The sequence below is a fragment of the Populus euphratica genome, unplaced genomic scaffold (genome assembly GCF_000495115.2).
Source record: "Populus euphratica unplaced genomic scaffold, PopEup_1.0 scaffold173.1, whole genome shotgun sequence".
Taxonomy (NCBI): Eukaryota; Viridiplantae; Streptophyta; class Magnoliopsida; order Malpighiales; family Salicaceae; genus Populus; species Populus euphratica.
Genome location: NW_011499951.1, coordinates 304,058 through 376,146, shown reverse-complemented (window position 1 = coordinate 376,146; position 72,089 = coordinate 304,058). Strand labels below are relative to the sequence as shown.

General features: G+C 31.2%; 6 protein-coding genes across 8 annotated transcripts in view; 4 read left to right on the top strand and 2 right to left on the bottom strand.

The window, feature by feature from the left end:
- LOC105137970 (probable beta-D-xylosidase 2) overlaps positions 1-3,884 on the top strand; it is a 5,090-nt gene extending 1,206 nt beyond the window's left edge. Inside the window, exons 2-7 of the mRNA XM_011043934.1 lie at positions 630-908; positions 1,540-1,709; positions 1,833-1,930; positions 2,094-2,444; positions 2,524-2,937; positions 3,032-3,884. Of these exons, the coding sequence (XP_011042236.1) occupies positions 630-908; positions 1,540-1,709; positions 1,833-1,930; positions 2,094-2,444; positions 2,524-2,937; positions 3,032-3,636 (1,917 nt within the window). The 3' untranslated portion in view covers positions 3,637-3,884. The remainder of the gene's footprint in view (positions 1-629; positions 909-1,539; positions 1,710-1,832; positions 1,931-2,093; positions 2,445-2,523; positions 2,938-3,031) is intronic.
- A 17,918-nt stretch (positions 3,885-21,802) lies between these two features.
- LOC105137967 (uncharacterized) lies at positions 21,803-22,860 on the top strand. The gene is made up of 2 exons (XM_011043932.1): positions 21,803-22,180; positions 22,357-22,860. Exons 1-2 carry the CDS (start codon positions 22,112-22,114, stop codon positions 22,756-22,758), a joined length of 471 nt encoding a protein of 156 aa, XP_011042234.1. The 5' UTR covers positions 21,803-22,111; the 3' UTR covers positions 22,759-22,860.
- Positions 22,861-31,258: 8,398 nt separating this feature from the next.
- LOC105137969 (uncharacterized) lies at positions 31,259-34,176 on the top strand. The gene is made up of 3 exons (XM_011043933.1): positions 31,259-31,493; positions 31,670-32,067; positions 32,693-34,176. Exons 1-3 carry the CDS (start codon positions 31,425-31,427, stop codon positions 33,951-33,953), a joined length of 1,728 nt encoding a protein of 575 aa, XP_011042235.1. The 5' UTR covers positions 31,259-31,424; the 3' UTR covers positions 33,954-34,176.
- A 12,445-nt stretch (positions 34,177-46,621) lies between these two features.
- Positions 46,622-53,077, bottom strand: LOC105137966 (BRCT domain-containing protein At4g02110-like). Of its 2 annotated transcripts, XM_011043930.1 has the most exons (10): positions 52,672-53,077; positions 52,487-52,576; positions 52,293-52,397; positions 52,069-52,170; positions 51,906-51,990; positions 51,045-51,114; positions 50,884-50,928; positions 48,115-50,205; positions 47,630-47,846; positions 46,622-47,448 (listed from the first exon to the last, which is right to left on the bottom strand). In XM_011043930.1, exons 1-10 carry the CDS (start codon positions 52,753-52,755, stop codon positions 46,894-46,896), a joined length of 3,444 nt encoding a protein of 1,147 aa, XP_011042232.1. In that variant the 5' UTR covers positions 52,756-53,077; the 3' UTR covers positions 46,622-46,893. The 2 variants fall into 2 exon arrangements, with proteins under 2 accessions (XP_011042232.1, XP_011042233.1); XM_011043931.1 differs by lacking the exon at positions 50,884-50,928.
- Positions 53,078-60,252: 7,175 nt separating this feature from the next.
- LOC105137965 (D111/G-patch domain-containing protein) lies at positions 60,253-64,971 on the top strand. The gene is made up of 10 exons (XM_011043929.1): positions 60,253-60,487; positions 60,646-60,754; positions 60,855-61,020; positions 61,489-61,546; positions 61,634-61,725; positions 61,823-61,894; positions 62,263-62,535; positions 62,736-62,962; positions 64,064-64,285; positions 64,620-64,971. Exons 1-10 carry the CDS (start codon positions 60,393-60,395, stop codon positions 64,728-64,730), a joined length of 1,425 nt encoding a protein of 474 aa, XP_011042231.1. The 5' UTR covers positions 60,253-60,392; the 3' UTR covers positions 64,731-64,971.
- A 5,719-nt stretch (positions 64,972-70,690) lies between these two features.
- The window catches only part of FIP37 (FKBP12 interacting protein 37), a 7,242-nt gene continuing 5,843 nt past the window's right edge, over positions 70,691-72,089 (bottom strand). For both annotated transcript variants that reach the window (XM_011043928.1, XM_011043927.1), the window contains exons 13-14: positions 71,733-71,788; positions 70,691-71,030 (exon numbers count right to left, since the gene is read on the bottom strand). In XM_011043928.1, coding sequence (XP_011042230.1) covers positions 70,872-71,030; positions 71,733-71,788 — 215 coding nt within the window. In that variant the 3' untranslated portion in view covers positions 70,691-70,871. The remainder of the gene's footprint in view (positions 71,031-71,732; positions 71,789-72,089) is intronic.

The window sequence follows — 72,089 nt, the reverse complement described above, 5'->3', positions numbered from 1 at the left end:
TCAGACATTAATAAATTTTTTATGCATTTCAATTAATATAAATTAAAGTCAGTGATTATATGAATGCAATAGTTTAAAATTACTGCTAGTTACAACATCCAGTGCACAGCATTTCAAGTTAAGAGATCTTAAAAAATAAAATTAAAGAGATACATATAAATTCGATGATGTGACGACCTCTCTTTTTATGACATGCTTGCTTGCTACGACACATTAAAGAGATAAAACAAAGATACCAAATATTACTGTCTTTACAAAAGAAAGTGGTAACGGAAATGCTCTTACTTTAATTAATTAGAAAATATTAATCTAAATTATCATAATTTGTAGAGTCATTTCTTTGCCAAGTGTGGATGGGGCTGCTAGAAAGCGAATATATCCATGTCTTTTTTACGCCAAATGGGACCTTAATTTTACTTTAATTGCAGGGCTAATCAAAACGGTATAGGAAAAGGGATAAGAATTTAATTTTACCTTAATATAATGTCGGGCAAGTTGCTTCTTTTTTATTTTTTTTTATTTCTATTTCTATTTTTTTCTCTCTCTCAACACAGACGGTAGTGGTGCTAGAATTAAAACTAAATAAAATAAAATTATCTAAAATAAAACCAATCCTGTGTACTGTGCAGGTTGTGTCAGATGAAGCAAGAGCAATGTTCAATGGAGGGGTGGCCGGGCTCACGTTTTGGAGCCCGAACGTGAACATATTTAGAGACCCAAGATGGGGTCGTGGACAGGAGACTCCCGGTGAGGACCCAGTAGTAGTTGGTAAATATGCTGCAAGTTATGTTAGAGGTTTACAGGGGAATGACGGCGACCGGCTGAAGGTGGCTGCTTGTTGCAAGCACTTCACCGCCTATGACCTCGATAACTGGAATGGGGTTGATCGGTTCCACTTCAACGCCCAGGTACATTTTAATTTAACAAATGTTTAATCTATATATGTGCTGCTGCTCTGCATCATGGGAACTATACGATTGACCGTCCATTTTGTTGACTTTAGGTATTGTGTTTTTGGTAACTCTAGCAATAACATAGAGGTGAGGCTCCCCCTTGTGTGGTGGTCTACTTTTGGACATTATGGAATATGAGGGTGGTCCATATATAATTTATTCAGTTTGAGATTCTATATTAAGCTCTCAATATGTAGCTTAACGCTTAATTATATATAACATGATGTAGATAATATAATCTCGAGGTTGAATAATATATACCTTGAAGAGCGGAAAATGGAGTTTAACTTTTTATTTTTACTTTTCACAAAAGAATAATTAAATATTATCGCTTATGACAAAATCGAAGAAGTCGATCAAGGCAGCTGCAAGAGAAGTTAATCCCACTTTTCAGTCTGTCTTTGCTTATGCCCATACGTATCATCATGGTGTCATCCTGATCATTGCTTTGGTCTGTGCACAACTTTCTCCTACCTAAGCCAGACATAACATGGATGAAAATCCACCAAATTACTAGTAATCCTCATGGCTGCTCAAGTGCTATGTGCTGCCTGCCTTCATCTCACGTGTGGGGGTTAATTAACAGGTAAGCAAGCAGGACATGGAGGATACATTTGATGTACCATTCAGGATGTGTGTGAAAGAAGGCAAGGTGGCAAGTGTTATGTGCTCTTACAATCAAGTGAATGGGATCCCCACTTGTGCTGACCCAAAGCTGCTGAAGAAAACTGTACGTGGTCGGTGGAAACTTGATGGGTATGATCAAATCCAAATTAACGCCATCCAGGTTTTATATATATGTTGATGATTGTATATATATAACATGATCATGTAATATATAATTAACCCTTTCGATGCTGTCTGGGATTATCACCACAGGTACATTGTTTCAGACTGCGACTCAGTTGGGGTTTATTATAGTCAGCAACACTATACTACAACCCCAGAAGAAGCAGCTGCTGATGCTATTAAAGCAGGCCAGTAGCCTTTATTCCTACATCACCTTTTGTCGAAGAAAATATATGTGCTGGAGCTACTAATTAACCTCTGTTAAATGGGGTTGGATGAAAATATTAGATGGCAAAACTACCGACGTTCTGATAAAGATTACGCTAACAAATTAATTTAAATATGTTGCAGGTTTAGATTTGGACTGCGGACCATTCCTAGTTCAACACACCGAGGATGCTGTGAAAAAGGGCTTGCTAAATGAGGCAGAAATAAATAATGCATTACTTAACACACTGACAGTCCAGATGAGGCTAGGGATGTTTGATGGTGAGCCATCATCAAAGCCATATGGGAATCTAGGCCCAAAAGATGTGTGCACGCCTGCTCACCAAGAGCTTGCCCTTGAAGCGGCAAGACAAGGCATTGTACTTCTCAAGAATCAAGGTCCTCCATTGCCTTTATCTACCCGCCATCATCAATCCGTTGCCATCATTGGGCCAAATTCAAATGTCACTGTTACGATGATCGGCAATTATGCCGGTGAGTGTTATAGAGCTTGGCTACTTGAACTATCTATAGATATTGATCATTAACAATTTTACTCATGGTCGATTACTAGGTGTGGCCTGTGGATACACAACACCCCTACAAGGGATAGCGAGATACGCCAAGACAATATACCAGCAAGGTTGTGCAGATGTTGCTTGTGTTAGTGACCAGCAATTTGGCGCAGCAATGGACGCAGCACGTCAAGCGGATGCAACGGTTCTAGTAATGGGGCTTGACCAGTCTATTGAGGCAGAATCCAGAGATAGGACTGATCTTCTTCTACCTGGACGCCAACAAGAGCTTATATCCAAGGTTGCCGCAGCATCGAAGGGCCCAACCATATTGGTCTTGATGTCTGGGGGACCTATTGATGTGTCTTTCGCTGAGAATGATCCAAAAATTGGAGGCATCGTATGGGCTGGTTATCCTGGCCAAGCTGGAGGAGCAGCCATTTCTGATGTCTTGTTTGGAACTACTAACCCAGGTTTGGTTTTAGTAGTGCTTGTCCGAGTGTCTTATTAGGCTCACTTCATCAGGAATGTAAAAGAGAATAACGACTCTTTATTTTTGTCTTGCAGGAGGCAAGCTACCCATGACATGGTACCCACAAGATTATGTCACAAATTTGCCTATGACAAACATGGCCATGCGACCAAGCACATCAAATGGCTATCCTGGAAGAACCTATAGATTCTATAAAGGTAAAGTGGTGTACCCATTTGGTCACGGAATAAGCTACACAAATTTTGTTCATACCATAGCAAGTGCACCAACAATGGTTTCTGTACCCCTTGATGGACACCGCCAGGCCTCCAGAAATGCAACCATTTCAGGAAAGGCAATCAGAGTTACACATGCTAGATGTAATAGGCTGTCGTTTGGAGTGCAAGTAGATGTGAAAAACACTGGCTCCATGGATGGAACTCACACATTGCTCGTCTACTCTAAACCACCAGCAGGGCATTGGGCTCCTCTCAAACAATTAGTGGCCTTCGAAAAAGTTCATGTTACAGCAGGGACTCAGCGAAGAGTGGGAATTAACGTTCATGTTTGCAAATTCTTGAGTGTTGTGGACAGATCTGGAATTCGAAGAATTCCAATGGGAGCCCATAGTCTCCATATTGGTGACGTGAAGCACTCGGTGTCACTTCAAGCCTCAATTCTAGGTGTGATCAAGTCTTAAAATCTCTCGTGGCATGACGTCCGGCTATTGAAATGTCTCAAGTAATCAAGCAGCAGTAGCATAATCTTCTCCACCAAAGTCACGGAGTCGGGATAAAAAGAACTCGTCTCTCAGAGTATAAATTAATTTTTTGATAAATTCTTGTTATTCGTTGATGATAGTCCATATTAAAGGACAATTATAATGGGATTTTCAGAAAGAAATGAAGAATTTAAGTTGTGAAACATAACATGTCTTTCTTTTCCTTTCTTTTCTGCCTCTTTATTATTGAAAATAGTAAAAGAGATTATAAACTTTCTTTCTTCAACTTCTTACAGCACTCTAACTGCTATCTTTTCTCTAATTCAGATGTCGAAACTTATTATAAACTCCATATTCACAATTATGCAAATTATTATTCTTGATTTGAGTATAAGATTTGAAACCCAACCCCATATTAAAATTTATTTTATGATTTGAATGGTGGATAAATCAAGTTAATTTAGACTAATCTAAATTTTTATTTATAAAAACCTAAAATGAGGTCATCCAATCAAGTTAACTAGGTTTATCATGCTATAATTGTTATCTAATTATATCTTAATCCAGTTTAGTTTAGTTTTTATTAAAATTTAATCTAGAAAATTGAACCATGTAATGTCTTGTACAAATAATGTGATGTTATTACGAGACAATCAAAGTTCACCCTTTTTTTCAAGGATTATGACCCCATTGTCCCATAAAAATTATCTAGCAAAAATATAAAAAACTCAAAGAAAAACACATCCATGCCTGGTTTGTTGTTATCATTTCTTTTATAAGCTTGTTTGTGGTTTTTTGTTGGCAAGGTTGTCTGTTGTTAAATCAACCAAATTAAGAAACATGTAATTATAGAAAAAACTAAAAAAAAAAAACTAAAAGAGATAGCAGTTTCTCCATGCAAAAATCAATGTGCATATGCTAACAAATTATTGTGGATTTCGTTGGTAATTTTATTTTTTTATTTTGGTTATCAAACTTTTTTTCTTTCCTATTTGAGCCTTTAGTGGCCAAATCAATGGGTAATTAGGTCTAATTTATTAAGGATGGATAATATTGAAAGATGGAGAATCAAAGTGAAAAGGATAGAGAAACTAGGTGGCAATTTCAAATTTGATGTGAAAAGTAAACTTTAGTCCTTGTACATTCTAATTGATACATTTACAACCCCTTTGATTTCTAAAAATTTATTTTTGATTCAAAACTTTATTTTCTTTATATTTTTCCTTTTATTTGAAAGAGAAGAGAGAGCTGTTAGATTCTAATTTAAAAAAAAAAATTATTATTGATGTCAATTCCAAAGTTAAAAATAATTAATCTTAGCATAAATAAATTTCATTTGATTAAACAAATTCTACTTGGATGTGTTTCGGGCTTAACCTTTTACTTGAGAGAATGAATTTGTTAGGGAAGTTTTTGAAATTCAAGTTGGATTTGAGTTTTTTCATTAATTTGGATTGTTAAAGACTACAAATGGATTTATCTTGTTATCTATTATGCTTTTCGGGTTTAACCTTTTACTTGAGAGAATGAATTTGTTAGGGAAGTTTTTGAAATTCAAGTTGGATTTGGGTTTTTTCATTAATTTGGATTGTTAAAGACTACAAATGGATTTATCTTGTTATCTATTATGCTTTTCAATATTTTTCAATCAAAACAAGTAAAAAAAATATTTTTTTAAATAAAAAAATCCTTGTTATGATTTTTTAATAAATTTTTACTCATTTAAATCTATAATAATATACGGTGTGTCATTTATATATTTTTTTTAAAAAAATAAATCAACTTTTTATATATGTGTAAAAGAAAGTTTGCACATGTTTAGCATGTTTATATATATAATCATAGCCTTTTTTATTATATTAATAAAAAAAAATTTAACAACCCTTCATTATATTTTTTTAAAAAAACTTTATTGGATAGCTAAAAAACTGTATTTCTCTTCCCATTTAGATTTTCGCTCCATATCCTTAAAATCTCCAAAATAACCTTCTTCTTTTTTGTTCTTTAGATTTGGTTAATTTTTATAATTTTTTTTATCTTGAATAATTTATAAAATTAGCGCACTCTTTTAATTTTATCAACCTTTATTTTTTTTAATCTTTAAAATTTAATTTTATTTTTTTTATTATTATTTATTTTGTTTTAAATTATTTTTTAAATATATTTTGTTATACAAACTCTCTTTTGAATTTTTTTTGCCTATCAAATTTAATCTTTATTTTTTTTATTGTTAATTTTTTTGCTTTATCAAGTTTTTTAAAGTGATATTTTTAAAGTGATTTATAAAAAACTTCTAAATTAGACCAGCATCTAGAATTTCATCGATTGAGAGTTTTGAAGATTTGAGCGAAGTTAGGATGTTTGCTCTGATTTGCTTGATTTTTTTCCCTTCATCTAAGATAGTTTTTTTTGTCTTGTTTCATCATTTAATATTTATTCAATTGGAGACTATGTTCCATTTCTTTTTAGCTTGCTTTCTTTAGAATTTCTTGTTGGTCATGAAAATGACTTTGTTTCCTATATCTTTTATATCATTTTTATTAGGTTTTTTGTTAATTCTTTAAATTAATATTTTTTTATCATTTCTGGTAGTCTTTTTTTTTTTGGTTTATCAATATATTAGCTTTTTTTTCTCAGTCGGGTCTATATCCTGAGTAACATTTTAAAAAACAAAATCTAAAACATCCTTACATCATGAAATTATAATTGTTTTTCAATTTCATCCTTTACAACTTTTAATCTTTTAAATATGATCTTCATTCTTTTTATTGCTATTTATTTTGTTTGGAGTCATTCTTTTAGATTTTTTTTAATTTCATCCTTTATGTGTGTTTTTATATGAAATTTAGTCCTCATTCTTTTTATTGCTATTTTTTTTCTTTTGCAAGTTTTTAAAATTGATATTTTTTCATAATTTTTTCATTTAAAATTAAATTGGTTAGAAATTAAGCTTCTTAATTAAACTAGGATTCAGGATTTCAAGAATTGCGAGTTTCATAAATTAGACCAAGTTTAGAATGTTTGCTTGAGTTTATTTTTTTTTTAGATGATGTTTTTTTTATTATTTCTCACCCTTTTTTAAGATTTTTGCTTAATTATTTTTTACTATTTATCTTTTATGAGATTAGTCTCAAATTTATGACTAGAGTCATTGTTTCAATGATAACGGTAATTAACTTTTTATTATTATTTTCTAAGTTTATTTATTTTAATATGATCATTCAACATTTGATATATTAGAAATTAGTCTTTATGCCTTTTTTTTTCCTTTCCTTTCAAGTAATATTTTTATAAGATTATATGAATCTTATATCCATAGTCATGAAACTTGTAAGTTAACCTAGTTTAGCTAGAATTTTTTTGTTATTTTTTTGAATTTTTTTTAATTGCAGTTTTGCCCTTATTTACTCCACATGGGCTCAAATCAAGTTTTTTTTTGTTATTAATTTTTTCATTTTATTTATCATATATATATATATATATATATTACCCGAATTTCATATTTTATATATAAAAAAAAAACATTTTTTTTACGTCGAAAAATAACCTCCGCAGGCCGCAAGTATAGTTCATTCTAATCCTAAACAACCTTCGGGGGCAAGCAGCTAGGATTTGAATCGATTTTATAGGTCTTCAGAGCCCATCTTTTGATCTTGCGAGCCCATGGCGTCTTGTAACTGAAAACTTATATCTATGGATCGGGAGGCTCCTTGGGCCTCACGGTCATTTCTTCAACATAGTCTGGTGAATGACATTTTTTATTCCCGGCAACATGACGGAGTAATTTCTTTGATTTTCTCCTTTCCCCTTCGCTAAAGACCAGCAACCAGTTAGTATTTTATGATCCTTTTGGAACAGGCAAGCTACTTCTGACCTGACACGCACAGGACTATCTGTGGCAAGAGCTAATCCACAGGGAGGACCCGGAACACGTTCGAGCCAGGGGACAGACCATTTTCATATGACCATACAGGCTACAGCTAATACAGTTTGATATATGTGCTAGTGTTGGGATGAGCCACACGATATTCGTAAATCCCCATTCTAGTCAATATCTGTTGAGCTGCTTATGGCTGTCATGGACCTCTTGGTCCCCATAAAATCACCATTCCGTGCCTGGCAATTAAGAATCTTGCAGGTTCTTGGACCCAGTTAGCAGTCGCTAATTCAAGGTAGACTGGTAGGGGGAGATCACTTGCCAGCATCACATGCTGTTTCTGTAACTAGAATTACAATATAGAAAACATTGCTCATGTATAAAAAAACAAATTAATCCCGCGTAAAAACTGTACTGAAAAGCAATCTACGACAATAATTTCTGCTTGTTGAAGAACATGAGCTGTGCATTAGTCTCATCTCACATGAGCTGTACATCAATAGCTCAACCAAGTTTTGATTTTGGGTGCTCGCGGGAAAATTTCAGCATTTGCAATTATTAATTAACATTTCCAAAATAGGTAAAAGTGACCCGCCATAAAAATAATATTTTATTTTATTTTTAAAATTATTTTTAATATCATAACATCAAACTATCCAAATCAAAATCTCGATAAACCGTTTAGGAGGCAATTACAAACTACAGCCCAAGCTGATACATCCTAGCTCGGCTCTTACCTTGGCATTACATCCATGTCCCATGTGCATTGTTTGGCCTCTGTCTTGTTCACACAATGACCCAGCTCCCACAATCTAATGAGTGAGCCTAGCATGTGCAAAAACCATGAAGATAAAAAAAAATCATGAAGCAGTATGGCACTGACTTTGACATGTATACACGGGATGAAATCTTATGATTGCTAGCCTTTCTGCAAGTAAGCGTCTGTTTTTGCCGTATCACTATATTTTTTTAGAGAATTTATAATTTTTTATTAGGATTTTTTGAATCATTTTGATATTAAAATAAATTAAAAAAAAAATTATTTTAATATGTTTGAAAAAGAAAAGACGAGAGGTGGGGATATGAGGATACAATTTCTAAAGCCTAGCATCATCCTCCGTTCCGTGACCATACCCTAGGACACCATTTTCAAGTACTATATATCCACATGTTCGTTTGACTCATCTCCTACTCGTGGCATGAAGCATTCTGGCGTATCATGATATCATCTCTTGTAAGTTGTAATTGTATGGGGGGAAAATGATTAGGCTTTGATATTCCATATATAGAAAGAAAGATGCCTAGCATTATCTGCAAATAGAGAACCGTGTAGCATAGAATATATCAATCTGCATGTGATCTTTTGCTTTCATTGGAAGTTTGCTCCAAGTTTCTCCATTTCAAGTCAAGTGCTACGCCATTGATAGGCCTAGGTAGAGGTTTTTTTTTAGCCAAGTGAAGAGAATGAACAGGGTGGAGTGAACTATCTGGAAAGAATTTTCTTTTCCTTTAATTTGTTTTTTCACTTTAATCTGATTACACTTGTACAAGGAGAAAGCTTTAACAAAGGCTGCCTGTGGGGATGGCTCGAGAAGATTCTTAAAACTCCTAGAGCGCGCCCAGGGAGCCCCTGAGTAGCCGAAGCACCATGGACACCTTTCCCACATTCTTTCGAGTTTCGATAATTGCAAGAGCTTCCTTTTCTTCTGTTTCACTTTGTTGGTGAGCACTGGTACTAATTGCATTTGATGAAATGGTACAATGGGTTTCTTTTTTCTTTCTTCTTTCGAGCGAAAGTCAACTCTAAGCAAATTTAACAAGTAATTTCATCTTAAATTTTCCTGCACCACAAAAAAAATATAAGTTGGCATGCCAAACGACAACAATTAAGTTGACATTTTATGATCCTGACATCAATATTGACCAAAGAGGTTGAATAATGCTACCATCGAGTGCCCATGCCGGCCCGGCGCAAAAGTTTCGACAACAGCTCAGATTTCAGAGTTGGCTCCGGACAAAACCAAGGAGGCTTGACTTTGCGCATCACGAGCGGGCTGGTGAAAGCTCTTTAACTTCGTTGAAGTTTTCAACTCCTTCAGGGTGATTATTCCATGACATGCTTTCAACTCCTTTAAAATTGATTTAAAAAAAAAATCATTTCATTTTAATTTTTATCATTTTTTATATAAAATATTCAGGTCAATTTATATACACGATTAATTTTTATAAATTTTAAAATTAATGACTAGATAAATTTTTAATATCTATTAATACAACAAGATACAAATATATAATTAAAAAAAATTAATCTCTTGATGTGAAGTTATTACCACTAATTGCCTGCTTGATGTATTTGAATTTTTATCACTTGCTAGTAAATATATCAGATATGATGGAAGGTGACGATTTGTGACCATTCAAGAGGTATTGTTCACTGGAATAATATAATGGGTTTCGATCTTTTAAATGATTAGGATTCTTGTTTTCTAGCTGGTGGCATTATCCAAAAGTGAAAAATAGCATCAATTCTCTAAAATGGTACTTTAGATGTAGCTAAGATTATTACTAACGGAGATACGTGTAACTAAGTTGAGTGCTGAACGATTTAGGTGGTGGTCAAATGATAAGAGTTTGGGATTAAAGAGTTTGTTCTCTTTATGGTCTCAGGTTAGAATCCTTGATTGCTCATATGATAGTCACTGGAGACTTATATGATCGTTAACTTCAAGACCCGTGAGATTAGTCGTGGTGCGTGCAAGCTGGCCCAGACACCTACGTTAATAAAAAAAAAAAAAGTAAGTTTTATTATTACTTGAGGAGATTTAATTTATATTTAATATAAGTAAGTTGAGTACTATTATTATTACTGGAGGAGATTTAATTTATATTTAATATAAGTAGGCGTACATATTCTTCCACAGTGTAACATGTCCTGATTTTGGGAAGGGTGGGAAGAGGGAACAATACTTGAATATATATAAAAGGTGGTGATTCATTGTAGATGCCTTTTTTTAAGTAAATGAGACGGTTTAACACTTGGATGCATGCATCAATTTGGAAGCACTTTGGAAATTAAATTCAATTAAATATCCGAATCAGCATAATATGTATATTTAATGTTTTACATTGTTTTTAAAAGTGTTTTCGGATTTTTTTAAGTGTTTTTTAATTATTTTAATGTATTGATATTAAAAATAAAAAATAAAAAAATATATTTTAAAATAGAAATTATTTTTAAAAAGCAAATGGAAAGAATGAATCTCAAGGTGATTTCACCACTTTTATTCTTTCCTTTTAATTGATAGATATTTTATTAATATACTTTAACTTGTGATTCTTCGAATTAAGCATGCCGTTATGATAATTAAACTGTACTCCCACTGTACCGTTCAGGATTTTTTTGGTGTCATAAAGGTTTCAGCATAAGAAACCCGCAAATGCTAGAATATTATTCTAATAGATTCATAGAAGATTTATTGGAAGATGCTCATGATTTGGACGGTTAATATGCACTGTCATGACAAATAAATTAATGTTTTTTTTTTATGTAAAATAGTGGTACACTAGCTATTTTGACAAGTATTTTGTCATGAGTTGATATTTTTTTAATAAAAAATGAACATGTAAATTTAATTTTTCAACGTATTTGTTTATAACAATATTAAATATAAATCAAAAGGTTTATGCATGTATCTAATTAAATAGATTAAAAATCACATGTGGCAATAAATAAATAAATAAAATCATTATCGATAATTAAACATGTAACTAGAAAAATCAAAAGATTGAACACAACAAATATTAAATTAAAAAAAAAACTCTAAACAAAAACTAAAGTCAATTCAGGCTAACCCGCCAAGCTCAAGGTCTAAGTGATGAGACCGGTGTAAACAAATAGAAAGGAAATTCAAAATAATCATGAACTTCAATATAAAAAAACTCCATCCTTGAAAGATGAAAATGAGAAAGAAAAATAATTCTCAACCAATCTAATATTAAAAGATAAAATCATAAAAAAAAATAATTTAAAAAATTCATCAAAGTAAATTCAACAAAGCGCGACAAATAAAATGAACCGAGATAATCCAGTTTATTTTTAAAATCAATTAAAAATTATATAGAAAGCAAATAACTAAAAATAACAAGGTCTAATCTTCAATTGAATAAATACTAAAATCTAAAAAGTGAAAAAAAAAGGACCTTAAAAAAAAGGGGATTAAATCCGAACAAATCTCTTAAACCTAAGTCAGTCTCTAAAACTCGTAACTTGTGAGATCCTAGATTCAGGTTCAATTAAGAAGTTCAATTCCTAACTAATTTAATGTTGAAGGATTAAATGAAAAAAAAAATCAAATTAAAAAAATTACAAGAGTGAAAAAAATAACAATAAAAAAATAAGGATCAAATATGGTAGGAAAAAAAACTTAAGGATGATTAAATTGTAAACAAAAATCAATTTTAAAAATTATATCAAATAAAAAAAATAGCAATCAAATAATTGGAAATCAAATTTTAAAGATGAAAAAAATTAAAGAATGATGAAACTGAAAAAACATTTTGATTTTATAAATTATTTTAAATAAAACAGATAGTAATCAAAAGAACATGAATCAAATTTAAAGGAATAACAAATTGAAAGACTAATTGATAATTTTAAAGGGGTTAACACATAAATTAAAAAGAAGAGAGAGAAAAAAAAAAAGGTTATCGATACCAAACTAAATAGCTTTTGACCGCATGCATCATCTCATCATTGTGGATACCAAACTATATAGCCTTTGACCGCATGCATCATCTCATCACTGTCGATACCAAATTAGATAGCCTTTGACCCCATGCACAATCACATCATTGTGAAAACACCAAGATGATTTAAAATTTACTATAGAGAGCAGTGTTTAGTTACTACACAACTTTACATACACAGCTTATATGTTGGCACGTGCAATAACTTGTTTAATAAAATTTATTTTTCTAAAATTATAAAATTACCCTCTATTAATTTAATAACTACAACAAAAAACATGAATGAAAAGATGATGATATCGATGTATGTAAAGAGAAAACAAAATTTTTTTAAGATCATTTATGTTATTCTACAGTGCTTATAAAAATAGAAAGATTAAAAACACTTGACATCAATTTTAAGAATTTTAACTCCAATGATAAATTTGTTGTGCATCATAATTGTAAAAAAAAAATAAAAATCTACCCCTATAAATATGCTGATGATTAATGAAACCTCGTGAAAAACCATATTATCCTCAAATAATTAATTAATAATATTATATTAAAATAATTTAAAATACATAAAAAATCTAGTTTTAAATAAAAGAATTAAATTAAATTAAATTTTAGACAGCATTTTTGACCGCGCACCCATATAAAGGAAAAGAAAATAACATTTTCTAATAAGAGATAGATAAAACATTCAATCGAATGAATCTAGCAATAATAATAAAAAAAAAAAACATCAACAGCTCGTACAAATCTAAGACATTGAGAAACTAACAAACATCACATGGAAAAATAGATAAAAAAAAATTAAAATCACAATGATGTTCAGCCTGGCTATAAAAATTATTCAAAAAGAAAAATCCTAGATGGATAAAGATTGGATCTCATTTCGTTTTCCACAAAACGGTTGAATATTCTTCAGGAGTTAAATTATTAGAAAAATAAATGGCAGAGAATATGACTGCATTTACTATAGATGCTTAAGATGACAATCACATTAGGCCAGAACATAATTTGAAGTTTTTTATTTGTTTGTTAGTGCTTGAATGGTAGCTATGGCTAAACAGTCCCTTGGTATTAATTTGGGGGCAGGATTGATTCTTTATACCAGCGCATATGTGTTTAATATACAAATAATTCATGTTCAAAGTTTAAAAGTAGGTTAAAAATCGGAATCCATTAAATGGATGGTGATGAGTGAAACTTAAAGATTCATTGAACGATTATGAATCGCAACTATTGGATGACCCTTCTTGTTTATATGAGCAAATCGTCATCCTTCAGCACTCTAGAGGAAATGAGCCAATACGTGCTCCTGTAAATCTACAATTCCGTGCATTGCTTGCAACTTTTGAGCAAAGATGAAGCACGAACCCCCCGAATTAAGCTGCCTTTGCTGGCCATTTTAAGGCTTAAACCGATGAACCTCGGCGCGGGCGTGATCACAAAGCTTCATCACATGGGTCACCATCTCCCACGTGAAATTCCATCGAAAGACACGTGCATCCCTGTGAGCTTTTATCTGTGCTGTGCAGGGATGAGCATATTTACAAACTTTTGGAAAGAGGGTCGCACATTGGTTGAATCATTAGTTCAGAAAGCATGATTGGTTAAGAACCCAAATTTATAATAAGCCATTATCATGAGGCTTCTGTGTATGTGAATATATATATTTAACAAGCTTATCGACCTCAGTGTGTTCTTTAATCAAGAATCTTTGGGAATTCCCGTCTCCTTTCTTGCTTCCTTGTATGTAAACATGTCTTAGAGAATGGGAGCGTCTCCCCCGATCGATCAACTAATAGATCATTATTAGTTTATATATATCGACTAAGATTGGCACAAGAGAGAACCCCATGATGATGCTGATTCCCCTACCCTTTTAATAAGGACCTTGTTGCAAGCATAAGCTATATATTCTGGTGCATATATAATGCTACGTACCTGCTGACAGGATGCCAGAGCTCTGCCGAATTATTTCCATGATTGTCACAGCTGTGAGCCCAATTAATTTGAAATCAAGACCCTGCAGGATTATTCATCCAAGGTTTAGAAATAAAAATAACAGGACAAGAAATGAGGTCGGGTGTTAATTATGAAGACTTGGTGTGAAACAAAATTTAAAACCTTGATATCAACAACTAACCTGTAGATTTATTGACTAATTAATCTCATAAAAACTCTGCCAAAATCTGGTTCTTACATTTATGATTAGCTTAATACGTGTGGTCCAAACCAAAACATAATCATGATGGGCATCTCCAATCAATGCTTGAAGAATCTTGCAGAATTCCCCTTGGCTAGGGGTGAGGACAGGAAAATAAACGCATGTACATATATAAACCTAGTGATCAAGGGGCATGCACGGCGAAATTGCTTTCAAATCAAACGTCTCAGGTATAATTAAGACGAAAGTAGATATAAATATAAAACTATTTATTTATTTATTGTTGATAAGTACTGTTTCTTCCATCTGTCATTAAAATATTAATATTCTATGTCACTTACCAGGAATGACCACGTATGTGTTTGTGGGTGTGGTGGCTTCGAAGGAATGTGTTGAAGAAAGCAGCACCTACCATACTTATCGTGGTCGAATAAACCTGTTTTCTCATGCTGTAAGGGATAATATAGGGAGGTTCAATGCCCTATGTACGTCCTTATATAATGTAACTATGGTCGATTCCATTTTTAATAATGGTGGAGACACTGCATGTGTTCTCATATTGGGCGCATGATCTGCTCTTCACGTGATATACCAATGCCCTTCAAATTGAAATTTGTAGGTGGACAACCAGTCTCGTCAATTTTAGTTGTTCTTGGCCCATTTTCATTCAGAATAAAAACAAGTGTAGGCTCCGTTCTTCAGAAGAGACCTGCCCTAGCTATAGGATAGAAAAAACAATGAAGATCGAAGAAGAAAAACAACTGGAAGAAGATGCGCACTAATTAAAATGGATAACTGGTCGTGTTGGATGTTGATGATATACATATACGTGAAGAGGGAGCATTCATTAAGATAGGTTAAGGGACACACGCAAACCCAAGACATGCAAGTGAATAAGTGAGAATTAATGATCATTCAACGTTTTGTTCACAAAGGTTTCTCAAATAAAAAAAGTTAACTGGACCCTGCAAGTTGAGCGATGTGCGTAATTTTCTTCTGTTTTTATCTATTGATCATCTTTACCTAGAATATTATTGCTCGTCTTCATCAGAATAAGGGGCCCCAAGTTCTACAACCTGGAGTCCTTAGCTGTATAAGAGCTGCTCCTGCGTTAATGGAAGAAAACAACCCTTGCAGACCCCAACATTACGTTGGTCCAGTGGTCCCAGACCTGTGGGAACAGCAGCAACAACCCAAGTAACGTAGGTTGGACCTCAATGCTACGAGAGGAGAATATATAGCATCTCATTCCCGGCTGCTGGTTTAGATTAGATCGATTACTTTGTCGCCCGCGCTTTGTCGCGGGTAGGGTGAAATTTGCTGGCCAGCGCAAAAATGTTAGTTGAGTGAAACAATCTATATATAAAATTGGAGGACACTATTTTAAAAGAACAAAAATAGTTCAAAACTATGTATAAAAGCATGTCGAATTATTTGATTACCCATAAGTAGTACTTAATTTTAAATTATAATAGCATAATAACACTGGGAGTGTTTGGTATTGAGGTTACTGTTATAATTTGAAAAAAATTATTTTATAAAAAATATTTTTAGTTGAAGTTGGTTTTGAAAAAATAGGTATTTGGTTAAAATTATAGTTGAAATTGAGATTAAACAAAAAGAAATTTAATATATTTGGTTAAAAATGCTTTTGAAATTGAGGTTATAAAATAATTTTAAAAAATATATATTAATATTTATGATTTTTAATTTAAATATTATAAATTTAACTATTTCTATTATATCATGAAATAAATCATACTTTATATATATAAAAAATTATTGTTTCATTAAACTATCTATAATTTTATTACATATAAAATTTATCTGACAAAAACTACAGTTTTCATGATTTTTTGAACGTGTAATAAAATTAAATAAAATAATATCAAAAATAAAATTGAAATTACAATACAAATAAATTTAATTCACTTTAAACTAATTTAAAAAAATATATTATTTTTTGAAAAAGAAAAATGTTAACTAATTTTTCTAAAAAAACTATTCAAAAAATCAGTATCCCTCCACACTATTTATTAAAGTGAACAATATAGAGATACTGATTTTTAAAAAACAATTTAAAAATAAATACTATTCACTAAAGTGAACAGTGCACTCGCACTATTTACTAAAGTGAACACTGTAGAGGGATGCTGCATGGTAAGAATCACGTAAAACCTACTTTTATTTTTCAACATTTCAAACATGAAATTGAGTAGGATCCATGAATAATATTTTATATTTTTTTGTTATTAAACGTTGTTGCATCTATGTTTTAAGAAAAACACAGATGCAACAACGTAGACAAACACTTTCTTACATGAGTGTAGTACATTCCAAACACCTCGATCCCTTCCTCTCCTCTTGACGAGCTCTTTATTTTTTCTCAGCAATTATCACCTTCTATGCATTTTCATTGTTTTGTGGTGACATATATATATATATATATATATATGAGTATATAATAAAAGGATAAGTATTTGATGTTTTTTCGTTAAGAAATTCTTTCAATGTAGTTTTGCCTTTGAAAGCTAAGGGGAGTCTCCTTGTATAAAGTATAACAAGGCTATCATTTTTGAAAATTTTGTAAAGTAAATAATTTTTTTTTTCAAAGTTAAAAAAATTATTTGTCAATTATTATCAAAAGTTATTTGTTATTAATATAAACGAGGGGGTTAACTTTTTAAAAAGTTGGGGTGGCAACTCACTATTTTAACCACTTATACTAATAAGAAAAGAAAAATTTAGAGATTTAGATTGATAGTTTGAAGGATTTAGACTAAAATATAAAATAGATTAATTTTTTTTTATTGTTCTTAAAATACTTTTTTTATAGAAACAATGGTTGCTTTATAATTTTTGTACATGAGTTGTTACAAGAGGAAGGTTACCATAACAATTATTTGTTAGGCCAATTATAAAACTTAAGAATGATGAGGAATCATTGTCTCTAATGCTTTGGAAGAGTTGCTTCATGATTTAAAAATATCCTTTTTCATATTATGATGAGGTAAGAAGAGTATAAGCATAAGATCAATGTGGTAGGAATTTAGATTAACAGTTTAAGTTTATAATCTTAACATTTTGATATTATTGTAACTATTCAATGACAATAGGTTTGAAATTTTTGATTTCTACTATAAAAAAGTCCCATCATTTTACTTTGTATCTCCTGATGAGGAGAAGATATTCATGTTTGGTATTATATTCAAAATAACAAGAGCAAATTCAAGGGATAGAATTTAGAACAAAAAAGAAAAATGGTGAGAATTTTTTTTAAGTCCTGAGGGTTTAAATTTTGTTTGAAGTAAAGATTTAAATTTTGTTTGAAGTAAGTGTAACTATTTTCAACTAAATGGTGAGGTTTTATTATTTTATAAGTACAACCAAAGCAATTCCATCATTAAAGAAACTAATTACATAAATTTGAAATCTTGATGGAATTATTAAAATAGAATAGCTAGACTACCATTGAAATTTAAGAGGAAAAAGGTGTTGAACCATACTTGTCAATAATTCCAATAAAAATAAGTCTAAGTAATAAAATTATCCAGTTTTACATGTGATAACTAATTAGAAATTGAATTATTTGGTGAAGGGATTTTTTCCAATTAGAAAGATAAAAAATGTTTTGAATGATACATGTAGAATAGTGGTATTAAAAATGATTTTGTTGTAGTTTAAAAAAATTGAATTTAATTGAATCTATTATTTCAAGTATTGTCATATAGTAAAATTGAGGTTTGGATAAATTTCAAAGCTTAAAATATTAATTTGGAGAAAATATTTTTATAGATGCAATAAAAAAAATTAAATGAAAATTTTCATTTTTAATAGTTAAAATATTTTAAAATTTTAGTTTTATAATGTGATCAAATTTTTTTTGGAAGCTTTTAAAATAATTTAAATGAAGAAATTATATTAAAAAGAAAACGGAGATTTTTGAGAGGAATAACAGGCTTATGTTTTGAAAATTGGTTAGTTTACTTATTCGAGAAGACTTTTCTTCTTGTAAGGATTTTTAACTGATAGCTTGTATGGCTATAAGTATTTTTGATGAATTGAATAGAAATTTTATCTATTTTTATATTTTTAAGGGTTTTACTTCCTCGTTTTTAATTACTGTTTTACATTAAGATTTAATTGGTTTTATAAAAGAAATTGTTTAGACAAAAATTTTTATAATAAAATAATTTTTTTAACAATTATTTTAATATGCTGATGTGATTGAAAAATTTATTCTTTGTTATTTTATATTTATTTAAAAATACTATCATGCCTCAATTCACAAGTATATATCCCAATTATTTTGGGAAGTAGTTAAGAGATTAAAAATATATAAATAATGAATTTTTTGTTTTTATTTTTTAATATGTTGAATAATTCTTTTATAACTTTTTTGAAAATAAAATATTATTACTCTATCACAATTAACAAGGTGAAATGACTTTACATCCAAAGCAAGCTCAAAGGTGAAAAAGAAACGCCCTTTATATTTTCTGTTGATAATATCTCATTAACCCTACTTGTGTTATGTTTTTTTTCCTCTTGGCGTCATCTTTTTTTTTTTTCAGAGAGTGGTTCTATAAAGGATGACATTTTTATAACTGTTGGTAGGTGTGTTTTTTAATGATATTGATTTAATTATAGTGAGTTTTTTTCTTGGAATAAATTTAATAAAAATATATAAACATTATATTTTTATTTTTTTATATAAAAGGTTTATTATCTTGTTTGAAAATATAGTTCCAGTTTCTATATAAATAATTTTTTATATCAAAAGATATGTTAATAATTTTTTCATTTTTAAAAAATTATATGAAAATAATTTAAAAATACTAAAAATATATTAATTTGAAGTAAATAAAAAATTTTAATTTTTTTTAAAATGTTTTTGATAAATAAAAACAAATAGATAATTACGTCGAATCGAGTAGTTTCTAAAGCAATTGAAGCTTTGCTTGAAAAAGGATTGACAAGAACACAGTTGAAAAAAAAATTATCCGAAACACTTTGCATCAATGATTCCATAATGTTATGCTGTCCACTGGATTGAGTTTCAATAATAGAGGTCTCGATAGCAAGGAGAGTGCAAGACAGCGTCCAGCACCTGGCTGATCTGGACAGCGAGGGTGTCCACATGTTACGTGGGACCTGCCATCGAGGTATGCCGCGTGGATGCAGGCCATGTAATGGAGATGACGTGGTACGAGATTGGAGGGACTGTCCTCCAGAAAGGGGGATTGTTGGCCCTTTAGAGGTGGGGTCCAAGGAAAAAGGGGGAGCCTTTAAGACAAACCCATCTGGCTACTATCCATATTCATGTGCATACATTAATCAATTTGAGTGAGATAAAAAGCAAAGCAAACCCCATAAAGAAAAGCATGATTCCTGTGCCTTGTGAGGGAAGGGTCACTTTCCCCCGCCCTATAAAATATGCCCCTGCAACATTATTACTAATTCCTCCTCCCTCTTTTTAGATAATTACAACCGCACCCCTGTCTTCCTTCTAGCCCCCCTCTGCCTCGTGTGACCAGAACCAAAGTAGTGTGTTGCCATAGAGCACGAGCTTAAATAAAAATCGGAAGAACCAGGAAGCTTCATCTTGGTTGAATGAATCAGCGGAAGAGACTTTCTCGTGTCGGGAGATCTTGTGTTCGAGTCTTTTCTTTGTAATAATTTTTTTTTGAAAGAAATACGTTCATTAGGTTGCAATTATGGTCACCCCTCCCTGGAGACACTGCTAAGAGCTACAGCTATGTGTTCCATTTTGGGAGGTAAAAATGAATATTTTGAACAAAAAAGAAAAGGGAAGAAAAAAAGTGCACTTATTCCCTGAGCTCACTTTGAAGCAGGAGGGCAAATGGGTAAATTGAAAGTGACCACGGAGAAATAACTGGGGAGTTTCTTACGCGATCTTCACTTGCTTTTCGGACAATTTGATGGCGTCTTATCTTTATATTTTCGTCCCCGGTAGTTGAACCAGAGGACCCGTGATGGGTGACCGTCTATGCCCGGTGACAATCATGAACCCTAACCGATGTATCCATAACATAGGGAAGAGCGACTCATCAATAGATTTATTATATATCAAAACCGTCAAAAATAAAAAACTATTATAACTATAGACATATTCTCAAATTCACTAACTAAAAAGCTATTATAAAATTTTATATTTAAAAAAAAATTAAAAAACCTTATGATTATTGAATTATAAAAATTACCTTTAAATAAAAAGATATCATAAAAAATAAAAATATTTCTAAAGACCTTCTATATTAATCTTTCTAAGTTGAAAAGAATACATCTTTGAATTCAATTTTTAATAAAAATTTATTTTTTATTAAGAACATTTTTTTTTTTTGCATGTGAGCTACCTCATTCTAGATTCATAATATTTTTATGTAAATCATCTTATTATAAATCTTTAATATAATATTTTTATATACATCTATCTAACAGATAATACCATTAGAATTAAAAATGACAACAATTTATGCAGACAAAACAATATATTAGTTCCTAGAGGTGCCTCATTATCCTTTCATATATAAAAACATCATATTTTAAAACTTCTTCTCGTCATCGTTGTTCCACATCATATAACAAAACAAAATAAACCACTATGGAACCATTGTTGTTTTATAGGACATAATAAAATAAAATAATCACTAAAAATCATCGATCACTTTTCTTAGATTATGGAGTTTTGATATCAAGGAACTCATACTTAAGTAAAAGATAAATAAATTTATTATATATCAACACTTTTAAAAACTAAAAACACTATAAATATTTAAATTTATAAAATATTTAATTTTTTCATTTAAATATTTATTTGTCAAGAAAAGAAAATTATTACACTACACTAATAATAATAATAATAATAATAAATAAATTTTCTTCAAATAGAAAAAGATTTAAAAAGCATTATAATAAAAAAACTTAAAAAACATTATTTTTTCTAACAAAATTATTTGAGAGTGTAGTTATAGTTATTTTTTAAAATATATTAAAATAATATTTTTTATTTTAAAAAATTATTTTTAAAATCCATACATTAAAATAATTTAAAATATAAAAACAAATTAATTTTAATAAAGTAATTAATTTAAAAAAAAAAACACCATTACACTCGTATTTCCATTTGCTCACATTCGCTCCCCAAGTTTGTAATAAAACTGTTTCCTAAAAAAACAAAAACAATAATAATTATAGGGTATTGTATAGAGTGCAATAGGCCACGTAGCCATAGTGACGAGAGAGAGAATAAAAGGAAGTGGTGCCAGCTATGAAGTTGAAGGATCAAAGCTTTCTCTGAGGTCAGAGCTGGCAATTTATTTATTTAGTTATTTATTTATTGCTTTTCTTTGAAGGCCAGGCCTCTCTCGCTCTCTCTCTCTCTCACAGCTTTAGTTTCTCTCCCATATTTACAACACACTTAAACATAAACAAGATTTTAAATCCAAAGATCAACCCTCCCTCTCTCCCCACTTTGTTCCCGTTTTCCCTCTTTCCATTCCATTCCCTTGCTATATATATTTCTTCTCCTTTTTATCTCACAACCGAAAAAATATATGTGCTTTGGGGGAGACAGAGATAGAGATAGAGGGAGAGAGGGAGTGGTTAATGGTTGATTCTTCTTCTTCCTCAACAAGAAAAAAACAACAACCATGGCTGCTTCTACTTCTCCTTGTCCAAGTATGAATGACAAGAAGCACTGGTGGCTAAGCAACCGGAAGGTAAAATATACAACTTTCTTCCTTTGATGAAGAGGATCTCTGTTTTGCCTTTATATTTCATTTCCTATGGTTTATTTCATCTCTTTCTCGAATGGGTTTGAGCTTTTCTTTTTCGTACATATATATTCCTGTGAGAGTTAATGAGCTAGTGCATCAACTTTCGTGTGATCATACAGATTGTGGACAAGTACATTAAAGATGCAAGAAACCTGATTGCAAGCCAAGAACAGAGCGAGATTGCGTCGGCTCTTAAGCTTCTAGACGCGGCACTTGCACTCTCTCCTCGCCTAGAAGTAGCTCTTGAACTCAAAGCAAGATCTTTGCTCTATCTTAGGCGATTCAAGGAGGTGGCTGATATGCTTCAAGACTACATTCCTAGCCTTAAAATGGCAAACGACGATTCGGGATCTATTTCTTCTTCTGATAGTTCTTCTCAGCAGCTTTCAAGAGAGCGAGTTAAGCTGCTGCCTTCAGATAACTCTGATCCAAGTTTCAAGTGTTTCTCTGTCTCCGACTTGAAGAAGAAAGTGATGGCCGGACTCTGTAAAAATTGCGATAAAGAAGGGCAATGGAGGTAAGTTCCTCGGTTTCTGTTTCTCTTTTGAAGCTATGGTATGCGGTTCAACTTTTAATAACCATATTTATTGTCTAGATCAGTGGATATGTTTTTGCGTTGGTTGGAGTAAAACACAGCCAGCCAGCCATGTGTTCTTACGAAAGAGTGTCGCACATTGGTTGAATCATTAGTTCAGAAAGCATGATTGGTTAAGAACCCAAATTTATAATAAGCCATTATCATGCCGTCGAGATTAAAAGGGAGGCTTCTGTGTATGTGAATACATAATATATATTTAACAAGCTTATCGACCTCAGTGTGTTTTTTAATCAAGAATCTTTGGGAATTCCCGTCTCCTTTCTTGCTTCCTTGTATGTAAACATGTCTAGAGAATGGGAGCGTCTCCCCCGATCGATCAACTAATAGATCATTATTAGTTTATATATATCGACTAAGATTGGCACAAGAGAGAACCCCATGATGATGCTGATTCCCCTGCCCTTTTAATAAGGACCTTGTTGCAAGCATAAGCTATATATTCTGGTGCATATATAATGCTACGTACCTGCTGACAGGATGCCAGAGCTCTGCCGAATTATTTCCATGATTGTCACAGCTGTGAGCCCAATTAATTTGAAATCAAGACCCTGCAGGATTATTCATCCAAGGTTTAGAAATAAAAATAACAGGACAAGAAATGAGGTCGGGTGTTAATTATGAAGACTTGGTGTGAAACAAAATTTAAAACCTTGATATCAACAACTAACCTGTAGATTTATTGACTAATTAATCTCATAAAAACTCTGCCAAAATCTGGTCCTTATATTTATGATTAGCTTAATACGTGTGGTCCAAACCAAAACATAATCATGATGGGCATCTCCAATCAATGCTTGAAGAATCTTGCAGAATTCCCCTTGGCTAGGGGTGAGGACAGGAAAATAAACGCATGTACATATATAAACCAAGTGATCAAGGGGCATGCACGGCGAAATTGCTTTCAAATCAAACGTCTCAGGTATAATTAAGACGAAAGTAGCTATAAATATAAAACTATTTATTTATTTATTTATTGTTGATAAGTACTGTTTCTTCCATCTGTCATTAAAATATTAATATTCTATGTCACTTACCAGGAATGACCACTTATGTGTTTGTGGGTGTGGTGGCTTCGAAGGAATGTGTTGAAGAAAGCAGCACCTACCATACTTATCGTGGTCGAATAAACCTGTTTTCTCATGCTATAAGGGATCATATAGGGAGGTTCAATGCCCTATGTACGTCCTTATATAATGTAACTATGGTCGATTCCATTTTTAATAATGGTGGAGACACTGCATGTGTTCTCATATTGGGCGCATGATCTGCTCTTCACGTGATATACCAATGCCCTTCAAATTGAAATTTGTAGGTGGACAACCAGTCTCGTCAATTTTAGTTGTTCTTGGCCCATTTTCATTCAGAATAAAAACAAGTGTAGGCTCCGTTCTTCAGAAGAGACCTGCCCTAGCTATAGGATAGAAAAAACAATGAAGATCGAAGAAGAAAAACAACTGGAAGAAGATGCGCACTAATTAAAATGGATAACTGGTCGTGTTGGATGTTGATGATATACATATACGTGAAGAGGGAGCATTCATTAAGATAGGTTAAGGGACACACGCAAACCCAAGACATGCAAGTGAATAAGTGAGAATTAATGATCATTCAACGTTTTGTTCACAAAGGTTTCTCAAATAAAAAAAGTTAACTGGACCCTGCAAGTTGAGCGATGTGCGTAATTTTCTTCTGTTTTTATCTATTGATCATCTTTACCTAGAATATTATTGCTCGTCTTCATCAGAATAAGGGGCCCCAAGTTCTACAACCTGGAGTCCTTAGCTGTATAAGAGCTGCTCCTGCGTTAATGGAAGAAAACAACCCTTGTAGACCCCAACATTACGTTGGTCCAGTGGTCCCAGACCTGTGGGAACAGCAGCAACAACCCAAGTAACGTAGGTTGGACCTCAATGCTACGAGAGGAGAATATATAGCATCTCATTCCTGGCTGCTGGTTTAGATTAGATCGATTACTTTGTCGCCCGCGCTTTGTCGCGGGTAGGGTGAAATTTGCTGGCCAGCGCAAAAATGTTAGTTTGAGTGAAACAATCTGTATATAAAATTGGAGGACACTATTTTAAAAGAACAAAAATAGTTCAAAACTATGTATAGAAGCATGTCGAATTATTTGATTATTCATAAGTAGTACTTAATTTTAAATTATAATACCATAATAACACTAAGAGTTTTGGTATTACGGTTTCTGTTGTGGTTGTGGTTTAAAAAAAATTATTTTATAAAAAGTACTTTTAGTTGAGATTGGTTTTGAAAAAATAGGTATTTGGTTAAAACTGTGGTTGAAATTAAGGTTGAAAAAAAAATTAATATATTTGGTTAAGAATGCTTTTAAAATTGAGGTTATAAAATAATTTTAAAAAATATATATTAATATTTATGATTTTTAATTTAAATATTATAGATTTAACTATTGCTATTACATCGTGAAATAAATCATACTTTATATATATAAAAAATTATTGTTTCATTAAACTATCTATAATTTTATTACATATAAAATTCATCTGACAAAAACTACAGTTTTCATGATTTTTTGAGCGTGTAATAAAATTAAATAAAATATTATCAGAAATAAAATTGAAATTACAGTACAAATAAATTTAATTCACTTTTAACTAATTTAAAAAAAAAATTATTATTTTTTGAAAAATAAAATGTTAACTGATTTTTCAAAAAAAAAAAACTGTTTTAAAAATCAGTATCTTTCCACATTGTTCACTAAAGTGAACAGTATGGAGAGATGCTGATTTTTCAAAAAAAAAAATTAAAAGCAAACAATGTTCACTAAAGTGAACAGTGCACACACACTATTTACTAAAGTGAACACTAGAGAGGGATGCTGCATGGTGCAGCAGCAAGAAGCACGTAGAATTTACTTTCATTTTTCAGCGTTTCAAACATGAAATTGGGTAGGACCCATGAATAATATTTTACGTTTTTTTTTGTTACTAAACATTGTTGCATCTGCATTTTAAGCAAAACACAGATGCAACAACGTAGACAAACACTCTCTTACATGAGTGTAGTACATTTCTAACACCTCGATCCCCTCCTCTCCTCTTGACAAGCTCTTTATTTTTTCCCAGCAATTATCACCTTCTATGCATTTTCACTGTTTTGTGGTGACATATATATATATATATATATTTGAGTATATAATAAGAGGATAAGTATTTGATGTTTTTTTGTTAAGAAATTCTTTCAATGTAGTTTTGCCTTTAAAAGCTAGGAGGAGTCTCCTTGTATAAAATATAACAAGGCTATCATCTTTGAAAATTTTGTAAAGCAAATAAATTTTTTTTTTCAAAGTTAAAAAAATTATCTGTCAATTATTATCAAAAGTTATTTATTATTAATATAAACGAGGGGGTTAACTTTTTAAAAAGTTGGAGTGGCAACTCACTATTTTAACCATTTATACTAACAAGAAAAGAAAAATCTGGAGATTTGGATTGATAGTTTGAAGGATTTAGACTAAAAAATAAAATAGATTAAAATATTTTTATTGTTTTTAAAATACTTTTTTTATGGAGACAATGGTTGCTTTATAATTTTTGTACATGAGTTGTTACAGGAGGAAGGTTACCATAACAATTATTTGCTAAGCCAATTATAGAACTTAAGAATGATGAGGAATCATTGTCTCTAATGCTTTGAAAGAGTTGCTTCATGATTTAAAAATATCCTTTTTCATATTATGATGAGGTAAGAAGAGCATGAGCACAAGATCAATGTGGTAGGCATTTAGACTAAGAGTTTGAGTCTATAATCTTAGCATTTTGATATTGTTGTAATCATTTAACGACAATAGGTTTGAAACTTTTGATTTCTATTGTAAAAGAGTTCCATCATTTTACTTTGTATCTCCTGATGAGGATAGAATATTCATGCTTGGTATTATATTTAAAATAACAGGAGCAAATCCAAGGGATAGAATTTAGAACAAAAAAGGAGAATGGTGAGAATTTTTCTTAATTCCTAAGGGTTTAAATTTTGTTTGAAATAAGTGTAATTATTTTCAACTAAATGGTGAGGTTTTATTACTTTATAAGTACAACCAAAGTAATTCCATCATTGAAGAAACTAGTTATATAAATTTAAAATCTTGATGGAATTATTAAAATAGATTAGATAGACTACTGTTGAAATTTAAGAGGAAAAAGGTGTTGAACCATGCTTGTCAATAATTCCAATAAAAATAAGTATAGGCAATGAAATTATTCAGTTTAACATGATAACTAATTAGAAATTGAATTGCTTGGTGAAGGGAATTTTTCCAATTAGAAAGATGAAAAATGTTTTGAATGATACATGTAGAATAGTGGTATTGAAAATGATTTTGTTGTAGTTTAAAAAGTTTGAATTTAATTGAACCTATTATTTCAAGTATTGTCATATAGTAAGATTGAGGTTTGGATAAATTTCAAAGCTTGAAATATCAATTTGGAGAAAAGATTTTTGTAGATGCAATGAAAAGATTAGAATGAAAATTTTCATTTTTAATAGTTAAAATATTTTAAAATTTTGGTTTTATAATGTGATCAGATTTTTTTTTGGAAGCTTTTAAAATAATTTAAATGAAGAAATTATATTAAAAAGGAAGCGGAGGTTTTTGAGAGGAATAACAAGCTTATATTTTGAAAATTGGTTAGTTTACTTATTCAAGAAGACTTTTTTTCTTGTAAGGACTTTTGACTGATAGCTTGTATGGCCATAAGTATTTTTGATGAATTGAATAGAAATTCTATCTATTTTTATATTTTTAAGTGTTTTACTTCCTTGTTTTTAATTATCGTTTTATATTAGGATTTAATTGGTTTTATAGAAGAAATTGTTGAGGCAAGGATTTTTATAATGAAATAATTTTTTGACAAATCATTTTAATGTACTAATGTGATTGAAGAATTTACTTTTTATTATTTTATACTTGTTTAAAAATACTATGATGCCTTAATTCAGAAGCATATATCCCAATTATTTTGGGAAGTAGTTAAGAGATTGAAAATATATAAATGATGAATTTTTTGTTTTTATTTTTAAATATGTTGAATAATCCTTTAATAACTTTTTTTTTTAAAATAAAATATTATTACTCGGTCACAATTAACAATTAACAAGGTGAAATGACTTTACATCCAAAGCAAGTGAAAAGTGAAAAAGAAACGCCCTTTATATTTTCTGTTGATAATGCCTCATTAACCCTACTTGTGTTATGTTTTTTTCCCACTTGGCGTCATCCTTTTTTTTTTTCAAAGAGTGGTTCTATAAAGGATGATTTTTTTTTTATTTACATGGGGTGTCCGGGCCAGCTTTCGTGCACCATGATTAATTCCTACGGCCCACTGAATACCCTGCAAACCCAATAGATATGTAAGGCACCGCAGAGGTGACAGACGTGCACGTCAGGGCTCGAACCCAGGTGTAGTGGAAGGAAACATTTTTGTAACTGCTGATAGGTGTGTTTTTTAATGATATTGATTTGATTATAATGAGTTTTTTTCTTGGAATAAACTTAATAATAAAATATAAATATTACATTCTTGTATTTTTTTTTTATTTTTGTTATTTGAAATGTTTACGAGCCTATTTAAAAATATAGTTATGATTGCTATTCAAATAATTTTTTATATCAAATAATATGTTAATAATTTTTTATTTTTAAAAGATTATTTTTGATATTATTATATAAAAATAATTTAAAAATATTAAAAATATATTAATTTGAAGTAAATAAAAAATTTTGAATTTTTTTTAATGTTTTTGATATATTAAAAAATAGATAATTACGTCGAATCGAGTAGTTTCTAAAGCAATTGAAGCTTTGCTTGAAAAAGGATTGACAAGAACACAGTTGAAAAAAAAATTATCCGAAACACTATGCATCATTGATTCCATAATGTTATGCTGTCCACTGGATTGAGTTTCAATAATAGAGGTCTCGATAGCAAGGAGAGTGCAAGACAGCGTCCAGCACCTAGCTGATCTGGACAGCGAGGGTGTCCTCATGTTACGTGGGACCTGCCATCCAGGCATGCCACGTGGATGCAGGCCATGTAATGTAGCTGACGTGGCAGGAGATTGGAGGGACTGTCCTCCAGGAAGGGGGATTGTTGGCCCTTTAGAGGTGGGGTCCAAGGAAAAAGGGGGAGCCTTTAAGACAAACCCATCTGGCTACTATCCATATTCATGTGCATACATTAATCAATTTGAGTGAGATAAAAAGCAAAGCAAACCCCATAAAGAAAAGCATGATTCCTGTGCCTTGTGAGGGAAGGGTCACTTTCCCCCGCCCTATAAAATATGCCCCTGCAACATTATTACTAATTCCTCCTCCCTCTTTTTAGATAATTACAACCGCACCCCTGTCTTCCTTCTAGCCCCCCTCTGCCTCGTGTGACCAGAACCAAAGTAGTGTGTTGCCATAGAGCACGAGCTTAAATAAAAATCGGAAGAACCAGGAAGCTTCATCTTGGTTGAATGAATAAGCGGAAGAGACTTTCTCATGTCGGGAGATCTTGTGTTCGAGTCTTTTGTTTGTAATAAATTTTTTTTAAAAGAAATACGTTCATTAGGTTGCAATTATGGTCACCCCTCCCTGGAGACACTGCTAAGAGCTACAGCTATGTGTTCCATTTTGGGAGGTAAAAATAAATATTTTGAACAAAAAAGAGAAGGAAAGAAAAAAAGTGCACTTATTCCCTGAGCTCACTTTGAAGAAGGAGGGCAAATGGGTAAATTGAAAGTGACCTCAGAGAAATAACTGGGGAGTTTCTTACGCGATCTTCACTTGCTTTTCGGGCACAATTTGATGGCGTCTTATCTTTATATTTTCGTCCCCGGTAGTTGAACCCGAGGACCCGTGATGGGTGACCGTCTATGCCCGGTGACAATCATGAACCCTAACCGATGTATCCATAACATAGGGAAGAGCGAATCATCAATAGATTTATTATATGTCAAACCGTCAAAAATAAAAAACTATTATAACTATAGACATATTCTCAAATTCACTTACTAAAAAGCTATTATAAAATTTTATATTAAAAAATTAAAAAACCTTAATATTATTGAATTATAAAAATTACCTTTAAATAAAAAAATATCATAAAAAAATAAAAAAAATCTTTCTAAAAACCTCTTATATTAATCTTTCTAAATTGCAAGGAATTCAATTTAGAATAAAAATTTATTATTTATCAAGAACATTTTTTTTCCATGTGAGCTATTTCATTCTGGATTCATAATATTTTTATGTAAATCATCTCGTTATAAATCTTTAATACAATATTTTTGTGTACATCTAACAAATAATACCATTAGAATTACAAATAACAGCAATTTATCAACTTATGCAGACAAAAACAATATACTAATTCCTAGAGGGTTCCTCATTATCCTTTCATACATAAAAACATCATATTTTAAAACTTCTTCTTGTCATAGTTGTTCCACATTATATAACAAAGCAAAATAAACTACTATGGAACCATTGTTATTTTATAGTACATAATAAAATAAAATAATTATTAAAAATTATTGATCAATTTTCTTAGATTATGGAGTTATGATATCAACTAACTCATACTCAAGTAAAAGATAAATAAATTTATTATAGGTCAAAATTCTTAAAAGCTAAAAACACTATAAGTATTTAAAATTATAAAATATTTAATTTTTTCATTTAAATATTTATTCGTCAAAAAAAGAAATTATTACAATACACTAATAATAGTAAATAAATTTTCTTCAAATAGAAAAAGATTTAAAAAGTATTATAATAAAAAAAAACTTAAAAAGCATTATTTTTTCTAACAAAATTATTTGGGAGCGTGGGTGAGATTTATTTTTAAAGTATTTTTTATTTTAAAATATATTAAAATAATATTTTTTTTATTTTTAAAATTATTTTTAAAATTCATACATCAAAATAATTTAAAATATAAAAATAAAATAATTTTAATAAAATAATTAATTTTTTAAAAAAAACAAGAATACACTCACATTTCCATTTGCTCACATTCGCTCCCAAAGTTTGTAATAAAACTGTTTTCCTAAAAAAACAAAAACAATAATAATTATAGGGTGTTGTATAGAGTGCAATAGGCCACGTAGCCATAGTGACGAGAGAGAGAATAAAAGGAAGTGGTGCCAGCTATGAAGTTGAAGGATCAAAGCTTTCTCTGAGGTCAGAGCTGGCAATTTATTTATTTAGTTATTTATTTATTGCTTTTCTTTGAAGGCCAGGCCTCTCTCGCTCTCTCTCTCTCTCACAGCTTTAGTTTCTCTCCCATATTTACAACACACTTAAACATAAACAAGATTTTAAATCCAAAGATCAACCCTCCCTCTCTCCCCACTTTGTTCCCGTTTTCCCTCTTTCCATTCCATCCCTCTCTCCCCACTTTGTTCCCGTTTTCTCTCTTTCCCTTGCTATATATATTTCTTCTCCTTTTTATCTCACAACCGAAAAAATATATGTGCTTTGGGGGAGACAGAGATAGAGATAGAGGGAGAGAGGGAGTGGTTAATGGTTGATTCTTCTTCTTCCTCAACAAGAAAAAAACAACAACCATGGCTGCTTCTACTTCTCCTTGTCCAAGTATGAATGACAAGAAGCACTGGTGGCTAAGCAACCGGAAGGTAAAATATACAACTTTCTTCCTTTGATGAAGAGGATCTCTGTTTTGCCTTTATATTTCATTTCCTATGGTTTATTTCATCTCTTTCTCGAATGGGTTTGAGCTTTTCTTTTTCGTACATATATATTCCTGTGAGAGTTAATGAGCTAGTGCATCAACTTTCGTGTGATCATACAGATTGTGGACAAGTACATTAAAGATGCAAGAAACCTGATTGCAAGCCAAGAACAGAGCGAGATTGCGTCGGCTCTTAAGCTTCTAGACGCGGCACTTGCACTCTCTCCTCGCCTAGAAGTAGCTCTTGAACTCAAAGCAAGATCTTTGCTCTATCTTAGGCGATTCAAGGAGGTGGCTGATATGCTTCAAGACTACATTCCTAGCCTTAAAATGGCAAACGACGATTCGGGATCTATTTCTTCTTCTGATAGTTCTTCTCAGCAGCTTTCAAGAGAGCGAGTTAAGCTGCTGCCTTCAGATAACTCTGATCCAAGTTTCAAGTGTTTCTCTGTCTCCGACTTGAAGAAGAAAGTGATGGCCGGACTCTGTAAAAATTGCGATAAAGAAGGGCAATGGAGGTAAGTTCCTCGGTTTCTGTTTCTCTTTTGAAGCTATGGTATGCGGTTCAACTTTTAATAACCATATTTATTGTCTAGATCAGTGGATATGTTTTTGCGTTGGTTGGAGTAAAACACAGCCAGCCAGCCATGTGTTCTTACCTTTTCCTTTTCTTTTAGGAGATGAAGGTGGTAGCTATAATTGAATTTTTAAAACTTTCAACTATGAAAGGTCTTTTCTTTTTTTGGGAACTACGTAGTGATTCTCTCCAGTGAAAATGCTAGTGCACACGGGCTTTGCCCTGCTTTAACACGATTTGGTCATCTTTTAAGGTTAAAACCATATTTTTGTGTTTTAAAAATTTTTTAATTTTAAAAAATATTTTAAAAATCAATCATAACCACTGTTAATAGTAAAAAAATCCCATGATGGCTATCTGTGCTTTTGCCCAATTCAGTATTTTATTTTATTCTACTGTTTTAGCTTCTAAGTAATTATTTTCTTTTGAAATGGACTAATTAAAAAAAAAAAAAATTGAGTTGTAACTTGGGATCTTGGTGCCAAAGACTCCAAATTTACAAGTTAAACACTTGAAACTTAATGATTCTATTCAACTAACTCGATCATTAACGTATATTCTTACAGGTATCTGGTTTTAGGCCAAGCTTGCTGCCATCTAGGCCTAATGGAAGATGCCATGGTGCTTCTCCAGACCGGAAAACGCCTGACAACTGCTGCATTCCGCCGTCAAAGCATTTCCTGGTCAGAGGACAGCTTCTCTCTCTCAAACTTCCCAATCTCCAGCGATATATCCACATCGACAGCCCCACCTACCCCACCGAGAAATTTAACCGAATCTGAAAGCGTTACGCAACTCCTTGCCCACATTAAGCTACTGCTTCGACGCCGAACAGCCGCGCTGGCGGCCCTGGATGCTGGCCTCTATTCCGAGGCCATCCGCCACTTCACTAAGATCTTGGAGGGCCGACGAGGGGCCCCACAGGGATTCCTTGCTGAATGCTATATGCATAGAGCTTATGCATACAAAGCATCAGGGAGAATTGCAGAGTCCATTGCTGATTGCAACAAGACTTTAGCTTTAGAACCTGCCTGCATTCAGGCGCTTGATACAAGAGCTTCTCTTCTGGAAACAATCCGGTGCTTGCCCGATTGTTTACATGATCTGGAGCACTTGAAACTACTGTATAATTCAATCTTGAGGGATAGGAAGCTACCAGGTCCTGCTTGGAAGCGGCACCAGGTCAGGTACAGAGAGATTCCTGGGAAACTCTGTGCATTGACTACCAAGATTCAAGAACTGAAGAAGAGAGTTGCTTCTGGGGAGACTAGAAATGTTGATTACTATGCTTTGATTGGATTGAGGCGTGGGTGTTCGAGATCCGAATTAGAGAGAGCTCATCTGTTATTGAGCTTGAGGCACAAGCCTGATAAGTCTATAAATTTCGTTGAGAGGTGTGAGTTTGCAAATGATATGGATCTTGAATCGGTAAAAGACCGAGCAAAAATGTCTGCTTTGTTGCTCTATAGATTGCTTCAAAAGGGTTATTCTAACGTCATGTCAACAATCATGGATGAAGAGGCTGCAGAGAAGCAAAGAAAGAAGGCATCAGCTGCTGCTTTGCAAGCAGCTCAAGCAGCAGCAATTCAAACCCAACAGACAACTCAAAATGCCAAAATGGAATCGAACCCATCTGCAGTGGAGATTTCTGGTCCCAACAGGATCAATTCCAATGAAAATAAAGTGGCATCTGCATCTTCAGGGAGCAACACTGCATCTGTCTTTCAAGGGGTGTTTTGCCGCGACCTTGCTGCGGTTGGGAATTTGCTATCACAAGCTGGGTTTAACCGTCCACTTGCTGTGAAATTCGAAGCATTAAGCTGCTAAATGATAAACAAGTTTCTTGAGATGTCACCGGCAGTGGAATCTCTGGTTCATTTTGTATAAACACATATAAATTTAGTCTGCCGGGAAATTTTGTTACCTTTTCCATTTCTTTCTTACCATCTACTCTACTTGTACAGAATTTCAGTACCGAATTATCTATTTATGGGTCTACGCTTTATTGCTTAGTTTAAATTTGGAATTTTATTAGTACATTCTCATCCTATTCTCAACCTTCGTTTTAACTAGTTTGGGTTTTGCCTGTAACTCGGTATCCACATGTGTAGCCAGGGGATTGCCGAGAAGCAAAGCTGGCTTCGGGTTCTCTCTGGTGTCTCATACGTTGCATTTAATTTCTATCAGTCTATCTGTAAGCTGACACGTCTGACATTCCACTATATCTCATTAATTTGCTAATGCCACATCAGGTTTATCTCTATCCACGCTTGGTGAGAAAAATCTCTGCAACTAAACAGTGAATGCTATAATCCTATTGGGTTTGAAGCCACCCTGTGTGGGTGTTATGGCTTTGCGTGCATCTTGTAATTTAAGACAAGGCCGTGTTCCAATGGTGGAAACTGCAGAAGGGACCATGTCAAGTACCTATCTCCCAGCGGAAAAGAGGTTGTCAGGTTTTTTTCACGCCGGGCTAAGGCAACAGAAGAAAGGGTCTTAATCAAGCACTCAATACAAGAAAAAACAAGTTGGTTTTGGAAAGGAGGAGTCATGTCAATTCAAGGCTTGCAGCATCCGAGCTTTTTTTTTCCTACACATCTGCACTCCACACATCTGTGTATAGACACCTAAAGTGTACAAAATAATGACTGGTTGAGGCAAGATAAGGAGCAATAATGGCGATTCGCATTCTGCGGTCCTGTGTGACTGACTGTGGGGAGGCTTAGACTTTTAAGAGGGTTGTTGGGTATCAATAAGGTTTCCCAACCTCCTCAGACCTCATTGTATCTGTTGGAACATTTAGATAGCATCTCATTACTTTTCTAGTATAGAAAAGATAATGCCGAGACGGCAGAGGGAATGGGAAATATATATATAAAATAGAAATTCATATGAAAAAAAAATTGTTTTTGGAATAAATTTATAGCTAATTTTTATATTTTAACAAATAAAATATAAAAAGACATACCTTCAAAGATAATATATCTTATTTTTTATTTTTAAAATATTATTATAAAAAACTTTTAATTCTAAAAATATCAAACTAAGACATACAATAATAAAACTACAGTAATAACAAGTTTTGTCCTTATATTAACTTAGATTAACTAGAAAAAATAAATTTTTTTATATTTTTTTATGATTTGTTCACCATAATCAAATGACATATAAAAATAATCATTTTATCTTATCTTGTATGTTATTTAAAACATGTATCTCCTATGTAAGACAAATAATAATAATAATAATAATAATAAACCAGGTTTCTATTCCATGCAAAAAATTGCATCATTGTGTTATGATTTTTATTCCGAGTCATGTTCAGCATTGCAATATAATTATGCTTTTGAAATTTTTTAAAATTCTTTTTTAGCTTTAAATTAAATATTTTTTATTTTTTTAATATGCACATAACAAAAATAAATTTTAAAAAATAAAAAAATATTTAATATATTTTTAAATAAAAAATATTTTAAAAAATAATTTCATCGTTATTCCAAACAATTCTACAACTACTCACCTCCAAAGAAACACGGTGGGGCTAAAGCTTTTCTCAAAAACTGTCTTTGGCAATTAACCACTTACTATTACTATGAGTTGCTTTTACTGTGGGAAATAATTAAGATTGCCTTTCTGTGTGGTCATCAAATTTTGCCAAAGAAAAACAATTATTCAAGCATTATCATTGCTTGAACTGCCGAGTAATTATCCTTGTAATTTGACAATTGCCGCAGAGAGCCCATCTTGAACAATATTGTAAAGCAATTTAAAATAGAATCCTTTTCATTTAATGTTTAACATTAAGTTCATGTTTATCTACACCGATTATTGAAATAAAAAGATCTAATCTTTTGTGTTTTTCATTCCTGCCATAATCTACAAAAACGAAGCGACGAGCCATGTAAACAAACAGGATCTAGAAAGATTAATAATCTAGTCTAATTAAATTTACATTAATAATAACAAAATATAGGAATCAATGATAGCAGAAAGATAGCTCAGCTGCATGTAGTTTTCCATGTAAATGATGACAGGGTAAAAGAGACCAAAGCTTGATGTCTCTCTTGTCAATGGAGGAAGTGGGTGCATGCATTGTTTAGGTGATACTTCCCCTCTGTTCACTTTAAGACAACAAAAAAGAGCTCCCAAGCCTAGCAGTGTACTCAAATAATATGCCGTCTTCACTTGTTAAAGATGCTCTCTCTGTCTTTCCTTACAAGTGATTTGAGAACTTTTTTACCCTCATAAATTTCGCTTTGTCCTTTTGTCCTTCCACGCTACTCAACAGCTTTAGTTGTATCCAGTCCCCACCCTCATGCAAAATGATAATTATGTTGATAATTAACTTCTGATCGACAGAGAGCTTGAGATTAATTATGATTTGAACGTCTGCCTATCTTCTCTCTCCCTTTAATTAAGCCTTGATGAGATCTCAGCTGGTCTAAACTTGGATTCACTGATCCATGTTAATACGAGTGATGATTTTGATACTTGTCTTACCCTACCAGTAAGAGTACGTGCTATAGTTTTGGATGCTCAAGCTTTTTAACCTCATGGGAGAATTTTATCCTTGTGCTTGAGGACAGCATGTTGATCTTCCACCAGAAAACTTGCTCTCAATCTGCAGTATGATGTCTCCTGTAGAATTCTATGACACTTGTTCTTGCTGTGTTCTTTCAACGGACGTGTTTCTTATATTATTGTTATTATTAATGTAGCTCCTCTGCGTAGTTTTTCGAATTTTTTTTTTGTGTCGATATTTCCAGCAATTTTCAAATGCTGGAAACGCGCTCAGGTATGAATGAGAGCCAGTTAAATGCCATTGTAATTCTTGGACGCTTCTTGCAATATTAAATTTCAACTCTTTTAGAACATTATATTTATTTTCTTATGGCGAAAGAAAGGGGGCTCTGCACGAATTCTCACGAGGCTGCCATTTTTATAAATAAAGTCGTCAGATCAGATATCATGGAGCATCTCTAAAAGCATGAGATATTATTTAAGGCTTAATCCTCACAGAGTAGAACAAATTAAATTCATGGTATCATGTATAATGACTACAACACCCTCGCTTGCTGGGTGCATTTGGAGGGTAAGAAGGGAACTAGGAGGAACAGAGGACTTGGTGTTTGAAGGCTGGGAACAATGGAAAGAGGAGAAGTCGTGGCCAGATATGATGATGTCAGGAGCCCCATGTGATGCTATCATGTGCAATGATCGCCCTTTTCTTCCTTTTTCCTTCTGATAGGGAGGACGGGGTACTCAAGGCTTGTTTCTAGCTCTTTGTCAAAACCAGGTTTTGGGGAATTTTACAGATAGATAAATGTGTTCGTTGATGAGTTGAGCACCAATTCCTCGTCCATTTCACACCTTTTTCATCTTTTAGCTCAACTTTTAGGGTGGTTGAAATATTTGCTAATCTTTAACATTCTTTTGGTGACTTGAAATCTTAAAAAATTTCTTTCGAGAAATTCTTGTGAATAATTTTTTTTTTATTGTAAGTCATTTTAGAAATTGGTTGGTGTTAAAGTAGCTTTTATAATTATGTTTTTATTTTTTTTTAATAAAAAACACTTATAATTGCTATTAATATGGTTCTATGTGTATTTGATTGAAACTATTATTGGTATTCATGTTGAATAAAAAATAATTGAAAGGTGTTTGATTAAAATTGTTTTTGAAGTTGTTGAAACTAAAATAACTAAAAAAACACTGTATAATTTATAGCTTTAAATTAAATAAAACACATGTGATTATTAATAAATAAGAAAGGTAGCAAATCAACACTAAGCAACATTAGGAGTCCTCGTTATATTATCTCATTAAACTAGTTGTAGTTCTACCATGAACATGGTCTATTTAAGATGGCCTATGACATCTAGAGCTTTTTGAATGTTGCATGATATCTATTAAAATATTATTAGGAATAAAGTTTGGATGGCAATCATATTTTCCAAATGCATGATCTTCCTAAACTTTCTTATAATGTAACTATTGATACTACTACAATTTGAATTTGTGTTTTATAGGTATATGCAAGCATGCGTTGCAAAATTATTCATCTTTTTTTTCACAATCTAAAAATATCTTATATCATACTGTGTGTTAAAAAGTATGCTCAATTGAAAACCTCTTTTTGACTTTTAGGTTGTTTATGTCATTGAAAATCTAGTAATTGATATCTTTCATATTTATACAAACCTAAAAATCTATACTCATTTGGATATCCAACATCTACTAAATAATATTTTCCTATAATAAAAAGTGATGAATTTGTAACTTATTTCATAAAAGGAGGATTATATAGAAAAATAATTACAATAACATGAATTTTTTCTCACGTAATTACCCGTAGGTGATTTTTGAAAATATTATATTAGAATTGTCAATTACCTACAGAAAAAAATATATGTCATATGCATTATCTTCTCATCCTGTCAAAACAAAAAATAATTGAATGTCAAAGCTATATGCATTCATTACATTTTGAGTTGGTACACATTTTCTACTAATAAATAGGATTTGATTTTCTTGAGAAATTATTGCAGACACATGTGTGCCATCAATTACTCTTATGCAATTCTACATCGAATAGAAGAAGCATCAAGATGTCGATGATTGAAAAAATTTATCTAAATATAAACAAATTTATAGCATTAATAATATAATAATATATTAGTGTTACATTGAAATGAGATATGTATTTTGGATCTATCTCAATTCATAGTGGAGTGTTTTGAAATTCAGAGTCTTCTGGTTTTACAACATTTGTTGCGTGCATATAAACAAATTTAAGCACTTTCTTAAAATATTTGTTAACAATCTCGTCTAAAGATTGAAATCTTTCTTAAACTTCTCTATTTGAAGCATCTAATGCTATTATATAAAAAACATTGCCATATTTTCAATAATACTCCTTTTTTTTTTAGCTTATAATTTGTACTTTGTTTCTAAATCATAACATGTTATTGCATCCATCCTAAACATGAAATATTATTTCTAATGTTCATGTAAAATTTTATTCAATCATATAATACCCGTGTTCTACAAAACCATATAAGGTTCTTTGAGCATATAATTAACATAATATATTATTAGAGCTCCACCTGTATATATTGCTAGTTTATGATAACCAAAATCTTGCTTATAAAAAGAATTAACATCCTCATCATCATTATTGTCATCATTGTCATTACCATATGTATCCTTTATCACCAACATCATCATCGCCACCATTACCTCCATCACCATTATAATTAATATAATTAACTATACAATTCATTACATTATAAGAATCTTCCTCAAAATTTTCTTTGAATAAATCATTGAACCATTTGACTTCCATTTCTACAATCACAAATGAAAAGGAAAAGAAAAATGTTTTTTTTAGTTTGGTTAAAAATTAATATTATGTGAACCAAAAACAAACTAAGGGATGTTAAGTAGAAAATAAATAATTTTAAGCCCTATAAAATTAAATAGGAAAGTTTAAAAATTAAAACATCATATTTATTGATAAACATGTCTATCATGATCAGTTACTATATTATCTATACATAAAATAACATGACAACAACTAGTTCTTCAATGAACTTTATTAAAATTCGGTAATTTTAATTGTTTCCAGTTAGTTCTTTTGATAAAAATTGTTAATGAGTTGTTATATGTAAACATTTTTAATATAAATGAACAATAGCAAGTAATTATCCATTACTTTGAATCTTAATGCCAAGTAAATTTATAAAACATAAGAACAAAGACTAACATATTGTTTCATTAATGTATTCTACGAAAACGACTCACAATGCAAAGAGTGTATCCTCACTTTTAACATTCAGTGAGGAATTGAAACCTGCTTTTTAGCTTTAAAATTTGACATTTAATAACCTTAAATTAGTAACTATAAATTTTAGGCATGACCATCTTCTCGAGAAAGATGGGTTTAGGTGTGTATTCAAAGGTTGAATTGATGAGAATGGAACTGCTTCTATAAAAATTGGCACCGGGCTTACCTTTGTAGTATGAGATGTTTAAAAAGGGACACTAGTAATATTATTCAAGGTTGTAACTTGAAATCTAATTGATGGTTACCAAATTTAATTGGATATTAGTTGGAAGCTAGCTATTTTAGCATCTCTATTGCTAAAATTTGCACCATTTTAAAGACTTGGAAGTTGGTTGGCAAACTTTTATATTATCTAACTCCAAAATAAATGAATAGGACTTATATGCTCTGGGTATTGATAATGTGGTAGTTACAGACAAAAAAAAAAATTCAAGACAAAGATTCTCATTGTTCTATGCTTTATACTCTATTATTGAATGAAACTTGTTTGTTCAATGCAAGACTGCAAATGTCCTTGTGCATATTCTTATAAGGTGACATTATAGTGATTTGATGGCTTTGTCATGGCACTACTACATGGGTAAGTAAATCTTTTTTTAGAATAACATAAGAAAATGATGTTTCAAATTAGTTGTGTAATGACATCTAAAAATTCCACTTATAAAACCTAATAAAGATTTAGAAAATAATATTGGAATCCTATAAAATCCAAAATCAAGTTTTTCTTGAAGTGAAATATTTCAATTGTCCAACATATAAAAAGTTGTCCAATATTCCTTAGTAAACAATAAATTCCAAGATGGATTGGCTTATAAGTTGTGGACCAACTATGCCTCTAATCATTCCAGAGCTATTATTAGTATTTCATGATTTTTTATGGACTTCTATTCATGTGTTTATCAAGCACTCAACTTTTTCATTTGATCTTTAAATACTTTTGAGTCATTAATTTTTAGCTAGTCATGCATAAATATAATTTTATGCATATATTTTTAAATGTGGAGGGAGAAAGGTTGGGTAGTTATTGCTCAAACCAACAATAACTCATTCAATTGTTCGTGATAACCTGAAAAAGGTATATCCAAGAAAGGATGGAAATAAAAAAAAATGGCAGAGAGAGGATTATCTCTTGTTATACCTTAAAGGGAGTGCTTCGACATGTTTGGTCCCAAATGGTGCAAGGAAAACCTTGTTTATTAGTATGGTCAGTGCATTTTTTTTATGAGATTTTATAATTGTATAGACTAAGTTTTTTTCGTTAAGCATAGAATTACCTAGTTTCTTTGTTCGACACTGAAAAAGATGAATAGAAATAGCTTTCAATCATTTTTATTTTTCTTGTTTTATACTAGAAATGATAAACATGTTTATGAGAGTTATTTACCAAATAGTCAATCTTGCTCAGTACATTCATTGCTAGTAATCTGTCATGATTGGTTAACATACCTAAAGAAGTTGTTACATAAAAATGTTACTTGTGTCATAAAGAGCTTTGAGAAGGATATTCATGTCCTATAAATCATCAAGGAGAAGAATAACAATAAAAAAAATCAATATATGGATTGATCAAAGAACTGGACTTGAGGATTCTAGCATTCCAATAAAAAAGAAAAAAACTGAGATTTTTTAATGAAAATACATTACAATGTTTTTATAATTCATTATCATCTTGATATAAATATCAATTTAAGCAATTCAAATACCAAATATTACACAAATATTCTAAAAATAACAATTTTAATACATTACACATAACCAAAGAACCTTTATATTATAACAACATAGACACATCAATAATTTTCAATTCTATTATGGTGTGTGTGTGTGTATCAAGCAAGAGGATAAAATCAATAAGAATGATGGATGTAAGGCACAACTCTCATTATTAAAACCTTAAATTTTAATAACATATTTTATAGTTATTCAAATTTTATAGTAACGTCTTTTATTGTTAACAACATATATCTATCGCTACTTAAAGTAAAAATTCCAAAGCGTAGCAATAAAAGTCACCACATTTGATAATGTTATCAATAAAACAAAGCTCAGCCATCATATTTGTAATACTACTCTTTTTTATCCTTATTGGTAGAAATGCATAACTCACTCTTGGTGGAAACACTATCTAATAGTAAACCAAACAATAAACTAACTAGGCTCAGACTCCAAAACCTTTTTTTATCTTTTTCTTCCACCTTTCTTTGTGGAATATGCTCTCTTTTTTTCACTATTATGGGTGCTACTGTTTGCCACATTCACTTTATTTACCATGTTATTACATCATCAACAAAATTAGTTGTGGCATCCTTATCTTAATTATCATTTTCTTCCTCTAAATTCATATCATCATCACCTGTAACATTCTCTACATCATCATCTCTACTACTATCATCAAATAAAACTCTTGTAGATGGAATCCAAATAAATTATCCGTAGTCATAATATTGTTGAATATTCTATCAAATTTATAAAAAATAGATGGTTTAATACCAACATGCCTAAACTTTTTGGCTCTTATAATTTTCTATATAAGAGAAAATCAATATAATAGATAACATATAATCGATTTCTTAGCTATTTAAAGTAACAACTTGAAAATAAGAACATAAAGTTCCTAAAACTAACCTGAATTTTTAATTTTCACTACTCGTTACATGCATGAATAATTTCAATTTCATTATTCCATCCAACACTAGTTTCAGCAACTAATTTTTTTATACCATCTCATTTGTTCTTAAACTATGACCTAATGAAAGAATAACCAGTCTTTTCTTTGAATGTATTCATCATATATCTTCATTCATTTTTATTAAACTATGTGTTTGGTCTCATACCATTATCAATTGTTATGATACAAATATGAAATATTTATTTTATCAAGGATGTTTTATCTTTACTTTGATGACCTTTGATGACCTTCCATTGCTTGGTTTTGCTAGCCTTATTCAACATGCACAAGCACAAACATTAGTTTTATATTTAACTATGACATTTAAACAAAATTTGGTTTTTACTTAACCAAAATTATCATAGAACATCCAATGATATAACTCTTTTTTCCAAAATTATGTGTGTTAAGATGTAAGGAAAACATATAAAAAAGTGTTGGAGTTAATAATTAGAGTGTATACCGACAATAATATATATTATAGGAATGGCCAACCTAATGCATACCATAATACAACATCTATTCTTATTAATATAAATGTGTTGGAGTTGATAATTGGAGTCTAAGTATTTCATACTAGTTGGCGAGCTATGATAAAAAAGAAATAAAATCAATGCAAATGGCTTATAAGATAGAAATTGAAGTTAGTTAGTGATTCTTTCCTATAAAAACTTGTATACACCAAAAACAATTTAATATGTCAATATACTTTTTCTCAAGTTAAAATTGAACTAATCAAATCCTTGGACCTCTAAATAATTGATAGGAATTAATATACTTTTAATGAAATTGATATTCCAGGCACTAGTATCAATCAATAAGTCTTACTACCTAGTACGGTGATAAAACTTGGCCCAACCCTAATAGAAAACAGGGGAAGGCAAAAACTTAGGTGATTCGGTAAAAAAACTAGGTTAACCCGGTTGTAACCTGTTAAATATTTATTTTTTTAACAAAACTGACATTGTTTTGCTTTATTAAAAAAAAAATTAAGGTGGACCTAGGATGACCTGATTACCCAATTAAAACTCGTAACCCAAGCTCTAGTATGGGTCGACCAATAGTTTGAGTTTAAAAAACTATTCTATCATGGTCACTCAGATCCAAAAAAAGAATTCTACATAGAAGGTCTTTGATGCCTTACTTGGATCCAACAAAACAATCCATAAATTTTTATTATGAGTTAAGGATTTTTTTAAAAAATAAAAAATAATGTACTAGTTAATCAACATATTTTCCCCTTGAGGAATTGGACTTTTTGGTTGTTCTTTTTCCTTTACTGCAAAGAATGAATTGGCGATACTTTTTTTCTTGCTACAAACACACTCTGCAATTTCAAGATAAAATACAAAACCTCATAAATAGAAATGTTAGAAAAACCAAAATATATAACATATCTTTATATTTAGTTTGAAGAGATAGGATAAGAAGATGATGATTTCAGTTATTAAAAAAAGAATAAAACATCATAAATAAACAAAACTCGTGTTCCAAATATCCTGATCTATTGCACTTACCAAAATATATAAATTAATTTGAGCTCGAAATGATACATTTGTCTTCATATTATCACTAGAGTTTTGAAAAAAAAGGCAGGATCAACCTTTAGCAAAGCAAACAAAGTGGAGGGTATTTTACTCTGATGAATTGCAATGATCAAAATATCATAAACTAATGCACTTATCAAAATCTATAAATTAATTTCAACCTGAAAAGATATATTTATTTTTAGATTATCACTGGAGTTTTAAAGAAAAAGATAAGATTAACTTTTAACAAAACAAACAGATCAGAAAGTATTTTGATCCGATGAATTACAATAGTTAAAATCTTTTTTTGTGTTGGCAAAGTGAAAAGGACAATTGAGATTAGATCTAACATCTTCAAGATGCTTCAAGATGTTCATAACTTAATTATTAACTTGATCCACTAATTAAATATTTTTATTTTGTAATTGAGAAAAAACTCAACAATTACCATATTTTAAAATAAAAACTTAAAGAAATAAGTCTTAAAACTTAACACACACAATAAACAACAACATGCTTGATAAAAAGAAGTAATGCATCCACATTTTATGAACGTGAGCTCATAAATAACTTTTTTATGAGGTTAAATGGCATATATATCTTAGGTCATGAAGAAATAAGTTTTGAATTATTAATTTAGTCTATTGTATTTTTAAATTATTATTTATTAAGTAAATTATGTTATATTATCAAATTTGGTAGTTGAGATTAATTGTCGAACTTCAGCTGTTAGTTTAAATTAAATCCTATATATATATATATATATATATATATATATATATATATATATATATATATATATATATATATATATATATATATATATAAACACAATTTGAAGAAGAAAAATTTGGAATTGATGTTGTCTCTCTCCACATAAATCATTCATTGAAATGAAAATATTAAATGATGCATCGTTTCATATTTTTTTAATTATTTTAATCTCTTAAGAAATTAAATTACTTCAAAACTGCTTCGTTTATAACATTTAGATTCATGATCAAAGCTTCAATACTATCGGTTAAATTTGACAGCATATCTTAATTTATTCATTAAATAATGGTTTAAATAGACAACAAATCAATTAGTCGATAGTCCGGATCTTATTTTGATACAACCCAATAATTAAGAGGGTAAAATATCTCATCAAACCTTTTTAATTACATGGAGCAACGGGACATGGCGTAGATTGTTTGATGTTGAAGTCATCTATGCACTAATCTTTATGGCTTGGAGGCAAATAGATGGGAAAACGATAAATATTTTGATTGATTATATTGTTGTAGTGACTTTTTCTTTCTCTCTTTCTTTTTATAGTATGACTTTTGTGACATTAAGAGCTTGATTAGTGGTAAGAAAACTCTAGTCTAATCATGATTTGAGGTGGTTGTCTCGAAGACCCACAGCTTAACACGTAATGAAACCAATAAAAACACCTTTATTACAGATCATAGATAGAGTGTGCTTGAAGCTGAGTAGAAGACTTCTGTTTGGTACTTTATTTCTTACTATTTTCAAAGGGCCATGTCCCCGATTCTGTGCATACGAGAACAACCTGCATGGCATCCGATATCTTGAAGAAAGAAAGGGAAGAAAAAGGGAGGAAGAATTCCAAAGCCTTGGGGGGCGCACAACCAAAGTCACCTCTTGGGAATAAGTTGATAGCTAAATCTGGGACATCAAGCTTTGAAGTTTCATTTTCAAGTTTTAGGATGGATTTAGGTTATAAATAGAGAAGACTGTTCCCAACATGATGGATGCTACGTACAAAATGTCAACTATTCAGTTTTTTTTTTTTTATCATATTTTATATCAAGGTAACCGTTGATAACTCATAACCTAGCAGGAGAAATCCGGATTAAGTAGGGAAAAGATTATTTTTTGAATAGCAGGAGAAATCCGGATTAAGTAGGGAATAGATTATTTTTTGAAGTTTTTTTTTTAATATTAAAATAATTTTTTATCTTTTAAAATTTGTGAAGACATTTATTATTACAAGCTATACGCAAATCAGAATATACCCCTGCCAGAATTTGTTTCCACCATGCCATAGGAGGTGTCTCCATCAAAGCAAAGGACTTGAGATTCGTGAGGTTCGAAGATCGACATGGAAAAAAGATTAGAAAAACAGTAAATAGATAATCGTGAGGGAAAAAAAAAGGCACAACTCTCATGCACAAATATGAAGACGAAGACGTTTATCTGGCAGTTCTTTAACAAGACCAGGAAAAACTGAGAAATCAGAATGCATACCTTGAAAGAGGAAATACAAGACCATGGTAATGCGTCCATTCATTGCAAATGAAGCATATTTCTGTGCGGTTTGCACTATTTCCGTCCCTTCTCCTATACCAATCACAGGATCAGTCCTGTATACATATCCTAACCACCATCAGGATTGCTCATGAAATTTGTTTGCATCAAGAATAATGTCTAAATATCAGAGACAGGATTAGATAAGTTCACAAACAGAAAATTGAAGAGGTCTTACGAGATGCAAAGAATCAATTTCTGAAAATAAATACATTATGTCCTGAACACAAGCTCAATGCATCCTATAATCACAGTGGCTAACGAGGAAGGTTATTATACAAATCTATGGCATACACATGAGATCAAGTATAGTAAATTCTACATGTTTGGTCGCAGCAAAATGTGTTAAATACGGACATCTTTGATTGAAATCTAAAAGGGTTTCAAGAGAAATAAGAAACCAATTAGCCTTTAATGAAGTGCCTTTTTAATCTTTTTTTTCTTAGGGCTGGTGCTCCTGCTTCCGCTACACTTTGGACAAAACCAATCCTCTTCTGGAATGCTTTCAAGAGGAGGATCGCAGCAGTCTATATGTATCCCAGCCCCACAGCCAACAGAGCCACATTCATCACCGCATATCAGCATATCTTCCCCCCTATCGCAAGAACAACAAACTTCACAGGCTATATCATCACCACTATCACAATCCTTTGACATTGTCAAGTCCTCAGGAATCACTTTTGCATTGCTCAAAAGGTTGGAAAATGACTTCTCTGCCAAATCATTGGTATTGTACAGTACATGTCTCCCAAGAGAATTCCCAGGCTTGCAGACATACTCCACCAAGTAATCAGCAACGATGCAGGGTATCTTATGTTTTAAGAACTCTTGGACCCACACATCTGCTCGTGTTATGCCAGGACTGATGATAGCAAAGCCAACTCCAGATGTAAGAAAACGGGTGTAAGGAGGAGAAGTTGCTAAGATGGTACCGTCCCCTGCCTTCACTACACGTTTCAGAGTATCCTGTTTGTTGAACAGTAAGATGCGGACAGTGTATCAGATAATGCACATAAGATAATTGATCAGCTAAAATCTATACACCATCATTTTCAGGAAAACTGAAACCCTAAGAAAGCTTATGCAAAACGTTATAACTCAACCAAGGAAAAAGTTGCAGGTAAACATATCTGAGAAGAAAACATACCAAAGGTGGTGTCATGCATTCTCCATAAATGATAATACGCATCCCATAGAAGGCTCCATGACCTGTTCTCTCCCTTAACAGCCGCCACTTCCTTGGAGCTTCTAAATTAATTGTTCCATCTTCGCTAAGGCTATTCTTGTGCCATTCATAAGATTCCTCTGCCAAGAACCTCCCTGCCTGACTACAAGCAGTTAAATAATCCGTCTTAAGAATCCACCTGCAATAAACAGATACCTATCAGTTTGAACAGGTGACTCGTACAATTATAGATGGTCTATACTGTAACTCATTCCAACAATTTTCCAATCTTGACCACAAAAAAGGAAAAAAATAAAAAATTTCTCGGCGGAGAGAAGAAGAATACATAGTTTACAACAGTAAACTGAATAATGGACCACATTGAGCTGTCACAGACAAGAATTTTAAAAGAGGTTTTTTAAATCTCTGTATTCAAACTTCAGAGGTTAATGCACAATGTACTGTACCTTCCAGATGCTGCAGCAGCAAAAAACTTTTCTGTCCTGCGAATTGGGCCTGGAGCTATGTAGTGTGTTGCCTGGTATGACCATTGATGAGAATCTCTGCAGAGTTTTCCTTTCAAACTCTTAATAACTTTCTGGTACTCCTTCCTTTGCAGTCTATGCCCACTCAATATAAACCATAGGGGTTCGGCTTTCACTTGCTTTGTAACCTCTCTTCCTATTGTAGAACCAAGATTACTTTTACTAACCTTTTGATTAAACTTCAACGGTGCTTTATTGGATTTAGCAGCTGTTTCACCAACACGCTTGTCATCCAGACTTGCATATTGATCTCCATCAACAGCAGGCTTATTCTCCTTCTCAGCTTCCACAGAGTTCTTGGACTTTTTCCTAGATATAATTCTGCTTTTACCTTGACCTGCATGATGAGGCTCAGTGCTTTTCTTTTCTGCAGCATTCTCCTCAATGTTCTTGCCATTAAGATTCTCTTCCATATTCAGAACTTTCTTGGACTCTTCTTTTCTAACAATTGAAGTAACAGTCTTGGTATTGGTCTTACCTGAAGGCTGCTTCCTTCCTTTTCCTTTAACAAAATCTTCTGTCAAGATTGATTGATCCCTCTTTTGTATTTCAACTGGACTTTTCTCTTCAACCAGACCATTGCGCATATAAACTGCAGAATTATCTGCTTCTAATTTCATTTCTATCTTATTATCTGCTTTATGTGGCAAATCAATCATGTCAACCTGCTCTTCTTCGAGAAATTTTTCACATTCATTTTTCTCCTCTGGAGCCTCAGTTTCATCATCCATGAAACCAATCTTAACCTCAATATTATTCCCCAGCTTTGTAGCACTTTCCGTCTCCATCTTCTCTGTTACTGCAACATTGACAATTGCCAGGGATGTCTCAAGCTCAGTGGCATCAGAGAAATTCCCACCCTCTTCTGTCTCTTTCACCTCAGCCATAGTAACTGTAGGATCATTTTGAGCAGCAGTTCCATTTAAGTATATGGAACCTTTCTGGCTCTCATTGCTTTTCAATTTTGATCTCGAACCTAAAGTCTTTTTGGCAATCATCTTCTTCCTAACTGGCTTTGTAATGAAGTCATCTTTTCCTGCCCGAAGCACATGCAAATCAGAAAGCATGTCAGATTTATCTATCTCTAATTCCTTAAGTGAAAATGGACCAACTCCATCTTGCTGCTGATTTTGTGGCTCCCCTGCTTCTGCAACCATCTGTTCATATCTTTCAACAACAAAACCTCCACTATCAGACCTGAGGACCAAGTTGTTCTCTCTCAAGTCCCTGGAGGATGGTTGTGGTGTCTTATTATTTGCATTCTCATTTTCACCAGTTTCCAAGACCATGTTTGCAAGGAAAGTGTTATCTTCTGTGAAAGTGTTTCTACTAAATTTTGATGAATTGGCTGTTGAAGAATTGGCATGTGAGTTTAGCACAGCATTCATGCTACTCATATCATGCACAGAGTGACCAGTATTGCCAAGAGGAGAATGGTTATTAATCCTCGATGGACCATCCATCAAATGCGTTGGTTCAGAACCTTGATCTGCGTTTGTAACTGATGGATTCAGAACTTTGGCAGAAGACTTGTTGACGGATTCACCTAAGAGAACTTTAGGAGAGCCTCTAGTGTTGCCTGAGTTTCCAGGGGAAATTGATGGTGGGGACCTTCGTGGAGTTCTCCTTGTGTAACTTATTGTAGCATTATACTTAGCATCAGAATGAGAAGGCCTTTCAACAATTCTAGAAATAAATTCCAAGTCATTGCTTGTCCTTGTAGAAATAGGAGTCCTATCGTTTGGATCAGGTGGATCATTGGAAGAGGCACCCTTGAAGCCACAAGCGTCCAAATGGCCAGGCACCCTTGATAGACCTTCAGGCTCACTCAAATTATGTGATACTTTCAGCACTTCCCCAGTTTTCGGCATTTCACAAGACTTGGATGTTCCAGCTTTTAAATTCTGAGGACTCTTATTCACATTTTCACAACTTGGTTGCTTCACACTGGTACCCTCAGCTTCATCCTCAGAGTCTTTTGCTTCAGCTTCCAGCATCTCCAACTCATAGCCACTGTTCAAATAGAGCAAAGTTAAGCACATATTTTAGCATCTTCACTAGATTCAAGTGTCCGTGTATGAAAAAATAGTCAAAGTTGAGCACATATTTTAGCATCTTCACTAGATCCAAGTGTCTGTATATGAAAAAAAAGTTAAGTGAGCAATCAAAGGTTAGAAAACCTCAGCTGCCTAATATGTGTGTGTGTGTGTTTGTCTTTTATTTGGATAAGAAAAGATAACATATACTTGTTTACCAATGCAACTCATTGAGATGCTTATTTTGTGCAAACATATAATGAGTCACAGATCTCAGCCGAAGAATGACCATCCATTCAGTAATAATATAGCAAACAAGGGACATGTACTTGTATGTGATAACCCACTCCAAACTCAACATCTTGGGATGGAGGATGCACACAAAGCTCGAGTGGTCCATGAAAGGAAACAAAGAATCGTGTCCTCTCTTTCTACTCATTATTCTGAAGTGAAGAAATATCCGAATGAAAGAAACAAAAACACCTAAAACAATCTCAATTTATCATTCAGGTCATTCCTTACTGGAGTTCAAACTCATAAGGTGTGATAAAATGATACTAAGTTTCTTCTCTCGTTATGCACAGGTTTTTGTCAAGAAGGGGTGTCAAATTTATCATGTTGAATGCTACTAAACCCAGAAGTTAAAATGCCTCACCTCTTGCTATAATTATCTTCTGGAAGAAGCTCCCAATTTCTTAAGCTGCAGCAGAAGGATACGTTCAAAATGTGAGAATGCTCATGTATTTCAATCTGTAACAGAGCAAAAGGTACCAACTCAGTGGTCTACAAATCAGGAAAAAAATGAAGATGACTCACCAATCTTCCAACCATCGATGATTAACAAGCTTTATCTTCTTCATTTTATTGGCAAGCTCATACTTCTCACCTAGACAAAGTGAAAATCTGTAATTAACATTTAGTCAAGCTGAGCACTCGCATTGTACCAGAGTGAAGTAAGAAAAGTTCCATAGGATCAAATGATAAAATAGCAGCAAGTAACAGTGCAATTATGATGTTCGTGCAAATAAAAGCATTAGAAGAAGAAGAAGAAGAAGGCTACTGTCAACTGTTCAAGAAAAATGAAAGTAACTCTCTTTGCCAAAAACTTCTTCTGTAGATTAAGTTTCACCATAAAAAAAAATAAAAAAAGCTGTAGATTAAGTTTCACCATAAAAAAAAAAAAAAACAAGAAGTATATGAACTTAAAGCAGAACAATAATCAATGATAACCCTAATGTATGAGTAGGATTTCAGAATCATCAAAGGAGCACAATATCCATAATGTATTAAAGAGAAAAACCCTATAAAGATAGGTTTAACCAAATATTCATAAGCAAAAATATCTCTTCTTGTTTCGTTCAATGTTTTTTCCATCTAATGTACCTTTCTAGAGTTAATATCTTCCATATGCTATAGGAAGATGATAGCATGCATAGCTGAGCAATCCATGGATGACTGCATATTCCAGTCAACTAAGCCCCATTCCAAAACTATCGTGCCTTTGAAACATATTACCCAACTAACAGCAGCTAAAACACGCTATATATTTTGCAGCGACTACAGCAAGCTTAGTATGCTTTGGGTATCAAACAAAACCATATTAATACAAGGAAAAGAGGAGCAGCATATATGCATTCATTAAGAATGGTGTTCAGTATGTGAAAATCAAAACCACACCTTCAAATTTGTAGCAGATGAGATGAGTAACTCTGTTAGCTACCAATGGCTTAGAAAAATGTGCCCCCATCAAGCCAACCATGGTCTGTGAAAGAAAATAGAAAACCCATAAAGATTTCATTCCCAGATGCTCATGAAAGCTAACAAAACGAGCAACATTTACCATAATGTCATCTCGATCTTGGCGTTGGTACCCAGTCAAGCACACTGTTAAATTCTTCGCACGCGGAATTCCATTCAAATCTCTAAGCGGTCGATACATTATCTATTGTACAAAAACTAAATCATAAACATCGAGCAATTTTATATGTGAAAGAACAAATGAAAAAAGTAACAGCATTAAAAATAAAAATATAGAAATAAAAAAAATAAAAAAATACAACTCACAGAAGTGGCATCAACAGGCATCCCAATATCAAAACTATGATCAACCCATAATCCTCTCACAACCGTCTTTCCATCATTTCTTGCACCAACACATACAGCATCATCCTAAAAATACATATTTAAAAATAAATTGATGGCTAAATCACAATTTTTTTAATTGATCATTAAAGTGTGAATAATAATTAATTACTCACGTAAACAATCTTATCGACAATGACGTGAGTGCAGTTCTCACTATACTGAACAGCATCAACGCCGCCGCCATTGACAAGCTTTGATTTAACCTGCACCACAGTTCAAAAAGTAAAAAATCAGTCTATTACATCTTCTTCCTTTCAATCAATAACAATGATTTAAGGCAGGGAGGGAGTGGAAGAACCTCGGTTTCGCCAAGGGGATCGAAACCAAAGAGAACGAAGCGGACGCCGAGAAACGTTTTGGAATGAGAATCTGTTTCCAGCATTGAATCGAAATTTTAAAAAACAAATTGAAGAATTTATTTTACAAGAAAAGGGAAGGGAAGAGTATGTTATAAGACTGAGAAGTGACTCTCGAGTCAAAAGAAAAGGAGAAGAGGATAAAATGGAGATGGAGAGAGCCTTCTCTACTGTATGAATTGAAGGCAAGGCTGGTGGAGGAAGGGGAGAGATATTATCGAGGGAGGGAATTATGGGTTTCATTTTTGTGCCCTGGCGGGAGAAAGAATAATTGTGGGTGCCTCCACGTGATAGGACACGTGTGCGCGAGTGGCTTCGACGCCCTGACCGAGATTGGAACCTCGTAGAAGCTGAGTTCGCCGTCGTTCGTCTCGACTCTTGTCGTTTTATTTTATTTCTTTTTTTGGCTTAATTTTAATTAAAGTCATCTACTTCCTGCCACATAAAAAAAAAGAGTTTTAAAAAATATATATTTAATTAAAATTAATGTGAGTTGATTTTTTATATACAGAATAAATAAAAAATAGATCTATATTAATAAAAAAATTATTCTAGCTTTTACAAAATTAAAATTTAAAACATAATTACATATATACAAAAAACATAAATTATTTAACTAATCAAATTATTTTTATATAATATAATAAAAACCAGAAGCTACCATAATATAATACTAAAAGTCTTGTAACTTGATGTTTTATTTGTAATATATAACCTGCAATATTATTTTGTAAACATTAAATTGTAATAAAATAAATTATTTGAAATATAAATATTACCCTCTCATCAATAATCTAATATTTGATATTAATTACAACATTCAAATCCCTTATCTTCGAAGATGATGACAGGAACCACTCCACTCCTATAACACAAGTTCGTTTATTTATTTAATTTTATATCCACTAATCATAAAATTTTTGTTTAATTTGATACTCCATTTATTTTTTTTATTACTATTACCACATCCATTTTTCCAACTAGGTGTGCAAGTAAAGCATTTCTGCAAAGAATTTATTTTTATTTTTATTTCCATTTGAAGCATAAATTTAAAATAAATAATTGAGAGGAAAGATATTTTTTTAAAATGTTGTTTGAAATGCCTTTGTTTATAGTATAATATTTTTATGTATTTCACTTTAAATAAATATTATGAACTTCATTCTAAAAAAAAGTATATTTCATCAAACATAAACTAAGACATTTACTATAAAATATGGATATTGAATTAAATAAATAAAACATTGAGATTAACAAATGATTTGTGGTCCAATGCTGAAGCTCTTTCATGTCCATGTAAAAAATAGTATTTACATTTTAAGACCCGTTTGTTTTAAGTAGGATAATTTATGGAAAATTATTTTTCAGATATGTTTGTGTTTGCTTTAGAAGATACTTTTTTAAAAAAATATTTTAGTGTTTATTTTTTATAAAATATTTTATAAAAAATTAGTAGATAAAAAATATTCTATAATCAATCTTTAATTGTTAAAAAATATTTTCAATTCATAAAATTCCATAAAATATTTTATAAATAACAATCTACTTGTAATATCAATCAATTATTTCAATTAGTATATCATCCTTCACGGTACCTTCTCTTTCAATATTATCATAATTGTCTTGTAACCACTATCATCATCTCACCATAATCTTTTCCTTCATTACCACTATTAAAAAAATATTTGATATGTAAAATATTTCATATAAAAAAAATAGACTTCAGATATAAGAAAGGGCATTATTGTTATTTTGCAACTTGGTAATAATGTCATTAGCAACTATAGTGTGCCAATAGCAACACCCATAAATAAATTGCACATCATTAATTATTAAAACAATCTAAACTTAAGTTAACCATCTTAATCAACTCGTGACCCAAATTTTTGATTGAGTTGGTGTCATAGGTTGGGTTGGTTTTAATAGCTTTACAAAGCACAACAAGATCATGACCTTTTCTTTTTTTTTCTTCATAAAACATCTATCTCAAAAACAATAAGCAAAATTAAATAGCTTCATTATCGCATATATCTCTTAATATCCTACATCTTGTCACGTAAGTTATCAATTAAGTTTAAAACAAGTCCAATATAATTAATATCATTTAAATAAGTATTGTTGTGATATAATGATATTAACACTAAAAAAACTGGATGTGCTTGAGGTTAGGGTATGTATGTTCATATAAGCGGTCTTATAAGCTAAGAGGGAACCCCGAGTCTATTATATAGTTTATTAGGGTTTTTTATGCTAATAGGATTAATTAGGGGTCATGTACACCTATAAGGCTCATGTCATCATTATGAGTTCAATGTTTTGTGAGGCCAAATGGTGTGATCAAACCTAACTTGGAGATGCATCATGTTTAGGCTTAGGGACCTTATATATATGCTCTAACCCATCATTTTTTAGGCTTGACATATACCTCATGTCCAATGCCTTTAGGCTTAGGTTATGTTTTGTACCATGCACTTTTGGCCTATGTTATAGGCATAAGTCCTATATATACCAGCAATTTTCCTGGGTCTTTGTGTAATCGAACACAAATACATATATTAGGACTAATTCTAAGCATAAACATTTTCCATGTTGTTTTATTTCCCTATGAATCATTATGATAAAATTAGACGAGAGAATCTTAAAAGCTAGTGTGAGGATATGTAATAAAGAGGCGAAGGGTTTATAACTTTTGAATTTTAAGATTCATAAGTGATACATAGGCCAGCATTACATGTCAAGTGTCACACGTGTCCGCGCGGCATCATAACTACCATCCACTCATTGGTATATGTAAGTCTATCTGGCAAATATAGGGAGACAAGGAGTTCTTATCTTTTATCAGTGAAAAATTTGAATGGGAGTCACCACCTAATATTCTGGTCACTAGAAATTTTAATTGATCTCGAAAATCGGGTAAGGAGACTGGTTGTGTAAAGGGAATATATTAGCACCTCAACTACGCCCTACCTAAAGTAAGTTGTATTTTTTTGTTATCTGATAAAATCTAAGGTCTTGTTATGGTTTTTAATTGAATTTTAAGATACGTAAGTGATAAATAGGCCAGTATTACATGTCAAGTGTCACACGTGTCTGCGCGGCATCACAACTATCATCCACTCATTGGTATATGTAAGTCTATCTGGCAAATATAGAGAGACAAAGAGTTCTTATCTTTTATCAGTGAAAAATTTGAATGGGAGTCACCACCTAGTATTCTGGTCACTGGGAACCTTAACTGATCTCGAAGATTGGGTAAGGAGACTGGTTGTGTAAAGAGAATGTATTAGCACCCCAACTACGCCCTACCTAAAGTAAGCTGTATTTTTTTGTTGTCTGATAAAATCTAAGGTCTTGTTATGATTTTTAATCGACGGTCTGTCTACAATTTAAGCATCATTGGGTGAAAGGAAATTGTCATTGTAAGCTTTGGTTTGTGTGCATGAGTAGCCTCTCATAACGGTTGAGGCCATAGTGGCTCATGAGTGGAAAATGGTAGGAATTTATGGTTGATGTTTGGAAAGGATTGTTGGTCCACAGTCGAGCTAGAGAGAAAATGATAATTACGTGGGAAGGGAGCTACTCTCTATAGTTTTGGGTTAAAGGCTTGTTAGGAGGGTTGTCATTGAAGGTGATAGGTCGATCTCGATTGAAAAAGATGATAGTGTGTGGCTACAAAAGGTTAGCCAAGAGATGGGAGGTTAAAGATGGGTGTCTCTTTTTTGTTGTGTGGCTAACGACTCCTTTTGGAATAATGGGTATAAGGTTTTTTTTTGTTGTATAGATCTTTTAAGGAGAGTATATGTGCTGGAGAGAAAAGTCAAAGAAATTATTTTTGGCTACCTCAAACTCCTATCATTTTGTGTGTGTGTGTGTAACCATCTATTTATAAGTAATTTCTCTGTCTCTTTCCTCTTAATTGCTTGGTCCCCAGGCAATTTAATTTTTAAGAATCCCTCATTTTTTTCTTGCACTTTTGGTCCCCTTGTCATTTTGGTCCTTTACCACCAACTCAGATTATCTTTTAAGTTTTCTTCATGTAAATCCTCTTGTATTTTGATTTTTTTTTATTTTCTTGATTTTGTATAAGGTCAAAAATAGGTAACAACAATCAGTCCAATCTCAACCCTAGTTATATTTTTATTTTAAATTTTTTGTGTTTTTGCATTTTTTTTTATAATTTTAAAAAAAATTTGACACATGAAAATTAAATAAAAATAAAGAATATAAAAAATGAATAAAATTAATTAAAATTATTGAAAAGGCATTTTTTGGATCTTTCCAATTTTCAAAATACACATTAAAAGGGGGGGTTAATTTTTGGGTCATGATGGCTATCCATTATTTACAATGCTTATGTTATAAAATCTAATAAAAAGCTTTATGTAGTAAAATTGTAAAGGGGAAAATGATGTTTAAAACAAAAGGAATCTAACACCTTTAAGTTCAATAGATGGATTTAACACCTTCGATAATCATATAATTGGAAGGAAAGGGGATCTGACACTCTTAAATTCCAAAAAAACAATCATATAGTTAAAAGAAAAGTATATGACATCCTTAAATTCTATAAGAGATATCTAACACTCTCAAAGATTTTATTTTGAAACATAAGGGATCTTACACCTTTAAGTTTAAAGAAAAGATACGATATTCTAAAAAATCACGCAGTTGAAAGGAAACAGACATGACATCTTTAAATTCTAAAAAAAAAAAATATAACACGCTTAAAGATTTCATTTTAAAATAAAAGGAATCTGACAATCTTAAATTCTAAAAGAGATATTTTATACCTTAAATATTTTATTTTGAAATGAAAGGGATCTAACACTTTTGAAAATCACATAATTAGAAGAAAAAAGATTTGACATCTTTAAATTTTAGAAGAGGGATCTGACACCTTTAAGTTCAACGAAGGGATTTGCATCCTTGAAAATTATATTATTGTCTCATTATAATAAATGACCTATTTAAGATGATCTTGTTGTAATTGGTGACTTACCCAAATAGTCTCATTCTTATGAATGACCTATTTAAAATGGTCTTATTTTTAAGAGTGACCTCCACAGTATAAGAATATTGAAATTTGGTCATTTAAAGAGATAACCTAGTTCAAGGTTTAAGTTCAAGGTTTAGAAATGACTTGCTTAGCTGCAAGATTTTCTAACATTTTGTGATTATAGGATTTTTTAACTTTTTTGATTGTAGGATTAAAACTTTCCTTGGTATCATGACTCAAGAATAACTTTTGTATTAATTTAGATTTATTTGAGCCTTTTTGGGATCAATCGAGGATTTTTTTTTAATATTTTTTCAAAAACATTATGCAAATCTTTATAAGATTATATTCCATTTTCTATTATATTAGCGAGCTTTTTTTTTATATAACCATTTATGATTTTTTGTCTTTTTTTTTAAAAAAAAGCTATTCATTTGCTACATTTTTTTTTTGTGTTGTTTAATTAAATATCATTTGATTTTTTTGTTTATTTTCAAGAAAACTTATAGCATTATTTTTGTAATATTAGTTATCATATTTTTTAGCCCCTCACAATACCTTTTTTTCCTTCATTTTTTTTTATGGCTTTTTTATGCATGTTAACTTTTACTATATAGTTGGATAAACAAAAACTCTAAAATAAAAAACAAGTTATTTTAGTATAAAATTTTATTATTTTTTATATCAAATCAAATTTTAAATGGGTCATATTAGATTAGGCTTGATTCAATTTAAAACTCAAGTCAATTAAAGTTTCTTAATTAGAATTTTTGTTGTTGAAAATAATATTTTTTAAATAAGATATATTGTTTTATATTTTCTTTTTATAAATGTGAAATACTTTCCTCATACCTATTTTTTTCTGCTTTGACAAAAAAAAAAAAGGCGTCCACCATTAGTAGTGTTGGACACATAGCCAACATTATACTAAATTACAGGTAAAAAAAGAACAATCCAAAACTTTTTTTTTAAAAAAGCACTATTCTAGTAACATTTTTAAAAAATTCAATTCAAGACCACAGTTATTAAACCTAGATCAGTGCGGTAAGTCAACCCGAAATCCGATCGATCTAGTGACTAGATTAGTCCGAATTTGTTAAAAGACTAACCAATGCAACACTCAGTAAATCCAAGTCTACCTATGATCCGAGTGAACCCAAACAAGACCAAGTGTTTTTTTTTTTCAAAAGTGAATTTTCTTTTTTACCTTTTTTTTTTTTTTTGTTTGTTATTAACACTTTTTAAAATTCATTATATAACTATCAGAAAAATATTTTATTTTTTTAATGTGAGATTTGAAACCTTTTAATATATATGCTCTATGTTTTCAATAAAAAAGTTTTTTTCTCCAATGTGTGATTTGAAACCCTTTCATATATATATATATATATATATATGTTTACAAGAAAAATAATTATGTTTTTTTAATATGGAATTTAGAACCCTTTAGTACATATACACTATGTTTTTTTAAAAAATTATTTTTTTAATGTGAGATTTAAAGCATTTTCGTATATATATTCCATGTTCACAAGAAAAAAGTTATGCTTTTTAAATGTGAGATTTGAAGCCCTTTCGTATATATACTCTATGTTCCCAAGAAAAAAGTTATTTTTTCAATATGGGATTTGAAGTCCTTTCATATATATACTCTACATTCACAAGAAAAAAATTTGTATTTTTTCAATATGAGATTTAAAACCTTTTATTATATATATTTCATGTTCCTAAGAAAAAAGTTATTTTTCAATATAGTATTTGAAGCCCTTTCATATATATATATATATATATATATATATTTTATGTTAAAAAATTATGTTTTTTTAATGTGGAATAAAATTTTTTTGATTTAAATATTTCAACTTAGAATGATAATATAATATCTTTTTAATATAAGATTTGAAGCTCTTTATATATATATATATATATATATATGTATATAAGAAAAAAGTTATTTTCTCAACGTGGAATCTGAAGCCTTTTAATATACTCCATATTCACAAGAAAAAAGTTATGTTTTTTCAACGTGAGATAAAAAACTTTTTAGGTTTAAATACTTTAATTTAAAAGGATAATATAGTGTCTTTTTAATATAAAATAAAAAAATTTTAAAATATTTTTTTAAACTTTATTATTTATAATATTTATAATCTATATTCATATGATTTTTTTTCTTAATTTTTTTTGTATAAAATATTAAAAATTAAATATTTTTTATTTTTCCAGATTGATCCATAAAGCCATAACTCAACTTCTTGGTAAGGTCAATCTCGAGCTGAATTTGATCATGATACTCCAAATTTGAGTTTGCAAACAAATTACAAATAAAAAAAAATACTTACTTGTTATTTATTACAACATGTTTTTTTTAAATGTTTTGATAAATATTTTTTATCTGAAAAAATATTAAATTAATAATTTTTAGATTTAATTTGAAATATAAAAATATAAACTATGAAAAAAAAACATTATATGCATTTTTTAATTTAAAAGTATCCTCCACTGTAAAAACCAAACACGACCGTGGCTGGGCTGAGATTCGGAATGGACAACTTCTTGTGCAGATGGTAATGTATATTACGATGGGCTTCAATCTAAGATAGGTAGAGACACTCCGACGAAGAAATAGCAGAAGGTGCGGTGCCCAACTCAACTCCCGACGAAGAAATGGCGGGAGACACAGAACCAGATTCTCAAGAGACACAAAGAGACGATTTCTCTTTTGATTGGGATCAAACCACTCAACTCTATTTCCATGCCAGGTTGCTTTTTCAATTCTTGATCTCTCACGTAATCTAATTAATGCATAATTTTATCTGGGAATTCTTCCACTTTTGGTTTTGGGTTTTTGTTGCTGACAGCGTTTTCTTCGGTATAAATATGATAACCTTTTGTTTCCTTTTGTCTTAAATTGATGCAGTAGTGGATTTTACCATGACCCAAGTGCTGGTTGGTTCTACAGCAGTAGAGATGGTCTTTATTACAAGTTCGAGAATGGAAGTTATGTGCTTTTAGAATGTAGTGACAAGGTAGCAATTTTTCTTGGTTCAGTTGGTTGTTTTCAATGCCAAGGATTCTGTTTTCTCGACTATTATTTCTCGTGTTTTGGCTATGACATTTTGCTTTCAGGTTAATAATGAATGTGAAAGGGAAACTTCTGTTGATAATCCCCTTCAAGATGAGTCGTTTACGCATGTTGAAGACAATGTTTATGAAAATCTCTGTTCATTTCCACCAGCAAATGATTCTGAATCTTTCCAACATCGTGGAGTTGTTGTCGATGAAAGCAATCTAGGTGAGCCACTCGGCATGGTGCTGTTTTTATTGAAGAAATGAGTTACTGACAAGATTGCTACTTAGCTTTTACCCAGTATTGCTAGATGACAGGATAATAAAATGCTTGTTGCATCCTGCATAGATGTATTGGCTTGCAGCTGACTTTTTTTGATGGATAGATGATTAATGGGAGAGTGTGTGTGTTAATTTGTAAATTGGAATTAAACTTTCTTTGCTTGGATTTATGGCATAAAAGTGGCACATGCACCCCGTGTCATGTTTTCCTCATTATATGTGTATAAATAATTTTTATGTTTTATCTGATGAGACATTGAACATCTCTCTGCAAACCTTCAATGATGTGGTTGATAAGTCTGGTTCAACCTTCTTCCCATTTAACTTATTTGTCATTCCTGTTTCTTCAGTGCATTCTGCAGTGAGTTATTATTTTTCATTTTTCTCAGTTCACCGGTTCTCTTATCTACAGGAAACACTGAGTGCAGCAGCATTCAAGAACATGAAAATCCGCCTGCACCATCGGAGTGGTATGTTCTGGAATACAAAACCTCATGCCATGCACCTGATTTTCAAGTTATTATGCACCTTCTAACAATGTTACTTACATGATCCAGGTTGGAAGAAACACTTATCAACATTTATTTGTCTGGTTCTAACCAAGCAATTGATGCCTCTGATGATCCTGTGATAGCTTTGAAAATGGATGGTGAGACAGCTTCTTCATCTGACTGTCACAAAGTATTGCGCGTCAGTTTGCTGTGCTTTGGCAATAATTTAAATGGTCCTACATGGATGATTTGCAGTCAATAATGATAATTGCAAGCCAGAAGAAGGTGATCCAATCACAGAAGGCCACCATGGCTTAGTTGATCCAGGTAAAAGTGTCATAGCTGAAATCATTGCCTGTCATTGACTGCTTAGACATAAAAGTTGTTCGTGTTCTGGTTTTTTTGATCTTTCTCCTTTTGGTTTCTGTTTAATTGCTTTTTTATGCTTGGATTCAAAACTGCTTCCAGGTCAGTTCACAGAAATGGTTAATAGATACATTTAACAAGTACTTTTAGGATACCATCATGAACCACATGTTTGCCCCCTAAAAAGCAATACATGAAAGTGCAAACCCTGTTTTCCACTTTGATCCTCAGGGTTCAATTTTCTTATGGTGGTCCAGAAATTACAGACTTTGGTTGAAGCAGACCCTGTTTTCCACTTTGATCTTATGGCCCTTTTTTCCCTTATACAGATGCCTCAAGGGATGAAGAAAACTGGCGAGCTCAGTATGGTCAAGTAGTGCATTCCAGGGAAGAGCCAGTGCCAGATTTTCATGCTGTCGATTTATGGGACTGGGAAATTGTCAAGGGTTCTCGAAAGCTTGGAAAAGGTCAGGAGGCTAGGTTGGCTGGGCAGCTGGTGAAGCGATCTGCAAAGTCTCATCCTTCTATGCCTTCTAGCTGTAGTCGCTTTAGAACTGCTCCAATATGTGAAGTACACCTTGACCTGGTACGAGTTAGAACAGGTTTGGATTTTGCCTCATTTAGTAGATAACATGACAGTTTTTGTGTTTTCTGTGCCGCTTTGATGTTAGTTCACTTTCTAATTTTGGTTGCAGGAGAAGTTGAAAGTAATGTTAATATCTAGAAATTGAAACACTGTATGATGTGGTGCATTTACTATGAAAGGTTGCAAATTTATGAAGCTGTTTAAATTTCTCTTCAGGACAAGTTTATAAGTTGCATAGTCCAAGCACAAGATATTTGGCTTCCATGTCAACTTATGATTCTTCCAACCCAACAAAAGGCTGGGATTTCCCTGAATTATCTATTACCATGCAAGATAGCCCCCTAATAAAGTCCAGTGGAAAAGGTGAATCAATATCAGCTGATGGAGATGCTGACAGCAAGTGCACGACTGTGTTATCCAATCAACTCTCTGCATCCAAAATGGTAACTTCTGCAACAGAGAAACTTGAAATCAATATCAAATAACTTGAAACCAATTTTAAAAAATAACACAACATAGAATAACTGGTGGATAAAGCCAGTTCAATTTAAGGAGAAACACCTTAAAATAAATAAATAAATAAATATAATAGTGAATGACATGGAAATATTTTGAAGGGCCTTTTCCAATTACAAGAAGTAGAGATTAATCCCCGTATAGTCTTGTGTATTCCCAATTTCCCAACAATATCTGCAATAATACCCAGAGCAGTCCTTGAGAGACTTAATTGCATCTAATAGCTATTGCCATTTAGCAAAAGATGATTCTGGGTAATACCATGACACCTGTAGACCTGCTAACAACAACTAGATGCTTACAGATAACCATAACACCTGACTGCTGATAGATTAACATGTTAGTTGTTCCATGCATTATTTTTTTCTTCAAATAAAGGCCTTTCATATGCTTGTGCTTCCAGATGATTGTTAGGATATTGTATTTTTTGATTTCCCTGTTTAGGCCATATCCTGGGCATAGGTCATCGATCAAATTTCCTTTCACATTGGCCATATTTCTCCATGTTAGTTGACTTAGAATGCTAGAATCTTAGTTATACTTGTAACCTACTGGCATAGATGGTTATAGAGACCTTGCCAGGTCTAATATTTTATTATTTTTAAACTACATATCACTAAATTTTGTCTGCCATGAATCAGCTGGAATTTGGCAATTTTGGTCGCTAATATGTTACTGGAAGTATTATGCTTTAGTGCAAAACTTCAACATTTGGTAGACCCTCTCAGCCTTCATATTGGTAGATTTTGGTCCTTTGGTCTGTTAACCTGTACCTAGAACGGTTGAAATCTTGCCAATGTATAATTTTCTTGCTTTTCATGCTGGGTGGTGCATCAGTTTGTGAGAAAATGACTCTGCCCTATCAAAAAAAAAAAGAGAGAGGAAGTTGACACATTTCATTAAATATATTGCTTTAAAGTTTGTCTAAATCATGTACAACCATTTTTTTTCTGTATATAATCAATTTGGTGGCATTATCATGCTTCTTGCTTCTTTAATTTGTGATATGCCTTTTGTTGCATTCTCAGCAAGCAAGCCACGCATACAGGGATAGAGCTGCTGAGAGAAGAAACTTGCATGGTGGTTTTGGTGTGGGCCCTGGACAAAAGAGTTCTTTAGTTGGTGATGTTGGTGGCTCTTCATCTCCAGTTTCTACTTCTACAGAGGAAGCTGCTGCTGAAGCCTTGAGCATGTCATTTGGAGCTGGTAGTTATGCCAGGAAAATTCTTGAAAACATGGGCTGGAAGGAGGTATGTCATCTCCTACAAACATTGGATAACTTAGTCACAATTTGTTTAGGCTATCTTTGAAACAAATAATTTAATTCACTTAGCAAAATAAATAAATAAATAAATAAATACCCCTTGAAACTTAAATTGTCGGTAGTCATTTATGAGACTGTATCGACCTTTCAAAAGGTAGTAAATATCCTTTTCATAGAGAAGTTTCCAATTCAGTAAATCATCTCATTTGATCATGAATTGTACAGACGAAATTGGCCTCATATATCTGATGGCCAAGGTTAAACTTAGAGCCATTATATGGTTTCCTTGAGCTACGATTTCCTGTTTATAAATTGTGCAGGGAGAGGCTTTAGGCAACACCACAAAGGGCTTGGTTGAACCGATAAAAGCAGTCGGAAACATGGGCAACGCTGGATTGGGGTGGCCTCAGGGAAGAATGAAGCTCCCCTAATGTTTAGGACACTCGCTAACTTCGAGTCTTTGCTTGCGGATATATAGTGTTTTTTTTTAAACACTGGGTGGAGTATAGTTTCCTCGTACGTGTCGATGCTTCAATTTTACAGTCCAAAATGGCTGCTAGTATTTGTATATATATTTGACTTGTATTTCAATGCGATTTGTAAATTTTATTTTTTTTTTAAAAATATTGAAATACAAGCTATTTTGATATTTTTTTAACATAAAAAATTCAAAAAATAAATAGGTTTATGTAAACATTTAATTAAATAAATCGATAATTATATATGTAAAAAATTAAAAAAAAAACAGATAATAATAATAAAAAAAATTAAAAAAATTGAGAGATAAATGTAGATTAAAATATTTGATTATGTAGAATAAGATATTTATTAAAATCAATAAAAAATAAAAATATAAAAATATATAAAATAAAATAAATATGTAAGATTGAACATGTTAGAAATTTTATTTCAAAATAAATATTTAAACATGTTAGAAATTTTATTTCAAAATAAATGTTTTTTAAAAAAATATAAAGTTTAACTATATAAAAACAAAATTTTCAAGAATTAAATACAAATAAAATAATTTTTTAAAATCTCTATTAAGGAAAAGGTTTGCAAAACCTTATTTTTAAATAATTGTTTTGAGTTTAAATCATGAGATTGAGATTAATTAATAAAAAAATAAAAAATAATTAAAAAATAATATATTTGTTTTTTAAAATAATATAGAATGATAAGATTATAAAAGAAATGAACAAAAATATATAAAAATATTGAACGGTATTAACTTTTCAAACATGCTATCCATATCATTAAATTAGAAATACAATAAATGAAAAAGCAATAAGCTCAATTCTTAACGAATTAAGTATTGAGAAATAAAATAAAATAATGATAATGATAATTATGCACACAAGGAACCAAAAACAATTTATAATAAAACAAATCAAAATCAAAATCAAAATAAAAAATAAATTAAAGGGCATAAAAATTCAATTTGAGGGTTAAATTTAAAAGAAAAAATTTAATAAAAAAAAATCAAAAGAATGATGGCTAAATTATACATAATAAAACAACATAAACTTTGATTTAAAGATGAAATTAAAAGTTAATAAAAATTTAACAAAAATACTAAAAAAAAATTATATACTAAAAAAATATAAATTGTATTGTAAAAAATAATATATGACATATTGTAACTTAAACACTAAATTGAGAACATAATTTTTTTTATAAAAAACCAAGGGCGGAAATTTAAAAAAATGTAAGAATTAAAATTGAAATTAAAAAAAAAACATATATTCTCTCTAGAAAATAAAAAAAAAAAATAAGTGGGGGAAATGGCAAACTAGTTATCATCCGCCGCTTGCACCACACCAACAACAAAAGAAAATGATGGCGTTTTTGAAGACATGGTGGAAGTGCAGGCTTGGCTATTGAATGACATCTCATGCACCACTCAAAGGGTGTGAACTCCACCTATATGCCTACAATTTTTTTCGATTAAAATGTCAGTTATCCAATATAAAAATGCCAAAACACTCCTCCTGTCAAAATTACACATAAACTTAAATGAAAGGACAATAATACCCCTTAGACTCATGCCTTATTCTTGTCCATTTTAAGAGTAAATACATCTTTTGACTGTATTATAATAAGTGAAAAGAAAAACATACCCCTAATCGCATGCCTAATATTTTTTAATCATGGAGGAAAATTAATAGTTTTATAGTTTAATGTTTTAAAAAAGATGAATATACTTTTTAATAATTTTTTAATGACCAATAGCTCATTGAAAAGACTAATATACTCCAAACACCATGGCTTTCATTGTAAACGATATCTAGCCCCCACTCTATAAAATTTATTTAATATATATATATATATATATATATTACATGGTAAATAAAAAATAAAAAATTAAGCCGGGAAGTTGACATTCCCAGCAAAAAATAAAGGAAAAATAAAAACACATATTTTTTAATTAGATCATCGTGTCCTCTTCTAAAAAAATTGATCGTAGTAGCAAGCAAACTGGCATTGTTTGAAATGAAATGATAGAGAAATTAGAATCACACTCCGGCTGATACAATGGAGCAGGGTGATTCATTGCTTTTTTTGTGTGGTTTCAGTAGATCATTTTAATCTCTATATCTTAATTTTATTTACAAATAGGCCCTTCTTCGGAAGCTTTTAACCCTTGTTTTAAGGTGATAACATACAATTTAGTCCTCGTAACTAAAAAATTCATACAAACCCTATATAATTATTTGAATTATATATAGGAGTGTGAATACAAAGCATACCGTGTAATTCCTCCTAACCCCGGTCAAGCAGTCAATTTTCCATGAAAAAGTAGCCATCCCATGAGTTATTTTCTGGTTTTAAAACATGTGCTGCGATGACTACGAGGGTATAATCTCAAGTTGATATTTAATATAGTAAGAAATCATATCAATATTATGAATGCATTTTATTGAGAAATACAAATTTGTGAAAGAGTTGTTAATGACATTAAGATGAATATGCAATTATTTAACACCCATTTTTCTTTTGAATTTATGTCTTCTTCTCTTTTTTTTTTCTTTTTTTTTTATCTTAATAAGAATAAGGGTATTTGTAGATATAATGGACTGAGTTTTAACTCATAATTGTATACAACCTAACTTATGATATTTGATAAAATATAAACTCGGCCTATTTTATTTTGGACAAGAAAGGACTGAATATATTGAATTGAGCTAATTTTTTTTATGGATATTATATATATTTGCTGGTGGGGTATATTAATTCTTTTATTCTTCAACGATTCTAAAAAAATATTAAGTTGCAACTGTTGAAACTAGATAAGGCCTTTAAAATGTATATATTCAGGACAAAATAAAAACTATTATAATTTTCATGTAAAATAAAAATAATAAAAATTACAATTAAATATTTTATCAGACAAATAAGGTGCAACATGATACAAAGACAGACTATGTGGAAGAGATTATAAAGTTTTTTTGGGTTTGTAATTTGACTAAAAAAATAAAAGTTCAATATGAATTTTTGAAGTTTTCTTTTGTTTTTTCTCATTGTTTCTTGGTTACCACCAAAAAAATATTGAAAGTGTAAAATATATTATTCTTTCATCAAATCAAACTTAAAAAAACAACAACTATAATTTTTATGAAAATAGAAAATAGAGAAAAGGGAAAGAGATTAAGAGAGTGAGAGGTGATCATGAGTGTGAAGGCGAGAGAGGTCAAACAAATAAAGAGAGAGAAAGAAAAATATTATTTACACCAAAAACCTGAGTTACTTACACTAAGTTATACGAGTTAGGTTAGATTTTACGGATGATAGCAAATAAAAAAACCTAATAAATATATATCACGAATCATAAAAATAATAAAAATCATAATTAAATATTTTATCAAACAAATAGGGTGCAACATGATACAAAGACAGACTATGAGAAAGAGAATATAAAGTTCTTTTAGGTTTGTAATTTACCTAAGAAAATAAAAGTTCAATATGAATTTTTGAAGTTTTCTTTTGTTTTTTCTCATTGTTTCTTGGTTACCACATAAAAAAAAATTGGAAGTGTAAAATATATTGTTATTTCATCAAATCAAACTTAAAAAAAAAAACAATTATAATTTTTTAAAAAATAAAAAATAGGGAAAAGGGAAAGAGGTTAAAGGAGTGAGAGGTGATCATGGGTGTGAAGGCGAGAAAGGAAAAATAAATAAAGAGAGAGAAGGAAAAATATTATTTACACTAAGAACTTGGGTTATTTACACTAAGTTATACGATTTGGATTAGATTAAGTGGGTTTCAAAAATCTTGATCTGTGATATACATTTGTTAGATTTTTTTATCTGCTATCATCTGTAAAATCTAAGGTTATCTTTTGTCATCCAGAACAAATGATGTTTTTTTAACACACCATATCAATAAAATTTATTTATATCAAATATAAATGAAAAAAATAATCTCTTTGAGATATTATAAAAATATAAAATTAGTAAAAAAATAACTATTATTTTTAAAAAGGGAACAAAAAAATTTGAGAAATTAGATAGAGATAGTATTACTTTAAATTGAAATAAAAAATAATAATATAAACTAAAAAGTATATACAAGAGGAGAGTATTGATTAATTTTTTTTGCCAAAAAAAATAAAAAATGAAAAGAGAAGCCAAGCATTTCTAGCCCTAGTACGTCAGGGCTGAATGTTTGACCAACTAAATAAGTCTAAGCAGGGTTACTTGTAACATAAAGCTCACGTGCCCTAACTTATATTTTTATGAAATAAGAATCGAATAACATGTAGTCCATTTAAAAAAATAATAATGCAAACTATGTGTTGTTTGTCAACCCATATTCTAATCACTTAGAAATAACTGGAAAATTAGGTAGAGATATTTTAAGGTTCAAAATCTTATTTTTAACCTATTTTGACATAAAACACTGTAGAAATCTCAATAAACAAAATTTTCAACTCAAAATATCTATAAATTAGTTAAAAAACACAATCAAAATAAAAAAAAAAATTCTTTCTCGAGCCCAATCTACCTTTTTAAGTAAAATGAAGGTAAAAAACAACTATTATTAAACTTTTCTTGTTGAATGAAATTTTTTGACACCAAACTTATTCAATTTGATTGTCAAAATTATAACAACCATCAACTTTTTCTATTTTTCTATTTTTTAATGAGTTTCTCTTGTGTTTATCAAACTCATGAATTAATAAATAAATAAAATAAACTTTATTAAAATATAAATTGTCACAAATTTAGGATTGACCATGCCTTTTCTTCTTATTTTTCTTGTCAATCCTGTTTATAATTCGGTATGGTATGTTTACTATAATTTTAAATTTAATTTCATTTAATTAGGTTGTGAAAAAAAATAAAGTTAAAAATAAAAAACAAAGCCATATACTTCACTATTTATAGGAACAATGAAACACCTAGAAAAAGACATTTAGTTAGTTTATAATTATAATATAATTATAATTTATAACGGGCAAGAATAATGCAAAGCTTGAAATCATCCTTAATATGTATTTTCAGTTTAAAAGAATTTTTAGTTCATTGAAATAAAAAAATATCAATTTAAAAAAATTGAGAGTATTGAAGGACAGAGTTCTAAAAGAATTTTTCTTCATTTTATTTTATTAGATATTGTCATTTCTAATTAGAATGTATTTTTAGTTTTTCTAAAAAAATAGTAATAACAAAATAGACAACCTAATATATATGTGTAAAACCAAATTAACAATAATATATATATATATAATTTTTTTTTATCTTTTTAAAAAGACTCATTGTTAGGTTTTTAATAACTTTTTTATTTTTTTTTCAATTTATCCTATAAAATTTGATTTATTTTACATTGATATTTTAAAGTTTAAATTATTTTAAATTAGCATTCATAATATATTTCAAAATAACATCTTAATATATATATATATTTTTTTTTTATAGAATTAACATAATTTTATAACATAACAATTAACTCACGTTCTTAATATTTTATTTAAAAAAATCATCTATTTTTTTAAAAAAAATACAAACCATAGTATTATTAATCACCGGGGTTGGGTTATCTTTTAACCCATGTGTTTGGACCTTTTTTTTTTTTTTGTTCATAGGTTTTTCTAAATTTTTTTTTTTTAAAAAAGAAGGTAACCAACCCATTCCTAAGTTAAGGCAAACCACGGCCACTGACATAAATGACATTCTAGTAAGTTGAAAGTTATTTGCTGTGATGCTGGTCTATTTTAACAACCCAAAAAGTTTGGACCTGCTTTGCGAAACCTAGTTTCCACTTTCCAATCCACGCATTAGTCCCACGAATCATGAGCTAAATTCTCATCTGCCATCTAGCCACACCAGAGCTCACCCAGCGGTCCTGGCAATACTTTCCCATCAAATAAAAAAAATGCATGGGCAAATTTAGGCATCCAGGAACTTCAGGTCACCGGACACAGGAAAACCTTCCATTGCCCTACGCAGACCACAAAACCCTCCCAACATAATAATGAAATATTTGAAAAGAATAGTTAAAAAATATATTATAATGTACAGGGCACAACCATGGAGAATGAAAATGATATATTCTACAAATTGTCCAGTCTAGTTGACCTCAGCTTCCTTCTTAAATTCATCAGCGCTTACTGTTTTATTTGGACACGGATCAGGCTTTTCCTCCACTAATGTCTTCTGCTGTAGTTGAAGCTTCAGCTTTTTAAGCTCCTGATCCTTCTCCTCTAGCTTTTCTTGCAACAGAAGTACCTACAATGGAAGACAAGAATGTATCCTTCTGTTTAAACATAATCCGCAAAAGGAACACAAACTGGATGCTAATTTACAGATTTATACAGTTATTCTATATTTCATTCACATGATATAATTCATAGTGGTTCATTTTGCATGATAGCAGAAGAACATATACTGATACAGATCTGTGATTAAAAAATATTTCAACCAACCCAGAATACGTGTTAGCCACTGAGAACTAAAACTGGAGTCGGTGTCTAATATGGGACAACTATTGTCAAAAATAGCCGAAGACATGAGATATATCTCGTCCACAATAACTGTCTCTCCCAACATGATTTGCCAACAAGATCGCAGATGAAACAATTGAGAATCAAAATTATGAAGTTCATTGTTGTGGTACATCCACAGTTTAAAGAAAATCTAGACATTCCTCATTTAATATCAATAATGGGTATCATCATTAGAGTAGAGAAATTAGAATGTTTATATTTACTTTATACAAGCATTGTCTGAAACAGTTTAAATTCCATTCAATATATTTTATTGCAAACATCATCGGAATAATAAATAATATATACATGAGGATTTTGCTAAAAAGTAGATACTTGAAGAAATCAATTGTGAACATGTTTTGGTGATTAAATTATTAAGACCTTAAATTACAGTGTCTGCCTGTAACTTCAAGTAATAAAAGAAAAGGTTTGAGATAATAACCGTTTCATTTGATTTCTCTACATCATTTGTCAGGCCCTCCATGTGTTCGTACAGTCCTGTATGAGCAGTGCAAGAAAATCAAAATGGTAAGGACCAATGATATACATACAAGGTATAACCATTTGTCATTTCAATGTAAAAGGCAAACAATATTAAAGTTCAACGGGTAAAGTGTAATCTTTAGAGTCTAGGTAGTTTCCTTTCATCAACCAAAAAGCATGACAAAGCTACCATCCAGTTAAGTGATTAATTTCAATAAACTGGTAAAGAAACCATAAATCTAGATGCATTTTTTGTGACTATCATAGAAACAAATTCGAGCAAAACAATAACCATAGTAATAACTACAGTCTAAAA

Excerpts from the sequence above, each read along its gene's own strand:
- LOC105137967 (XM_011043932.1), top strand. The coding sequence starts at position 22,112 with ATGGCTGCTTCTACTTCTCCTTGTCCAAGTATGAATGACAAGAAGCAC. Across the intron at positions 22,181-22,356 it reads GGTGGCTAAGCAACCGGAAG|ATTGTGGACAAGTACATTAA; the intron begins GTAAAATATACA and ends GTGATCATACAG.
- LOC105137969 (XM_011043933.1), top strand. The coding sequence starts at position 31,425 with ATGGCTGCTTCTACTTCTCCTTGTCCAAGTATGAATGACAAGAAGCAC. Across the intron at positions 31,494-31,669 it reads GGTGGCTAAGCAACCGGAAG|ATTGTGGACAAGTACATTAA; the intron begins GTAAAATATACA and ends GTGATCATACAG. Across the intron at positions 32,068-32,692 it reads GATAAAGAAGGGCAATGGAG|GTATCTGGTTTTAGGCCAAG; the intron begins GTAAGTTCCTCG and ends ATATTCTTACAG.
- LOC105137966 (XM_011043930.1), bottom strand. The coding sequence starts at position 52,755 with ATGCTGGAAACAGATTCTCATTCCAAAACGTTTCTCGGCGTCCGCTTC. Across the intron at positions 50,206-50,883 it reads GAAGATAATTATAGCAAGAG|TGGCTATGAGTTGGAGATGC; the intron begins GTGAGGCATTTT and ends CTATTTGAACAG. Across the intron at positions 47,847-48,114 it reads GCTGCTGCAGCATCTGGAAG|GTGGATTCTTAAGACGGATT; the intron begins GTACAGTACATT and ends TGTTTATTGCAG.
- LOC105137965 (XM_011043929.1), top strand. The coding sequence starts at position 60,393 with ATGGCGGGAGACACAGAACCAGATTCTCAAGAGACACAAAGAGACGAT. Across the intron at positions 61,726-61,822 it reads GATAGCTTTGAAAATGGATG|TCAATAATGATAATTGCAAG; the intron begins GTGAGACAGCTT and ends GATGATTTGCAG. Across the intron at positions 62,963-64,063 it reads AACTCTCTGCATCCAAAATG|CAAGCAAGCCACGCATACAG; the intron begins GTAACTTCTGCA and ends TTGCATTCTCAG.